A 71877-nucleotide genomic window follows, 5' to 3' on the forward strand; every position below is an offset into this window, starting at 1 on the left:
TAGAGCTACTCCCAGTCTCATTGTTATTTACTACTTGGTTTTTGGCTTCCTGACCCTGGTTTGTTCTCCCTCTATGTCTCCTGGTTTCGGTTTTGGTACTTTTGCTCTTGTTCTGGTTTTGACTCTCGGCTTCCTCACGGTTTACGGCTCCGCCTCCGGTTATTTGTACTTTTGCACCGGCTAGTTTACTTATGGTTTTCAGACCCAGGATTTTTCTTTTGACTACGCCTTTTGGAGTTTGCCCTGGTTTCCTGCATAGGGTCCTCACTACTAATTCCTAACATTATCATTACACATTACACTTATCTTGGTTTTGCCAGTAGCTCACTTTCACTGTCTTTTCACCCTAATATTCCTACAATGAATATCTTAGAGTCCTGTCATCTTTAAGTACTTAATTACAGTCACAAAAGACAGGAGGCCATTCCTTATTAATTAATTAGTAGTTAATTGATCTTAGGATCTTATACATCCATTTCTTGAAAAAAGAAGAAGCTTCAACTACTGCTTGTTCCAGTCTCTGACAATCCTTTGTGTTAAAAAGTGTCTCCAGCTCTCAGGCAGAAAGAAATTGATTGCTACGCAATACGCAGGTGGTCAAAATTAATTCAGTTTGACAAATGCATTTTGTTGCTAATAAGAACAAATCAGCGAGACGGATCAAAGACCCTTCCACTTACTTGTAACCATCCATCTTCTAAACCATCTTCTAATTCACAGTCGCAAGGGAGCCTGAGCGTATCCCAGCAAGCAATGGGCGCAAGGCAGGGTACACCCTGGAAGGGACACCAGTCCATCACAGGACATACAGATACAAACAGAGATACACACGGTCACAGTTTGGTCGCTTTTTTCAGAAGTCAATTAACCTACCAGCACATCTTTGGACTGTGAGAGGAAAGGAAACCCACGTGAACATGGGGAGAACATACAAACTCCACTCAGATAGCACCCCAAGAATTGAACTCAGCCCCCTGCGCTGTGAGGCAGCAATGCTAACCACTGTGCCACCATGTCCTCTGTCTTACAATTTTATCTGCACATTTGAGATTTTCGCATCTACTTTTAATTAAATAAAATACCCATGAAAGACTAAGGAAATTGCAATGTTGTAAGAAATATTAGAGGTGATAGGTTAATCCCTTCTAATAGGACATACATACTGACACATCGCCTGCATAATCCCAGTTTAATGACGTCAGAATTGCGTGCTTCGTCTGAAACCGGCTGCAGGCACGTTCCAAGAAAGAAACCTGGACCACTGAAGTTTCTGTAATTTCCTGTGTCTCCGAACAGCACCCATTTTACAGTTCTACAAAATTCTATAGCATTTGAAATGCATTGAATATCTCTCAAGGCCTATTTTTCTGGTGATGTCTTAATGTTATCTAATTTAATATGTGGTTACTGTTACTTTTGTGAGCCACTTGACTGGTGTTCAGGGACACTTTTATCATAGAATGGCTAGGCAATCACAAGTTTATGTTGGGTTAAATAACGGAAAACGTTAAAATACTGTGCAGCTCCGACGTTGGACAGCCCAGTGGAACGTGTATTATTACAAGGATAGAAAGTGTTAAAATCAGCTGTTCAGATTTTTTGGAAAGGAAAATGGTGCTGTTAGACTGGTTTGTTTACAAATAAAGATTCGACTGTCTCTTTAATAATTCCACCTTAATGAATTATCCCCCGTCTGCCCCCCTTCCCCTCTCTCCCGTGAGCTGACGTAACCCGGGGTCCCGGGGATCAGATATAGGGAGCCCGAGTGACATCGGGCGACACAGAAGGAACGCGGAGGAGTTCTGGAAATAACACGAGCAGGTACCGAAGTCAGCCTGAACCGGCGCTAGCTATAAATAATGCACCGAAAACTTCTTGAGTGCGCTATTTCTGTTCAAGTAGTTGTAGTCCTATACAAATAACCCGCTTTTGTCAGTTAATGATAGGACTTACAGCATGCTCAGTAGCTTCGCAAGCCAAAACGTACAGAGGGTCTGTGTTTTTGCACAATGCCCTGCGTTTTTCAGTGACGCTTCTGGAATGTTTGTTTAGTGTTTTCTTCTCAGCGGACAGCAGCTGGTTCCTCGCTTCAGTGAGCTGTACAGTGTGTAGGCTTAACAAGACATGGTCAGCTGTTCATGTGTGAGTTTACAGTGCTGGGCTCATCAACTTTTTTTAGTAAAAGGCTAACGGAAAGGCAATAGGGCGGTTTGGTGGTAATAGTTCTGCATGGCGCAGTGGGCATGGTGCTGTACAATTTAGTAGTTTGATAAATGTCTGACATGTCTAGCTCCCCTTTTCTAACACTATGAACACCCATTCGTAGTTCTGAAACCAATGAAAGAAGCCCAGAAACTAACAGAGCTCATAAGACAATCGTATGACCAAGACTGACCATCTGAAACCTCATTAATTTGCGACATGAATGCTTATCCTGCTAATTCCGGTTACTACAGTAAATGTTACGCGCTGTACAGGTGAATTATGAAGCCTGGAGTAACGTGCCAGTTTCTCTGGGTTTCAAACATGCAAGACATTTTGGTAGAAAGTCTTAATCAGATTTTCTTAGTTTTGTCTCCGCTGTTTGGCTAACTCTGGCTCTTTGATGATGATTAAGACGCCTTTTGCAGAGGTAAAATAACGTTGTCTTTTATAGATCCGTGCCTTTCCAGGGTGATTCTGCCCTGAGGCTGTCTTTTGGCATGTGGCACTGGCAAAGGATTGTTCTCTGTCCGTCTAGACGGGGGCGCACTGGAGAACACGAACCTTGGCTCAGCTGTGAACTGTGGGCTGCTGGCTATGATGAAAGTCACTATATAAGCACGTCTTATTGATTTAAGAGCAGTGTCTGTAACTTGGTGTTGATAAACAACTGCTGGGTCTGTGTGGTTGGATCGATCCGGTTGATCATGGAGACTGCAGAAATGACAGCAATTGTCAGCAAAACGTTTTTTAGTGTTCGTTATTTGTCATGTGCAATAGCTGCTTTTGTGTGTTCTGTTGAATAACAGACACAAACAACGTGTTCAGGGGCACAGCAGTATATTGTAGTAACAAATCTGGGTTTACAGAGATATTAATATGACTCCCATTGCATAGCATCTTCTTCCATTTTAGGTTTTGACCTAAATATAAGTTTTGACAAGCAATGTATACCTCATATGCTTAGCTGTTGAAGGTTTATTTCAAATTAAACCTAGAATACTATTTACAGAATTTGGTTTTGGTGACTAAAAGAGCTGATAAGGACCTTATTGCTGTGCAATAGGAACCTGTTACTACATTACACTGATCTGCATCGGCATATATTGGTATTTTAATAGTCCAAATTGTGTTTTGGATGCCTTTAGAACTATGCAAAAGCAGCTTTTTAAACGCTAAAGAACAGTTTTAACAAATATTTAATAAACACTTAACCGTGTTCAAAGTGTTTAGCTCACTGATAATGTGTTTGCGGTAAAGGCCACTCTGGCAGAGCTAGAGCAACAGGAGTACTGAGATCAGAGCTGAAACTCAGGAAACACTACAGTCTTTCGGTCAATCAGAAAGTCTTTGGGGACCAAGATCAGGTCCTATATCAATCCCTACAACACAGGGAAACCGCAGGGAATTTCAGTTTCAGGTTTGTCTCTGGTCAGATTCCCTTTGTCTAGTTGACAATTCTTCTGCAAATTAGGCAGGACAGGAAGTCATGTGCTTTCAGACATGATTGATGCAGCAGACAGATAGTGGACACTTGTCAGAAAGGGACATTGATGCTGCAAGACTTGTATGGGCGGCAAGCTGTCTCATTAGTGTTATTTTCTGTAACGTAAGCGTTCTTTTGGGACCCTATGCAGATGACACAATCCGGGGATGAGTGAGGAAAATACGGGGGGAAAAAAGCATGCAGGAGTTGGGAATGAAAACAGGGGGCGTGTCCATAGTGCGCAGGTGTTCAGGGGGGTGAGTCCGGGGCAAACAATCCAAAACAGAGTCCAAAGGGATGAACGTGATCCCTTGCTGGAGTCAGGAAGGTCAAAAGTGGGGAAGGGCTTGTGTTCTGACCCGTTCTTCTCCGTGGAGCTTCAGGACAAGGAAGAGTCTGCAAGAGCATCACAACCCTGCTGAAATCGCAACAACATTCTGGAAAGACCTTTAAGAGATTCATGTCACCCAGGAGAATTTTGTGGCTTATTATACGTGTTAATCTTCCACAAGCATGTTTGCTATGGACGTCATCTACAGTAGATCCAGGCCAGATTAAATTGAGTACATCTCAAAATAGTGGAATTGCCCAGTGTTCCCCCCAGTATACCATGTGCTCATGGTATAAATATCAGCCTTCTGCACTCAGGTCTGCATCAGGCCATGTTTGATATCCAAGGCAACTTACCAAAACAATCTGCTCAGTTTTGAGCTTGGTTTTCTGTCTCTGGTATCAGCAGTGAGTCAAGGCCTGTTATTATAACTCGGCAGGTCTGTGTCATGGCAGTGGTCTTTAGCACAGAGACACAGAGAGCATTCAATACAACACCAAGCACAGAGCAGAGTGGCCTTGTGCATTGCATAGGGCCTGATACAGATGCTCTTGCAAAATGTTTATGCTTCTTAATGAGGCAAAGCTCCGTATAAGTGGCATGCCCTCAGATGTGCAAGGGACTTTCAAAATATTTCCACTGTGTGCAGGCAGTGAGTACAGTTGGGCTGTGGTAACATTCTGACCCAGATCCAAAACCTTTTTTGAATTAACCCTGTTAGGGTTGTGTCCTCCTTTTCAAAGGTTCATGTAGACAGAATCTTGTAACGACGGGGCTGGTCCAGGGGCATCCTGAACGTTTTCCATTCACCCGGCCCGGAGCACAGCGTTGAGGTCATTGCCCCTGGCAGTCAGGGTCTGCGGTGTGGTGGCAGAAGGTGTCTTTGTTCTTTGTTTATTTGTTTCAGTGCCTCTGTGATGAGAGTAACAGTGCAGTGATGTCTGTGTTAATGTGCAAAGTTCTGCTTTTTCAGATGACGGAGTGGCATCCTACACTAAGCCCTCGTAAATCTGTCCTGGTTTAGAGTTCTCGTAAACAGTGCCTTTTGCATTGTGCCCGTCTTCACTCTTTTCCCATTATTTTGCGCTACCCCAATTTTACTGTATTACTATTCATTTTTATTAATTTGCTGTTCCTGCTGCCTTGTTGAAAAACGCCAGGGTAAAAATCTCCACTAGTAGGACTGGTGTGTTGGAAACTTCATGTATTTTGTTGCTTTAAATTACTGTGTACTTTTCTCTAGGTAAAGTTCAGATTGAAGCCTTTAGTTGGCTAAGTGTTCGCCTGTCTCCAATGGTTTAACTTGAAGCTAGGGCACAGCTTTCAGAGATCTTCTCGCACTGCAAAACATACTTTCTCTTTTCTAATGCCTGACAATCTCCAGATGATTCATGAAGTCCTAATTTGTTCTGTTTCCACTGCTTAGGTTGTGTCCTCCAGATTTTACCGTTATGAAAATAACATAAATGTTACTACAAGAATGCTAATTTCTCCACAGAAACCTATGGGGGCATATCTGTAGAAACCTGTTCGTTATTTTCATAAAGGCAGAGGCACTGAGCACCACATTAATAACTTGGTTTTCTGTCATTAACTCTGGAATCCTGTGAAAAGTGAATACATTAAATTACAATAAGAAGTAAAGTTACTGCTGAAGAAAAGGGTTTTTTATACAAAGAGTTGCAGAGACCTGCTTGTTTTGCTCCACTTAATTCCAGTCATATTTTTGGAAGTGGTAGGGATTGTAAGCAAACCGAACTTGTGTGTTTAGATGGGTAGTTTTGACACAGAGGTAATATACACTAGATGTGACCTGGCAAAATTAGCATTAAACACAATAGTCCCAAGCACAGTGGTATTTGGGACTAATATATCACCGGTATAATTGTGTGTGAATTTTGCATGTTTTGCATGTGTGGGGCAGCGCTTTCAATATTTCTTTGACTTGCTCATTTGTCATGTCACAGACTTTTCACAGCACACAAAATGATAAAATAATCAACACAAATATAGCAAGAAGCAAAATTTTCCTTCAAATTGAAACATTAGGCACGATGTCAGTGTGAAATATAGCGCTTCACTTTTTTTACTTTCAATGTGAAATGTGAGTTGGCTTCAATTAGCAGGACCTGCTTGTGAAACAATGTTGGAAAAAGCACACTTTTTAAACTTGATTTCATTTGGATTGTATGGCAGTGAAGACCCTTATGTTTGAGTTGTGTGAGGTGTCTTCGGTGTAGCAGTGCGATAGATTTGGGTATTAAGATGGACACAACTGTGATCTTTGGAAAGCTTCCTTAAGAAAACGCTCGTGCTGGTTCTTCTGTAAGTGCCGTGCATCTGTGAAGGCAAGGCACTAATCTCTCAGCCTGTCTCTGTGGATGCAGAAGGACTTTGCTTTTTCTAGTCTTGCCAGTCTCTTGCCGTAACAGTATATACTGTATATATAGAAGATACTGTATACTGTATATACTTGTATGCAAACTGTTTTTTTTTTGTTGCGTGGCTTTATTGTATGAGCACTGGATGATTGCTGAGGAATGAAGAGTTTATAATTAGTTGGTCTGGTTCTGCTTTATCTTGAGGCAGATAATTAAGGCTGATAGTTGCCCAGAAGTTTCTTTGATTATAGATTTGGCTTCATACATCTGAAATCGGGTCAGAAAAGGAGCTGTTGATCACAGCCTCACATAGAAGTTCCTTTGTTGATCACAGCATAACTTCTTCAGACTTGTGTACAGGCCAAGAGGGTCCTTTGGGGATCTCTTGTCCTCTGGCTGAGGACTATATAGTGCTGGCTAACCCCCCATACTCTCATACATCCTCCACTCCTTGAGAGAAGATCTGGCACAGCTTTAATCAACCTGTTACGAAGTCCATCAGTGCAATGCCAGCTATTTTAGATCCAACTGAAGAAAGTTCAGTCGGGCTAGTGGGTGTGGCATGTTTCCCTTGGGGCTCCCTGGGAGGCAAAGTTGGGCACACTGTGATGAAAATAACCACTCTGTGTTTATTCTGCACAGTCTGTCATACAACTAACACTGCAGCCGACAGGGACAGGGGCTCAGGAGGGGATTGGTGGACCCTTGGGAGCCATTGTCAGTTTCTATTCTGCATCAGTCCAACAAGTGTTTTCATGGCAGCGTAGGGTACAGTGCCTGTAATTTTAACAGAGTTGAATAATATCAATAAACTCTCTTGCCTGAGTTACCAGTCAAACTACCTAACAACAAAATTATAAATATGGTAACAAACATCTGAGTTAATTGTGAATTATCTCTAATTGTGTTCATGCCCTGTACCATACCACTGAGCCTGTTCCTTACCAGGAACGAGCAAATTTCTGGTCATGGAAGAATGGATAGATGTTTCCATTTTGAGGTTTCAGCCTCATATTTTAGATAGCTTGACTGATAGGAGACCTCTTTCTCAGAATCTGGCTCCCTGTCACCTTCAGGCACTTAAATTGTAAACACTTTAGTCTTCCTTTACATATGTTAATTGTTGAATTGTTCCAACGTAATACATAACACAACCTAACACTTACTTATTACTTTATGTATTATAAACACAGCTTTGTAAGTGCTGCTGTTTGTCTAACACAGTAACTCATGCCTTATTAGTGAAACATCCAGTTTATTAGTTTATATTTATTAGTAAGCACACGTAAGGAGTACCTAGATTCTGTACTGGGCTGATCCATCATTTGTTAAGTGTTAGTTTGTCAGTTGTAAAGAGCTAAACATGACTTAAAGGTTAATGCTGAAATAAGATGGTAATATTTTCGTCACAAATGCCTTTCTCATTTCATTCCCTTGTAGAACATGGTCCCCTTCAGGACAAGAGCCTTGATAGGCTTCCCGGACCCTCACTTTGTGATTCCTGAGGGCTATCTCTTCCCCAGTTTCTAATTAGTTTTTCCAAGCCATTTGCAATTTCTAGTGGCTTTAAATAATACACTTAATATGCCTCTTCAGGCAGTGTTTAAAAGGGTAAAATTAACAGGCCCTCATCCCTCGCCTTTGTTTGACATTCGTATGAGGTCACTGGTGTCTTGTTCATTTACAGAAGCCCCTGGCATATTTGTAAATATTTTTTCTAAATTGCCTTGACTACAGGAGACCAGTTCTGGGAATGTGATGTGGGATTTAAAATTTGGTTTTGTATGAAGAATCCCCAGCCCCCCAGCCTCACAGGCTGCCAGCTCTGGAGTACATTAGTGTGCAGGACCTAGTCTTATCTGCACAGCCTTGTGCCGGTCATGTGCACTGTAATCAGGAGTGGACGTTCCCAGAACCAACCGCCGATGGAACTCGGGACGTCTCTGCTTCATTTCATTCTCTGATGCACTGATAAAGCTTAAAGGTCTCATAACAGCTCCATAGCAATGTGCTGTATATTGTCCATTACCTCTCTCAGTATGGCCATTTTTTCATGCCCCATGATGCTTTCACAAAGCATTGTGTTTTGAAGCACAATATGTAACAATAAGTGCACAATGTGTGGAATTCACCCGAAGGAGCCAACGAGGTCACCTGGGAGAGGTCCTGCAAGATCAATGGCAGCACAGAGATCTGGGGATTCAAGTGCAGACAAAACTAAAGAATACTGAGGACAGGCAACAGGGAGGGTCAGAGGAGTGAGACCATAACATGGTCCCTGTGTTGAGGTTGACTCACGCTGTGGGATCCTTTAAAAAATAGCTGGTTGGGAGTTTTGGGACATTAGGCTAATTGCAGTCAAACAGACAAAAAGGGCAGAATGGCTCCATTTTCGAAGTGATACTTACGAACATTTTTGACATTTTTGCGTCTCTCATTGGTGATGTTACTCAACGTCCAGCTCTCCGGGCACATGTGCATATTTAGAAATCATTTAAAATGAAGTGACCCTGCTTGTATCTCAAGATTAATAATAACATCCTTTATCTAATTACTGGCTCTACAGGGCACATTTAAGTTTTTTTTCTGAGTGGCTATTAAAGTTAAGTATTTTAAAAGGCTCGCTTGATTTATCATACAGCAGCTCTCACAAAAATATTAGACAAGGACAGACATTAAAACACTTTCAATCACATCTCGCTCACTATAACACCTCCACTAGCCTGAATTCAGTAGTAGTATAGTGAGTTCTATACTAGTGATTTACTCCCAGCAGAACAGTGCTGTGATGTACTGTATAATGAGTGCTCTCTGGTAAAATAATTGGGTTGAATGTAAAAATACCAGCAAGCCAGCAACGTATGGGCTCTTTTCTTAGGATGGGTTAATGTCCGTGCTTCAGATTGCATGTGTACCTATAGCAGTGAAACTGACAGATTTGACCCCAGAGGTCTTTTCTTCCCTGTAGATGGTCTCTAACACTATGGAAGCTATGATTCCAGCCTCCTCTTCCTTTACTGATCGGTAATCCTCCTCTCCAGTCCTCTAGGGTCATAATCAGGCAGGTGTTTAACACTCTGTGAAACAGCAGGGAGGAGGATTAACTTCATTTATGTGAATAATGAGTCCAGTAAGGTGTTTGGGCAGTAGTAAGATCTTGTGTTCCTCAAGGAGGAACATTGCTGCCCCTAGTATAGTTCAGCAGCAGTGGAAAGATTTTGTGTCCTGCAGCCTCTGTTGTCAGAACCTAGAACCATAAGCATCTCACTCCTGAATGAAGCACTGTCATGAAAGTCATGACCACAAACTCTTCTCAAAGTGGAGGTCCACATCTCCAAGACAGCAGGGTCCAGAGATGACTGTATGACCTCTAGACCCAAGCCTTGTTCTAAAATCTAAAAAATGGGCATTAGTGGATTCCCTGGCCTGTCCTGTGTTCTGGGTGGGGGGCAGGAGATGCCCGGAGGAGACTAGAAAAATCTGTTGGCCTTACTGCAGGCTATATTAGCCATGTGAATCATGGAGGCTGTGCATTCTGGGTGTCCTGTTACAGGCCTTATAAGGGTGGCCAGTGCAGGAGTGCTATCACTTTCTGCTCCACTGCAGAGGGGTGCTATTCTTAGGCTGTCACTCCAGCCCATCTCAGCAGGCAAGACCTCTCGTTCCTGTGACTTTCAATGTGGTTGTCTTACTCTGTCACTTTGCTGTCTTAAGAGGGGAATTGGGAAAGATTTTGCTTTATTTGTGTATGCCTTTTGATCAGAAGTAGTGTTTTTCAAAAAGGTTTTTCATATCTTTTTTATTTTTTTTTTCCAGCGGCTGCTTGGTGCCTTCCCCACTTTCTCCTCCCCCCCCCTTCCATTTCTTTTCAAGACTCGGGAGGACAATTTGAAAACACAAAACAATTTCGAAAACTTTTTTGAAAATGAGCAATTACACTGTGACCCTGTCTGGACCGGCTCCATGGGGCTTCCGCCTGCAGGGAGGGAAGGACTTCAACATGCCCCTCACCATCTCCAGGGTAAGCTATAGCACCGCGGCTGGCCGGACTGCCTGCGCACTTCGTTTACCGGGATCCTGTGTAACACAACAGAGCCATGATTCCCTTTGCTCCGAAAGGGGAAAAAAACGCCCAGAATTCAACTCACCTAGACCCACAAGAGCCTCTGGTTTCTCATTACAGGAGTGAATTTTTCTGTAGCATTGTCTGTTGCACATATTATGCTCCTCCTTTATAAATGGATTTTACAAATACTGTCCAGTTACAAGCTGAAAACAAGAAAGTGTTTGATTTGTCTACCTCTCAGCACTAGAATAATATTTAACTTGATGTTCATAAAGCTTTGCAGTATATTTGTGCATTTTAGCCCTATTTTCTCAGTCTGGCATCAGTCTGGCATCAGTCTGGCATCAGTCTGGCATCAGGTATAGCGTCAGGTATAGTAATTTAGTTACTAGCAGTATAAGATGAGACTGTTTGTGCATGGCCAGGGCTGTCAGGAGTCAGACTTCACAGGGAAGTGGCTGAGACTGAGCAGATGTGTTCCTGGTGTGAAGAACTTCCTCTGTTTCTGGCTGACGAAAGCCAGTGTCGCTGTTCACTTGCACTGTACTGAACGTGTCTGACCCTCACATTTGTAAGCAATGGGCACTTGGAGTGATTTTGCTTCAAATCCCAAACTCCACTGAATTGGAGATTATTAGGCCTGCAGGCCCCTATCTCAGGTCCAGACAGAGCCTGTGGAATGGCTTATTCTCAGTGTTGTGGCTTTCTGTTTCTATTGCTTATTCTAGGGACTGTAGTCCTTGGAAAAATTCATTGTTAGAGTCCCTGTGTTGTGATGAAGGACAGTGTATATGTAATTGTCTATTAATTTTAACTTGACCTTAGTATGAATGGGCTTGATTATTAATGCATAGTATGCTCTGCTGTGCAAAGCTCTGCTCCCTTTCTTATGCAGAAGGACAGTTCTTTAGTGATCTCTGAAATTGCTGTTGTAGTTTTATTTTAAGCCCACAATCAATCCTGTTAGATCTTTATTTTTTAGTACAAAAAAATGTTTGCAGAGGGGCATGTGATGTTAATGAAGTAGAACTCCTGAGAATTAGTTACCAATCAGTTACAATTAAATTGAGGCAATGTGTTTCAATTGCTTGTGTTTCATCCCAAATGATCTCAAGGCACTTTACATGTAGAACTTCATGACTGCAGCGCAGTCCTACCTGGGCAACACACAGCAGCCATTATGACCAGCAGCCCCACTGGACAAGTGAGAAATTAGTTCAACTGTTCTGTTAAGGCGGTTACTTTAGGGAGGTCAGATTGTACAAGCCAGGAGTGGAATTTAGCCAGGACACCAGAGTTAATACGTCTAATCTTGGTCAAACAATGTCATGGGATTTTTCATTTACAAATAATTGTTTATTAATATAATGATTGCACTTCAGTTTAAGCATCTCTTCTGAGTTATAGCGCACTGTACAGCACAGTGCCCAGCCCCTGTATTGGGGCACTATATTGGAAATTGTGATCCAGAGGGAGAGTGCCACCTGCTGTTCTAACATTTCCACTTACCCTGGTTTTTCTTGGAGGTTTCCCTTTCTGTACTGACCAACCCAGAGATTGGATGACACCATGCAACAAGATAGTAACACTACAGCCAGTGGCTGCTAAATGTCAGGCTTGGTTTCTTCTCACCTAAACCAATCTGTATTAATCACATACAAGGTTGTTGTAATAGTCGAAAAACACTTGTGGAGGCTTTGAGTTGAAATTGTTAATGCTCATAATATGTGTGTATAGTAACTCCTGTTTCTGCCTAAGATGTTTGTGTTTTACTCACTAGTGTACCTGTATTTCTGTATCTATGTGATTGTATGTTAAGATTTAGATTAAATGTATGTGAAGATAGGACTAAGCTCAAATTTCCCTGGGCTCATTCTAATACTGTAGGGAACAGGGTAAAGAACTGGAAATCTACTTTAGATAAACAAAAATTGCCTGCTACTTTCTCATAAAGTGGGCCAGGATATACCCTTGAGCTAAGTAACATGGGATTTTAAGGACGTGAACACCTTAAACCATTCAGTGTTTTTAAAATATTTTTGTTGCACGGTTAGAGCATACTTCAGAAAGATCTGAGCCTGAAGTAGAGGGAAACCCCAGCCACGATTTCTGTTGCTGTTACTTAGAGGCCTGTGAGGAGGGACAGTCACAATTAGATTGCATTTAATCTTCTGATGCTTTGCCTTTTGATTGTAATGTTGATATTAGTTACTACAAGGATTCTAGGATTCCATTACCACTTTGTTTAAAGATCTACTACTCTTTCCAGTCCTAAAAGCTCTTTGTGGCTTGCTCTCAACTCTGTAATCTGCTTTATTTCGGTCGGGGATCAGATCCTGGAACTAGGGCAGTATAAGCCCACGCTCATGCCACCTGAGCTTCCAGGTCAAACGCTGGAGCTCACTTTCTGTGCACATTTACAAAATTTTCTTTTTTCTTTGGTACAGTATCAGACAAGCTCAGCTTGGTGCTTGATTCTTTTTTTGCTTTCATCATCCATTAGTTGTACCGACAAAAGGCAAAGCATGAATAAGGATATATCATTTATGATGTAGTGATTGACTCAACATAGACTTTTAGGAGCTGCAACAGCAGTGGTCTCTGGTGCCTCCTTCGGTATGAGGCTGCTCCAGCTCTCTTTGTGTTGTGGTGTATGAGATGCTGGGCCCGGTGATTTTAAATGCAGCAAAGGCATTTGGCTGCAGTGGAAGACCTGTGAGGTTCAGACTGCTGATTTTTGGCTTGGGGAAGTTGGGGCTGCTAAGTTTAGCCTCTTGGAAGAGACTGAGAGGGGCTCAGATGGTCGGGCCTTATGTCAAGCCAACTACAGACGCAGAAGCCCCAGTCAATCACAGCCTCGACAGGTGAAGACGCATTTTGTACTGCTGTTTCTCTTACGCATCCTATTGTGAACTACGATTAAGCTGCCCTTTTCTAAAAATACTGCCATGAAAAATTGGACTTGTTGCCTGGGTGGTCTTCAAGTACGGATTTCCACAACACACTGGGTGTGGCTGAGATAGAGTGAGGGGACAGAGCCAGAAAAGATTTAGATGTGGACTGCTGCTCCCTGATCCAGAACTGCAGCCTCTGAAACAGGATGTCACTGCTGCTGTCCATCACTCATCTTGCAATTATTGTGAGCTGCATTTTCAAGCCCTGGAAATTGAAATTCAAATGGAAACTGTTTAACAGCAAGCTCACAGCTCAGTGACATTTACAGTACGTGGAGATGATGGCTGTTGAGTCAAACCCTGTCTGCTGATAGTGAATATATGTTTCAGCTATCAGATGATTGTAATATGGACAGAATGTTTGCACAAATGTCAGAGCTATCTTATCCTTTTTTAATTTTTACAAAAAAAAATTCAGTAAATATTTTGATACTGAAATGGGTGAGGCTGTCTGTGCACTTACTGTGGATCCTGGGAGAATTGCAATGAGATACGTGTGTGTTTCTGTTCCAGAAACCTCTGTTTGGTGGACTCAGAGACACTAGTTATGTTGCTGTACATTACCCAGTGGGGCTTCTGTTAAATGCAATTTTAGAAGCTATGTCCTGAGCATGCTTGTGCATACTGGTTAATCCAACAGAATCGTTAAATCAGATGGAGCACTGCAATACTGTTGATTTACCAATTGGTATAGTATGTTTCTAATGCATACTAAGATACTGTATTCTGGTTCCTCCCCAATTCCAGTTGCAGGTCAATTATGCTTATATGAATTACATTAAAAATGATCTTTTATTTAAGCAATTTTGCATCAGCACATAAAGTCCCAGTATAAGGCCGAGATAAGTTCACTAATTCACACTTCTATATGAAAGAGTTAAATTGTTTTACCACTGTTGATCTGTCAGTTAACAATTTAAAACTTTCTTTTAAATATGCATAGTTTAAGATGCAAAATGGGTTTTTATAGTCCGATTCTAGAGGTGCACAGTCAATGTTGCGACATTACATTACAAATGATTTAAAAAAATGAACGACATGCTTCTAATGGCTCTCAGGTGAAATGTAATGCTTTGTGTTGCTTAGGAACATAAGGACAGTTGAAACAAGAGGAAGCCGTTTAGGTCCATATATTGCATTTGGTAATCAGTAGTTAATTGATTCAAGGATCTCATCCACCTGTTTCTTGAAAGACATTAGGGTATCATATTCAGGATATCATCTTCATCAACATTTATGAGTACTCCCAGAACTTTTTGTGTAAAAAAAGGAGTGCCTCCTGTTAAATGCATTTTCACAAAGTTTCCTTTTGTGTCTTCCAGTCCTCTGAACAACTGCTGGGCTGACTGTCAATGGATTTTGAACACTTCTGTCAGGTCCTCTTGTAGTTTTCTCTGTTCGTGAATAAAAAGGTTTAATTCTTATAGCCTATTTGTGTAGCACATTAATTTAAGCACCAGCATGATTTCTCTGGACAGATCTCAGACTGGCAGTATCTTTTTTGTAATGTGATTGAAATTGTACACAATATTCTAAATGATGTCTTACTACTGCAGGTATTCCTAGTCCTGGTCCTCAAAGAACACTGTACTGTATTTGCTCGTTTTCATTCCTGCTGAGCTCTAAATCTCCAGGGGCTAACTATTCTTCATTGTCAAGAGCTTAAATTTAAATACATTTTTTTTCAGACAGTTCTGAGTGTCAAAAATGCCCAACATCAAGGGTACTGTTTCCACGTACCTCAGCACGCCGAACAGCATATGGCTTTTCCTCATCTTGCTTGCTGTCATTTCTGACTAGCCAGAGATACAGTTGGAGTGACTGATTCAAACACACCTGTTGTGTGAGTGACACTGAGTAATACCTATTACAGATCCCACATGACATTTCTAAACCTGAAAGCGAATTTACAAATACACCCCCAAATACAAACTAAAATCAAGAGCCTATGATCAGAACTTAACTAGAGCAAAAACCAAACATGACCATGTTCCTGGGAACAAATTTACCAGTGTACCAGGTCTCTTTAAAACAGCAGCCGAAACCTGCAGACACACCAGCCCTTTGGATTCATGTCAGTCCTATAAATGTCTTTGCCTTTCTATCTTCTACAAAACCTCCTGGTTTTCTCCTGGGATCCAGCCTGGAGTGTTTTTGGCGGCCCTGGGCTCATTTCAATTCAGGACCTGGGATGCTATCTGTGTGCAGTTTGTATGTTTTCCCCGTGTTTGTGTAGGTTTAGTCCGGGTGCTCCGAATTCCTCCCACACTCCAAAGAGATGCTGGTAGGTTCATTGGCTTCTGGGAATACTGGCCCTGATGTGAGTGTGTTTGTATCCGTGTGCTTCCTGCAATCGACAGGCATCCAGTCCAAGGTGTATCCTGCTCTGCACATGTTACTTGCCAGGACAGGCTCTGTCAGTGCTCTGTGATGGACTCTGTTTTGAATTTTGCTGTCCACATGTTGAATGTAGAAACAACAGCAATGGGGCATTATATCCTCAAGAAGTGCTAATTATGCATTTTTTGTTTTGTTTTCTAAAAATGGGCTGTGTTTTAAGCCATGAATTGTAGTTGAAGTAACATGACATGGAGAGAAAATGATTTAAGAGTTTTGAGGTTTGTGGTGTTGCACTAAGAGGGATAGATGGTAAATACTCAGACGCCTTTGGAGATGACCTGCTTTAAACCATCTCCTAACCACTCCAGGAAATCAAACTCAAGGCAACCACATCATGGTGGGTGGAGTGAGGAGTCACAGCAGACAAGCCTCATGAGAGGAAATAGGCTCCACACCTGATCTGAGCCACGAAACAGAGGCTTCTGACCAAGAGGAAGCTAGAGAGCCTGAATGACATTGTGTGATTGAGCTAAATGTACTGAATTTCTGCTTTGGGCTTGTGCTTTTCTCAGTTGCTCAGTTTTTGTTGGTTTATTTTGAAATAATTTAAGCAACTTAGCTACCTGTCTAATAATAAGGGACATTAAAGAATATTAGAGCTCCATCAAACCCCCAGCTCTCTTGTTTTGTTCTGGTAACTTGTGTGCCTGCGGTGTAAGAGACCCCAGACATGAGGTTTTCCTGTACATTTCTGAATACTGTACATATTGACGCTGGAGGGCTCTTCTTTTTTGTTATTTCATCCTGCATTTGAAGTCACTAAACAAAAATTCCTTATTTGAGTCCGATCCCTTATTGACAGACTTAGACCATTGTTTTTATTCCTAGTAAAGTTCATTGAAGCAGATTTCACATTAAAATTCTTTAAGCTCTGGTCTTTTTCTGACTGTGAAACTATAATGCCCCTCCACTGTATCCTGTCTGCTTTGCCTGTTATTGATTATTAAATCAAGATGCCTGTTCCTTTGGAAAAGAGTATAGCACACTTTCAGTGCCCTAAACTGTACTGCTCATCTGCTGTGATTCCTGTATACCAGTCAGAGCATACTGGAATGCTCTGATGATTTATTGGTGCTTTTCTGCCATAGCTAATGAATAAGATGTGCAGCTTTCTTTCAGCTAGGCCTGAAAGGTTGCAGTTACAAATGAGACAAGGCGATTCATCCCATTTTGTAGTTAGAAGCTAATTGATCCAAGGCTCTTATTCAGCTGTTTCTTGAAAGGAATTAAGGTATTGGCTTCAGCAACATGGCTGGGTAGTGTATTCCACAGTCCCACAAATGCTTGTGTAAAGAAGTGTCTCCTGTTCTTGGTATTTAATTCAATACCATTAATTTGTAATCCACTGTTCCAAAAGCCAGGTAATCAGGGTAATTTTTAGGTATTGATTTTATCCTGCTGATATGCTTTACAACAGATCTTTTTAAAGGACTCCTCACCTGTCCTTTTATCTGTTGTAGCTGTAGGAATATAACTGTATAAAGAGGAAATTGGCCCTAAAAAGAAGCTGACTTCAGGAGGCAGATCCCATCCTCTTGGAAAGCGCAGCCACTGGGGGTTTCCATTGCATGTTTCACAGTGTATGGAAACAGGTGATTGCTGTGGAAGATTTGCATGAATATCTGAATTGGCTTTCTTGCCTTTTGTCTTTTAAAGGGCATGAAGCTACTGTACTAGTCCTTGTCAGACTCCAGGCTTTCAAAATGTCCACTGCTGCTGTGCAGGCGACAGTGATTACTGTGCTCTCGAGGTTTATTCCTTAAATGTGTTAGATTTTTTTTTTACATCCTATTTTCTTTACCTTTGGCTTAAGTCTCAGTGCCTTCCAGGCCTCTAGGGCAGTGAAATGCTCTTCAGTTTGATCTTGTTCGGTCTTGGGACTCAGTAATCCTGAGAGCAGCCTCACTGACACCCCAAAGATGTGCGTTTACTGTTATACCTTTATATAGTTCTCCTACATTTACCTTGCCTTGCTTTCACTGGGCTTACCCAAATTGGATTATAGCAGACTGTGCAAGTATTTGCCAAAGCAAATCATGGTGTTATAATGACTTCTGTTGTACCAGTATATATAAGCTCAGAAACAGGGTAAGTTAGATTCAAATTTAGTCCTGAAGTCTGGAGCTACTAAGCAGATTGACCATGTTGAACCTTAATAAGGAGTGGGTGGCAGTGGAATGGAGGAGTTCTTTTAGCTGGACACAGGTGTGACACACTGGTCAATCAATTGATTTTTAATTATTCTCTCTATGCCTCACAGACCCTGGCATCTTCTTGTTTTATTTTAACAGAGAAATGTAGATATACCCATGGCAGAGAGAGCAGTGTGTGAGAACCCTGCAGCAAATCCCCAAATTAGCCCTGCTAACAGCCTATGACCGATGATCTTTCACTTGTGGGACCCCTGACACTTGACCTTACTGCTTTTTGCATTGTGGAAACCTCTAATTTGCATCATCTCTAGGAAGACAACTTCTGCTGCAGTCAGCCTGCAGCTGGTGGAGATTAATATTGCCTGCTCTCTGCTGAACTGTGCCTAGACTAGACTAGAACAACAAGTTTGAGCCCATTTTCAGGTCTCTGTGGCTGTGCATCAGTGAGCTGTCAGCCACACTGTTGTGCTATAAAAAGGCCCTGGTGAGATAACATATGGCACTGATGTTAACCTGAGTCTTTCAGACCTCTGACATTCCAGCACAGCCTTGGGCTCTGTGTATTGTAGTGCAGCAGCTGCAGGTGCTGACAGGCAGAGCTGTTTTTAGAAGGGAACTGAAGGTCAGGGGAGCTGCCTCAGATCGTGTGGGTTATAGATACCAGCAGCAGTGTGCTCTGAAGGCCCCAGGATTTCGTAGTTCTCTGCTGAAGCAGAATGAGCATCTTGACAGATAGAGAATACAATTGCAGCACAACACTAAGACTGCAAAGGAGCAAACACAAACAAAGCAACTTGGAGTGGTGCATTAAGCAGGGCATGATGTAGAAAGCTGATATTTTATAATACTGTAGTTGTGGGAAAAGCACTGTGGGATAATAGGCCAATTCTATTTTTTTAAGGAGAGTTCTTTTTAAAGTCGGAAGCACTACTGTATATAACTTAACTTGGTGTAATTTAAAAGTGTTATCTGAACTGTGTGCAGCAGAGTAAAACATTTTGGTTTAGTTGTAGGCAAAATCGCAACTTTACACTAGTACTATTAATCTGTTTTTGTGTTATTATTCTAAAATCATATTAAAAGAAAGTGTGGAATCATACTTCTGATTATTTTCAGTAAAATCCATTACAGTGTCAAGAATATGCGTTTGTATTTGCCAAAAATTTTGTTCAAATTCACCAATACATTTATTTTTTCTGAAGATTTGGTTTTTATCATATAAACCTTAGAATTGTGAAACAATGTCTTACAGTATATTGTTTCAGACAAGACATGAGCCCATGTGGGCTCAAACTAACTGCTTTGTGGGTTAGTTGTTCTTTAGTCCTTTTACAAAAAGTGCTGGCAATAATGATGCCCGTGAGTGTAGGTTTTGGTGTCATGTTAGAAAGTATAAAAGATCTTTTAGATAGGAACTTTGTGTTTGTATTAGTGTATAAAGTATTAATGACATTTTTGAAAATTGTAATGTTAATGTTTGGCTAGGACTTTGATTAGAGTCCTGCACTTCATGATCATTCCCACATCAGGAACAGGGACAGGGACTTCTCCTGAAGCACAGCTGTTTGACTATGAAGCTGATTGAACTAGACTGTAGTATAATAAAGTATCGAAGACACAAAGCTTTAGTAAAACAGTAGCAGTCAGTGCCATGGGTTAAACTGATGAAGTTTAAGATGAAGAAAAATCACATGAGGGATTTTGTTCTCAGCTTTTGAAATTCCTTCTTGTAAAAACATACTGCAAAGCTGTATTGCACATCCTCATGGTTCACAGCCTGAGACCCAGCGGAGTGGCACAAGAACCAGAAGTGCCCTGTATGCAACTCCCCCTCTGTGCCCCACTTTCTCTCCAGGCCTGGACCAGCAGAAGAACAGCTCCATTGTTTGCGCTGCTGCCAACAGGAGATCTGAGCTGGCCCGTGCAGTATTGGCTCAGCCGGTCAATGGTGGGGATGGGCTGGGGACTGGGGGCTAATGCCAGATTAGTAAACTAATGCTTGCCAACCTGTCCCTTTTCAGACATGTAGCTTTAGGAAATGCTTTGTAATGCTGTTTAGTATACTGAGATTTCTGTTTCTGTCCTCACTGCATCATGGGGGAAGCTTACTTTCATTCCACTTCTAACAAGCAGAAAGAAGCAGAGGACAGAATGCACTGCTCGAGAAACGCAGGATACACGACTAGGTTTTTTCTGTCTGCTTGTCTCAAGCACTTCCACACTTTACAGCCAATAAATAGAACCAGAGGACACTAATGAAACTAGGTGGAAGTACAGTAAAAACCAAAAACAGGTGGAACGTTACACAAAGAGTTGTGTATGGAAGAGGTTAGCCAGCCATGATGTTTAAGCTGATACCCTGGCTTCCCCCAAGAATCAGCTGGGTGAGAACTATGGACCAGCTGGGCCTTCTGTTATTTGTAACCTTTCTTATGATCTCAATAACTTATTACAGAAAAAGGTCATATAAAGAATATGAAGAGAATGGCCTTCGGCCTGACATAGAAAGAAAGGCTTCAGCTGGCTCTTTATTAACCACGAGCCGAAAATAATTACATTATATATTAACTGTTAATAAACTAGTTATAAATATGTTTGAACAACAGAAAGTGTTACCAGTGAAAGTGAGCGGAGACACAAGGCAGCCTGATAACATTTTCATTTGAGTACAATCAAAAATGCATCTATCATCAGACAGCAGTGCTTGAGAATTGATCTTCAATACCATCTCCCTCAGAGAAGATGGAGTGTTAATATATTACATTTAGAATATAATATACAGTATATTTACAACACATTATATCAGGGTGAAATTATATAACTATTACTGTATTTAAAACTACTGTATTCTTAGTCCATAAATGTATCTATTCAGAGCCTGTGGAACAGAGGCTGGGTCAGATGAGACCTCCTGGGTCTGGCCTTGTGTTCAAAATGGTTGCCATATCAGTAAGTAATGAATAAAAACTTGAGGTGATCAATATCTTTTGCTGGCCTTTCTCTGCTTCAGTTAACTTTATTATATTAACCCCATTTACAAAATTAACTGGCAAAATGATAACAGAGCAAGTTTCTGAGGGTTTTGTTTTTCAGTTATTCAGATGAGTCAGATGGGAAGCTGCACAAGCTGAGGTGTTTGTGGAGCCTGAGCATTAAAGGAGCTCTTCATGAAATGTCTTGTTTATTTCTTTTCAGAATTTCTACAGGATTGACCAGTACAGCAGGCAATCTGCCCCACCTAGCTTTCAGTCCACTCATGTATACCTAGACTGAATATAGTATAGCACATGTAAGTCCTCATGCAGTACGAAGCTCTGTAAGTTTTAAAATGAACGATTGAGCTGTTTGGATCATGACCCTGGAACTTGAGGTAGTCCCCCAGGACTGCCGGTCAGAGAGGTCATTCAGGTCATGTGCCAGGACACTGCAGAAGGCCAGAGACAGCAGTATGGGCACTACACTATTAAAGGGCATCGCAGTGCTGGACACCACATCATCTCCACACAATGAGTCACCATCGCTGTGCTTCCAGTTACAGTGCAACCTTTAACATGCGTCAGGGGACTCTGGCTCCCTTTGCCAATTATATCTGACATTTATCAAAAGCGCTCTTGGGTCCCAGGATTGCACAGAGATCTCCATGAATATCTGCACAGAGTTCACGGTGGTGGTATCACATAGCTGTTGTACGGAGCTCAGATAAACCATCTGCCAGCCCGTCAGGCTACTGTACGCACATGATGTCCTTTGATTAGGATTAAATTCTGATTTGGAATTTCTTTTTCAGCTCTTTAGTCCATTCATAATTTGTACATATTCCAGATTCATCAGCAGATTAATCACTGTGTAAAACACCCCATTTATTAGAGACCGGCACCTCAGCGTTAGCTTGTACAGTTCTGTCATTTATTTTAGTTTGATACCTAGGCAGACAGGTATTGTGTACTTTCACAAAAGCATGAAAAGAGATGGGAATAATCTGTTGACTTGACATATTTTAAATCAGTTGCCTTGAAGTGAGTTATTATGTGTGTGATTCAACACTAGGCACAAAATGGAGCAGGCATGAACACAGTAATTCTGCCCTGGGAATTGTGCATGACCTGATGCAGATGCTCACGTGGGAGTCCGATGGTTATACAGCAGTCATTGAAGTCTACGTTTTGAAAGCTTCTTACTCCGGTTGTGTTTGAGGTGTGGGAGTGGTCATTTTGTTGCTTGACATTTATCAGTGATCGAAGGTTTAAAGTAGTACTAAACCCAAAGCAAAAAATTAAGTAATTGCTGAACACAGAAATTATGCTTATCTAAATTCCATTATGAATATTGGGCTTGGTAAAAAGAATGACTGAAAGGAGTTTTATTGTATTTGGTAACTATGAAGTTTTGGATTTCGATCCCCCTGCAACCCTGCACTGGTTAAGCATATTAGAAAATCCATGGCTGGATTTAGCCAATAGGCTCTTGCAATGACACATTCAAGTAGAATATCATTTTTTATTGTAAAACTGTAGTTGATTAAGACCAATAGTTAAATAAGATGAAATAGGAATGTTGGTGAAAAACATCCTCCTCTTTTCTATTTTGAATTGCTTTTGTTCAGTGGTGCTTAATCAATAGTCTAGCAGCTGCTCTTCATTTTTGAGTGACAATCGCCAGACTCAGGGTCATTATAAACCAGTCCCTGAAACTAACATCAACAACTAAATAACTGTTTGAAGTAGCTCTGTAACAGAAATTCTTCTTGCCAGCTTTGAAATCTCTGAAAGGTGAAGAGCTTGTTGTATTCAACAGTAATTTCAGTAATCTACTGCAATTCTAACAAATACAAAACAGGATGATGACTACAAAAGGATGGTGTGCATAATAATTTGGCAGTAACTCGTCTAGCTGAGAAAATGACCGAAGATCAGGGCTCATTGGATCATTGGACTGTGTGCATTTTAGTTTGCAGTGCAGTACAGATTATCACGAACTAAGAAACCTGCTAAAAAAGTTTAAATCAAATTTAGATGTTCACACATATAAGATGTACTCTGAAAACCTTACGATTCCTGTTCTGTTTTTTGAGGGTTTTTTATTTCTCAGTGTGGACACGTATAGATTTTAAATTATATTGAGAAGGATAATCTTAGTTTAATGAATGTCTGATTAAACTGCTATAAAAGTGTGAATATAGTGGTTTTGTGGGAAAATGTTTCCTTGAATGTATAGAGGGAGAATAGGGATTAAAAGCCATCTGTGGTTCATGTCTGGTATCACACAGCTTACTGGGTGTTATCACCCTGCTGCTTGCCATACAAAGCAGATTAACTCCAGCTCTCTTCTAGGTCCTGCTTGGCAGCTTCTTGTCTGTCCTTTTAGTAGATTGAACACAGAGCCATGTGGGGTAGGTGAACCTGCTGTTAGTGGACTATTGAAGAACGGTGTAGCTGTTCAGTTTTATCCAACTCCTAATTGAATTACTTAATTAATCCTTAATTACATCCTCAGTCAGTTGTCAAATTGAGGGTTAGCTGTAAGATGTGGAATGGAAGAGGGAGGCTTGTGTACACCTGAGAAGGATCACGGGGAGTCAGGTGCACAGTTTCATGCAGTATACCTACAGTATACAGAAGATGGTCTTTGCAGCTGAGGCCCTGATGATGATGGGTTTACTGGGAACCATCCTGTTCTGACAGGAATCACGTGGCAAAGGGGTGTGACTGAAATTCTTTAAATGAAATTGGATAGCTGTAGGTGGAATGATTGATTACCTGCTTTTCCAAAACCAGGCTGTCCAAGGCTAATTCTCTATTTTAAACAAGCGTCTCAAACTCAGTTCCTGGAAGGCTGAGTGTCTAGTGGGCTTTGCTCCATCCTTGTACTCTGTTTCACAGTTGGTCTTATTGATTCTCTGGACTATTGTAGCTCTTCCAAACACAGTGATTTATAGGTAACTGTATCTTTAATGAAGTCAATGTCTGTATAATCATTGCTAAAAGACCTTATAAAAAACATTATACAGTATGTATACTTTAGAAAATAATTAGTTAATTACTTGATTACTCAGGGTGAAACAAAAACCAGAAACAGGAACTGACTTCGAGACCCCTGATTGCATGGTTTTGAACCTGTTCCTTGTGTTTGGGAGATTATTCTGGTTGTAAGTAAATATTTTAAGTTGAACAGAAGGGCTCCAGCACTTGCTTTGAAAATATCAGTTGGTTTTCCAAACAAATGAATGGAATTGTAATCACCGTTTTCTTTCTGATGTTGATGTTGACAGCTGTTGTGAACTATCTGATAGAAAAAATGAGATTTATAGTATTACCATAACATGACCACCATTAAAAGAAACTGAAACTAATGTATCTGAATGAAAATTTTATATTGCATACCCAGAAAGACACGGGTATTTTACTGAAGGTCATAATATCTTTAGATGAAGTCATATCTGAAGAATTAATAAAGAAAAAAATATTTTTATACAGGTTTAAAGACCCAGTTTTAGCACTTATCAGAAAAAAAACAAAATTCTCATCACTTAAGTGACCTTCATATTGTTTATATTGATAAGCAGGTCACAAATGGGATAGTGTTGATATATTAAATAATATAATATATCACAGTTGCTATATTAAACTGTAGGGTATTTCTATAGTCAAGAAACACACACATCTGCTCATTTGGTCAGAGCTTATCCTGGTTTCCATCCATCCATCCATTTTCTGACCTCTTATCCAATACAGAGTCACAGGGAAGCCAGAGCCTATCCCAGCAAGCAACGGGCAAGCAACGCCAGTCCATCACAAGGCACAAACACACAAACACAAACACTCACACCAGGGCCAATTTTCCCAGAAGTCAATGGACATACCAGTATACAGTATCTTTGAACTGTAGTTCAAAGATATACTGGTAGGTCCTATAGGAGGAAACCGCAGCAACCCCAATAAACATGGGGAGAGCATACAAACTCTACACAGATATCATACCAGGTCTTGCATTGAACCCGGGTTAGCAATGCTAACCACTACTCTATCACCCAGCCCCCTTATATTGGTTTAAAAGGGATCACATGACTCCCCCTGCCACATTGCAGGTCCCCATTCATATGTACCTGGAGTGAAGTACAGTACCTTGTCAAGGAACAACTGCAGTGTCTGCAATGGGGACTTGAACCCACAACCCACCTGTCTTGAGTCCAGACTTATCTGCTACCCTGCCCTGCCCGTATTCAACCATTAATATTGTTCATATGTCATTTAGGTTTTATGCATAGCAAGACGTCGCATGTAGAGAATACTGTGTGTGCCTGGAGGACAATCCACGTGTTGAGTTCCTAGCCTGCTTCCATCAGCCCTGGAACAGATGTTTCAGCGGTTGGTGCATTTTGCCCTCCTTCTGTTGGAAATTTCTACATCAGTTTCAAGTTCAATGCACTTACTCAGCAGTGAAGTTAATTTTTATAGTGGTTTTCCAAAAAGCAATTTCTTAAAGTGATTTCTGTTAGTAACTTTAAACCTTTACACAACTGCAATAATAATCCTTATATTTATACAGTGTTTTTCGTCCCAAAGGATTCCAAAGAGCTTCAAACATAGGAGGGGATCCACTTCATCCTCCTCTGAAGTACAGTGCCTACTGCGATGCAGCTCTCACTAGGAAAAGCAGCTTTCTGATAATAATTGCTGAGAAAGAGATTTTCAGGGCTTTCCTGTAAGTGTAAACCTGTTGTTTCACAATCTGGAAAATAGCACTAAACACAATCATATGGGGGTCTGACAATCACCATGGCAATGTGTAATGTCCTTTTTCAGCTGTGAAAACTTCTACTTACTGTACATCACAGTAGTAAATTTAAAATAAAGCTTTCTCTCTAATGAGCACAGAGAGACTGTGATGATGAACTGCGAAGCAGACTTTATTCCATCACTTTGGCGAAAAAAAATTAGTACATCTGTAATTGAAGCTCTTCTGGCCTGGCGTGGTGCAATGAGATACCAGAAGCTGAGGCAGATGATCCCGGTCAGGACCCTTCAGTGGTCTGGTTCAATGAGCTGCTGCTGTAGAGCTCAGTCCCGAAGTTCCTAATGCTACTGGTCTGGTCTCTAGCTTGGTCTCTGCAGTGAGTCATGTTTGCCTCACTGGGGCAGAGGCTGGATATAGGGTTGGCATTAGAATTGGTCTTTCCTGAAGAAATCACATGTAATTTCACCACAGCAGGAAGCTGCAGTCGGACATCTTCAGGGGAGAAGGCTGTGAGCCGAAAGCTTTGACTTGTGAGAACAGGTGCAAGTTGGGACAGTGATGTGCGAGGGCAAGAGGTGTCAACAGCATCTTTTATTTTTGACATTTAATGAGGTAGCTATAAGGTTGCCTTCTCCCTCTTGAGGTCTGAAATTTCCCTTCCCAGCTGGAGGTGGTTCTCAGCTTCCAGAATTCGTGAGAATGGCAAGGAATCGTTTGACAACGCTGGGGAGACAAGGAATTCAGAGTTTGCTCCTGCAGCTTGAGTAGATCCTGCGCAAGGCTCTGAAGACATGAAAAGGTCTTGAGATCATAACAATTGCACTGTGGACATTCGAACCAGTGTTGCTTCGTTTTCGAATGTACCAGTTCACAATTCACAGTCCACTTCTCTTACTGCAGTGATGCAGTACACCAGTTCTGCCCTCTGAACCTAAATAGCAGATGCAGAGCAACCACTTCCATCTTCTGCTTCCTCGTCCCCTCACACCAAGTTTCAATTGAATTTGTTGAATGGAGGAGCTGGGTAACGCTAAGCTTTTCCCTGAATAGTCTGACCTTGTAGTGCAGTTAGTAATAGAGTAAGGTGCTGTAAATAACCAGGCAGTGTGATTGCGATTAATCTCCACCCTGTCTGTACTGAAAGAGACACAGTTTAATTGAGCTGATTATATGCTAAACTAGTCATATTTCATAGTATTCTGTTCGTAGTTGGTGGTTAAATGAAAGGCATTTACAGTATAAAAGCTCTCAGTAGAAACAGTTTTGCACTTATCTGTAGTGGCCTCAGATTGTAATACAGTGAAAGCATTACAGACATGTAAACAAGACTGCATGAGAACATAAGAAAGGTTACAAATAAGAGGATGCCATTTAGCCCAACTAGACCATTTTGTACTTAGTAAGTAATTGGTCTGAAAATCTCATACAGGTTTTTAACAGCAGGGCTGGTTAGCTTGCTTCATACTCCCACACCTCTTTGTGTAAAGTAGTGCCACCCATTCTTAGTTTCAAATATACATGCACATGTTCCCTGGGTTGACTGTGTGAATGCCTTTGAGGATTTTGAGTACTTGGATCAGGTCCCATCTGTTAAAGACTAGGAAGGTTCAGTTCTTTTAGCCTTGCAGAGTCTTGTAACCTTGTAGAACTGCAGAGGAGCTGAAGCTATTAAAGGATTTGCTAGCTTCTAAGTAAACCAGCACCAGGTGCTTTTTCATACCTTATTTTGAGTAAATTTCCATACACGTATGTGGAGTTAATCTAATACTCCAGACCTCACTTTTAGCAGGTCTATATAAAGGTAAAATGCACACTATTCCAGGGTTGGAAATAAGACTCTCATTACACAGCAGACCCATTTCTATCTTTACAAGCTTTCCTCTTTATATAAAGTAGACCTAAGTAATCTGTTTCTGAAACAAGGCTATTGCTAGTAATTTGTTAAATATACTTGTTAGAGGTTCCTTTTGCAAGTGCTACAGATTGTCTTAAGAAACTAAGTTATTTTGTTCTGGTTAAGTTTTGTCCTGGAGTTTTGAATTATTTTCTGTGTGCTCTGCCTGGATAGTTTTTGGAATATCCACTGCCTGTATACTGTAGGTCTCAGCTTAATTCATATAAAAGAGAATTCGTGAGCAGTCAAGCCACTCCCCTGTCCTTTCAGTTCACTCCATTAAGGAACTTTGGTCCCATACAACTTTCTCCTTCATTATTTAATTGGTAATTAGTAGGAGCTGTATAAGAGATGAGGGCTGGCTAACTGATGCTCAGCCTGCAGTGCAGCCTGCTGACTAAGACACAGTCAGTAATGTGCTTCCTCTCCTTTCACAGATCACCCCGGGAAGCAAGGCAGCACAGGCCAACCTGAACCAGGGTGACATCATCGTAGCCATCGATGGGGCCAGCACTGACGGCATGACCCACCTTGATGCACAGAACAAGATCAAGTGTGCCAGCTTCAACCTGAGCCTCACAATGCAGAGGTACCTGCTGCCACTGGGCTGTACCGGGCACTCGCACCCACACCTCCCTGTCCCAGCTCCCCACATACTGCCCTTGCCATCACACCTGTTGCGGGCGGTGCTCACTGGCACTCCAGGGCTCTCGACTTGTAACCGAAAGGTTGTGGGTCCAGATCCCAGCTGGAATGATGGTCTTGTACCCTGGAGTGATTCTTTTACTTTCACTTTGCGCCAACAGAATATCTCGCAGTGTCAGTGACCGACATCCTTTGCCCTTACTTGCCTTTTCATTCCCAGTGTATATTTTCTGTGTCGGGACCTTTGATCTTAGCCAGTGTTTACCAGTGATATTAATTCTGCCTTGCAGCATGTTAATTGGAATGTCATGAGTAGCTGCATGAGTGGTAATTCCTGGGTGGGCGTGACAGGCTTCAGAGCTCATATTAAAGGTTGTCCTGTCTGTGGGATGGGTTAGGATCCCTTCCTCTCCACACCTGCCTCGTGGCAAGTGTTTCCTGTTTGACTGACAGAGTCATAAATGAAATGGAGATGGTGGGATTTGATTCCATTTGACTGGAGCACCTGTGTGCCCGCAGGATTGAGAGACCAAATATCACGTTCCCACAATAAGCTAGATGGGCAGACCTGGGAGGCAATAAACCAGCAACTGTGTGTAGCTAGTACAGTACTGTACTGGGAAGCCAGTAGAGAGGCCTGGAGCAGGGCTTCCAAGAAACATGATTGAGCCTTTTGTCACGAAAAAACAAGAGCAGCAACCATGTATTAGCTATATGGTCAAGAGGTTAAGTCCTACATGTATAACTTCATGTCTGTGTCTGTAGTGTTTATCAATCTGAGATAACAAACTCCATTCGGATTGGACAGTCTGATAAGCAGTAGCTCCCCAGGTACAGTGGCACCCACCTACAGATTTGAGTTGGCGAAGACATTCGGTCTTTCTCAAAGATACAACAGTGATGTCCACACTTGGTCCAGAGGACCGGTTTCTTTAGGCATCTTGGCCAAAGGTGCAATTAAAAATATTTAAAAATTCCATGACCCACCTGAGAAACTAGCGGCCTTGTAGTGCCACAACCAATTGTGTCACAGCTCAGAGGTCTTAGAGTTTTATCGTTCTGTTATTGGTGTAAGGGCACTTTCTCTTTTTCACAAATCAGTTGATGGGGATTATAAGTGTTTTTCACGTAATGTATCCAGAGAAGCATGCGGCTGCCTGAATGGTGAGTAGCAATTAAGAATTGTAAACTTGTCTGTCTACTACTGTGCGGATATTTGCAGATTAGATTCCTTCCTGCTTTTGATGAGTTTGCATTTGTCAATGTCATGTGCAAATGGATATTGCAGGGTAGGGACGATTCCCTGATGAGGATTTGTAGTCTCACTGAAAAGATCATTCACAGATAAGAGTGCAAGCTGATGTGCTTGTTAGATAAAACAGACTGGTCTTTGCAGGTATTCCTGAGATTATGTCAGTAAAGATGCGTCTTACCTCTGTGCACCGATCACAGAATGTAATGCTATTAAAATACTGCAAGGTACTGTATGATAAAGCTTATTCAAATGAACAGCCCAAAGTTAGCATTATTGTGTATGAGACACAACACCAAGCATAAAACAACACAGCACTGGGTTACTTGTTCTTGTGCATAATTGAGGGCTAGAGATGGTCAATCATATAAAAGGCTGATTCTCACCATATACCAGGGTGTTGTGGGGAGAATGGCACTATCAGTTTTAGGGGCTCTGTATCGCAAGCTACACAAATGGACAAGAAGTGTGCTGCTTTTTTAACTTGTCCGGTGAACATGGATTTGACTGAAAATATGAAGTGGAGGTCTCCAAATGTGCTGCTTCACAGCTTTGAGCAAATCTGAGCCCATGAGTTACTGCTAGTGTGAAAGGGCCTTTGTTACTTTGCTTTCACTCCACTCGGATGGCTTGACGGGATTTTGTTATCCTTTGTATTAGGAGCTGTCTGCAGCCCCATGATCCAGGCAGCCTCCACGAGACGGCCTATCCTCCTGTAATTGCCTCAGTGTGTTCAGACAGAGGCACGGCCCCAGGATCTTACTGCCACAGGCTGCAACTCCATGTCTCTGCTGGTACAGCTGTCACAGTGTCTCTCTGCTGTGACGCTGCTGGAAACATTTATTTTCTTTCTGTACTTAGGAGTTTAATTTTTAATGAGACACACATTTGCTGTCAGAGATGATGATGAGGAAGCAAGAGAGAAGTGCAGTTTTTGAAATGTGTTCAAATTCTACTCAGGCGTAACTGTTACTGCGAAGGTGAAAGTAACATTTTAATTGGGGAGAAAGGCTTCGGAATTCTTAGGGAAACTACTGTATTAGTTGAAGGCACAGTGTCATAATTCCACATTTCTCATGGGAATGCATTGGAAATGCAGTGTCAGATTTACACTGTTGATGTTAGTCTGTCCCAAATGATCTTTTTTTATTTTTTTTATGTACAGTATATGATCAGCCTCTGGGTGTGGATCAGGTTCAAACAGGTGGGTTCAGACCAAACTGTGAGGCTCAAAAACACACTTGTGCTTTTTAGTTAGTGCAGGGAAAATAAAACAACCAAACAACAAAACAAGCCTAGCTCTTCTTTGAACTCCTGCCTAAACTTCATCTTGAAGTCCCTGTCTAACACAGTTGAGCAGATAGACTGCTTACCAACCACAAAAACAAACAATTCTCAGAACAGTCTGTTTCTTTTTCTAAGACTCTTCTCAAAGTTTCCAAAAGTTCAGAAACTCACAAATCCTTTAGTCCTCAAGCCCCATCGACTGACTGACACTGGAAGATTTCTCTTTTTAAACAGTCACCAGGCCAGTTGTCTTTGAGCAACTGGGTAGGTGACTGAGAGCAGCAGTGTATTCCCCTAGAGGTGTCTGGGGAATGTGGTCCCACCAGCGCTCTGCTCTTACACATGCTACTGGTGTGATGTGTGTCCAGGGCATGTGTTTCTAATGATGTCTTCATTATTCATTCTAGAATAAGACACAGGACACATTTACAAATCGCGAATTGTAGTATGTAGTATGATATATCATCATTATCTTTGTATTATTTAGTTTATGTTTCCTGGTGGGATTCTGTGTACATGTTTTCTGTGCAGTAAACGCAGCAACAAGGTACTGTACAAGATCTCTCCACGTGGCTTATTTGCATAATCCATGTTTCTAGTGCAAGGAGGAGAGGGACTCTTCTGGACTAAATTAACTTTATACATTGGAAATCGGTCAATGTACAAGGTCATTTATCGTATCGCTTGAGCAATCTACTATAGTAGCAATCTACTATAAAAGCCGCTCATGGAAAGAGAGTGGACTGGAAGGATTTTAACAAGATACAGGGGGCACTGTTGTGCGTCTGAGGGACGCACAATCATCTTTAACCCACTTGTGCATTTTCTCATTAAGCCCTGCTTTGCTTCAGTTGCTGTGGACCAGATGCTGAAGGTTGTGGTGTGGATCTTTCCTCCAGTTTCAGCAGAGCACCTGAAGAGTGACAGGGTACTGACAGAAATACTGTCTGCTGCCAAGGTGACAGTTAGCGAGGTCAAGCAGTTGTGGGGGGAAAAAGCCTTGAGAATTGAATTGTGATAGAAGTTAGGCTAGAGGAAAAGGCATTCAGAGTGCCTGGCAGTTCTTCACCAGGGCTCTGGTGTCGCATCCTTTTTCACAGCAAATGTAATGGCCTCTCTGTATGGCCTTGGTTCTCATTGGGAATGACAAGGATGTTGAAGGACAATAAAATGAAAGAACTGTGTAACAGGCTTTCAGAGAGGCCGAATGAGTTAGCGTAGGCAGAGATGTATGGGAGCAACACAATACTGAATCCTCTGGGGATAGTAAAGCCTGATGCAGACGCATCTGAGGAGGTCAGTTCGAATTATCTTTCATGTTGAAAAGAAACTTCACCTTGAAGCTATTTCCTACACATGAGGAAATCAGGGTTAGGTAACGTAATGTAGAGCTGGAACTGGAAAGGTGTTTTACAGGCCCCTGTTCCACTATTTATATCTTATGCCTTTTTTCTGAAGGAAATTCTAGTATACTAGCAATTTAATTATATTCTTAGATATAATAATAGTGGAATAGTAAGAGAAGAACAGCATCAAGGGTTAGAAAAGCCAAGATGTTGCTTCCATTTAATCCCTTGTGAAATGCAGTGTGAAAGCTTGCTACTGTTATTACAAACTTGTGAATAACCTGTTGTTATTTTTCAAATTGTCGAGGCACACTAATGATGTGATCTGCCCTTAAGAAGAAAACATCCATCCATTTTCTAACCACTTCTCCCAGTTCAGGTTTGCAGGGGAGCCAGAACCCATTTCAGTAAGTAACAGGCGCAAGGCAGGGTACACCCTGGACAGGACACCAGTCCATCGCAGGGCAGACAGGCACAAATATTCACACTGGGCTGATTTTCCCAGAAGCCAGTTAACAGAACCCAGTATGTTTTTGGACTATGTGAAGAAAGTGGCGCAGCTGAAGGAAACCCATGCAAACATGGAGAGAACATACAAACTCCACACACACATCACACCAGGTGCAGGACCAAGATCCACACCACAACCACAGGGCCCCAAGAAAGCAATGCCACCATGCCCCCTATCAGTAAACATGCTTAACTTTAATCTATAATTTTACCATTTTTAACTTTATATTTTAGACTGGGGGTATTTCTTAATTTTGTGTTTTCAATGCTATTAGTAATTGTACTAAGTACTAAGAATTGTTAAAATCCTGTTAAATGTGTGCAAGTAGAATGCACTGTTCGGTGTTTACTCACTCTTTTTGTTGAGAGATATTGTGTGTCCTCTGCTGACAGCAGGTGGGATTGCAGCCATAGTATTGTTCTTGTACATCTCTTTCGCCTCCCCTAAGGTGTGTGAGTACCCGAGCTGTGCCAGCCCCCTCTTCAGAAATGCCAAGGTATTGAAAATAGGGCTGATCAGAGTGGGTCAGCTCTGCTGTTCCAGTTGCAGATCTCAACTCATTTACTTAATTTCTGTAATGGGTTCAAATTAACATATATCTACTATCTCTGCTGCCATTGAGACCCTGCAGGGTTGCTAGGTTTAAACACTGAATTTCCTCATCCCTGAGTTTAGTGAATATGCACTGATCTTTTCAGCTACTAAGACTAGTACTATTCTGTTTCTATATCTGCCCATTCTGGATACAGCTAACTTTTTTTGCTTAGTTACTAGTTTGTAAATGTTTTTTTGCATGAATCTAGCTTTTGAATGACATATTTTATTTTTCTGTTCTCGCAGTTTCAGAGATACAGATATTTTCCATACATCTCTTTATGTTTAATGCTCTGATAGCTTGTAAAATCAATGCACGTGTCAAAGCAGGTCTGATCTTGCACACTGACAAATATGTGCCCAGTGCTGTCCAGTAACCCAGAAATCCCATCACTCTTTTCATCCAGAGCCAGAACTTTTTTTCTTCCTAATCCAGCTCTGTGTACCCAGTGAAGGGTGATGCAAAAGAATGCCATTAGAGATCACGAGAGGCTTTACCTCAAAGTGAGCTAACTCTTCAGAGAGACAGAAACCAAAAAAGGGAACAGGCTCGCAGTCTGTGTTCATACCTGAGAAGCTGAAAGGGCATGCTCCCAGCATGCCCTTCTGGGTCAGTACCATGCCACAGACACTTGCTTGCTGGACTGAATGGCATCGTACTGCATATCATGTGGTGAATCTTAACAGTCTTCTCTGTCTTTGATCTGCAGGCTCCTTAGAAAGATGAGCCTACTTTGTCATCTTAATCCCTGGTTTGCCGGTTCTTCCCCCAGGACTCCCTGAGTCTATATACAGAAGCCATCTTCCTGCTATAATCACCTCCAAAAACAACCTGTATTTAGAGCTCTAGGTAGAGCCCAGTTTTTCATCACCTAGTGACTTTCAGGGCTCTTAACCTGTAGTTCAGTTGTTATCCTCCAGGGGACTAATTAAGGAAGCAGGTTTAATTACTTTAGGATTTTTTCAAGTCAGCCAGATTGAATTAACCCAATAGCTGACTTCAGACTTGCTCTGGTTTCACAATGGCAAACTCTGGTTTCAATCATCCATTTAAATCAAGTCAGGCTTAAACACTCTGACTAACTATGCATTTATACTGCACTGCAGAAGGCAGGAGGGTTGAGGCTGGAGTCCTTCATCCCCACCATCAAAACCACAGCAAAGACCATGCATCTTACTCCATGTATTACAACTCCAAATGATGGAATGATGATGGAAACTGTGCATTTTGAACTCCTACAGTATGTTTAAGCAACATCCATTGTAGGCACACAAATTCAGAAACTTCTTTTGATGGGCACGATTGTTGTGGCTTTTGTGTGATAAAAGTTTTTCTTTTTTGTGTAACCGAGAGTAAGTGTTTTTTTACCTGTACTGTACCTGATGTGAATTTAGTGTAATAACAAAATTAGCCTAGTTTGGCCCTATGGGGGCTTGAATGGGGATATCTGTACAGTCCAGAGCACCGATTCCATAAGGAAACCCTACAAGAAAATGTGTTGATCACTGTACACAGCTACAGGGAAGAAAAACTACATGTAAAGTAGATAATAATAATAATAATTGCTTACACTTATAGAGTGCTTTTCTGGACACTCCACTCAAAGTGCTTTACAGGTAATGGGGACTCCCCTCCACCACCACCAATGTGCAGCCCCACCTGGACAATGTGTCGGCAGCCATAGTGCGCCAGAACGCTCACCTATCATTGTGGAGGAGAACAGAGTGATGAAGCCAGTTCATAGATGGGGATTATTACGAGGCCATGATTGGTCAGGGCCAATGGAAAATTTGGCCAGGACACCAGGGTTACAACCCTACTCTTTCGAGAAACAACCTGGGATTTTTAATGACTCACACCTGCTGAGCTTCAGTGGACTGCCAGTTGTGGGTTGCAGGGTGATATGGCTGCTGGCAACTCTTGATGGATAGTATTGGATATGAGGATATTACCTACCATTTAATGATGCCACTGTTTCATGGTATTCACTAATGCATGGCCCAAAAATATTATGAATGCTTCCAAAACGGTTTTAGTGCAAACACCACTTTTCCTACTGCAAGACACACTATCACTTTGCTGAAGAACTCAGAGTCACCAGCACAGTAACAAATTTACACCAGTCACAGGAATCTCAGCCCTATGCGTGGAGATTGAGTTTCTGTTAACACTGAGCTATGACAAGCAGTTTTAACAATGTATGGGCTTAAGAAATGTGAATGTAAAGTACAGTATACCCTGCCTGCTGAAATGGTATCTTTCAAATTTAAATTACCAGCAAAACAAAATAAAGGGTATTGGCAATCTGTAAACTTTTATTCTCTCAGAAAGCTCTAATGTCAACTGGATCCCTGAAGAAAGTTGATGTCATTTTTTGCAGGGAACTGACTGGTCAGTGAGATGAGCTCATAAGTGCAAAGTCAGGCTCAGTTTCAATTAAAATACACAGAATTAGAGATTAGAAATTAGACATGTTGCTATAGTTACTTACTTAGATACAATTAGATCTTTTGTCAACATTTTACTAAAGTTATCTAGTTAATTTAATTATCCTGCTTTATGAAACAACCCTCAGGTGCTGTTGCCAATAACTATTAGGTAATAGTAACTGATTAATTAATGATTAATTAGTGATTAATAATGCAATGAAAAATAACTCTGATGGGTTTATTGATGCAAACCAAAGGTAAAAAGCATTTCATTAAATGAGTGCAACTGTATAACCAGATGCACTAGACACAGAAGGATATAACTTATTTTGTAAAACCTGTGAGTTCAGATTCAGACCAAGATACCAATAGAAAGACAGCTGAAATCATGGAAACAAACAACACGAAAGGCAGCAGTGAGAGAGAGTCCTCTGTAAATAAACACCTGGGAAAGAAAGCTTCGAAAGCACCTGTACACTGGTTTTCACATGGTTTTCACAGAGAAAATGGTATCTACCTCAGACTGCTATTTGCACAAAACTAAACTGAAGAACTGATCAAAACACATAACAGTCTGTCTGCACCTCCTCACAAATCTAGATGTGGAAGATCCCATCTGAATTGTTCAACAAGTGAAATCAGGTACCAGTGAAATGCCAGTTATTAGTGTTATAACAGTGTTAATCTGCTCTCTGTGAATTACTCCACCAGGTTGAAATGTTTAAACACATTGAATTGGATTTAATAAACATGACTGGATTTATCTTAGTGCCAGTTACATGATTAAGGTATACAGTGGCAGTGTGTGAGACCAGGTGCCAAATTCAATACATTTCACAATTAATGCCCAAAATAGCCCTGATTTAGCCCTTAAAGCTTATTGCAACTGTGAATGATGTCTTTATTCATTGTCATTGTCAAAGCAGACATATATTTTATTCCATACTTATTCGGTAAATCTGAGAGATATTCTTAAGTCTAGAATAGACTACCTCCTGAACCCAAAACATATCAGTGGAGCACTTGGGGTTTTGCTGTAGAACACTGTTCCAGAATCACCAGCTGTTATCTAAGTATTGTAGAAAATAAATTGAAATTTCACAGAATTCAGTGGTATTAAAGGAGATGAGGACATTGCATGTCAAGAGCCTAGTTGATATAACATGGTGGTTTGAGTTGTGAAGTTAGAAACCATGGAGCAAATGATATAACTGAATCATTAATTAATGAGCAAAGAGTATTGATACAGGTATAAATAATAGGCATAAAGTAAAAACCTCAGAGGCTACAGATAAATTAGAACAAAAAACGTCTAATTCAACCAGTTCACTGAGTTCTCCAAACAAGTGTGCGGCTTAGACCTGTTGCATTTGTTCAATTGTATTCCAGGCTTTGATGATGAAAATAGATCTGAAGTGAACAAAAACAAACAATACACACAAGAAAACTGCAGTGAAAAGTGGATACATTTAGGAATGAAGCAAGATAATTATTTCCCATCTCAACATGAAAGGCTAAAAGATATTTGATGCAATTTACTGAATGCGTGGGCTGGTTTTCATACAGCAACGTCACTCCATGAAAGAAGAACAGGTAAACCATCTAGACAGATTAAATCTAAGCAACAGATAACACACTGGACGCTTTCTTTCACTGACCTGGAAGTGATCTTTGCATGCTCATTGCAATCTACTTTTATCTTATTTTTCCCTTTATTCTGTTTTTATGTCAGCTGGTTATTTTCTGATCACGGTACAGTATTTTTCATCCCTTCAAACAAAGAAACTTCTGTTGACCCATAGTGCGCCACAGTCGGAGGCCACATACTGTACATCACAATTAAGGTTAATGCCTCTATGCCTAAGCTATAGTAATTAACTAACTGAGGTGATAAAGGTACTGCAAAGGGGGGTGGCATGATTAGTATTGAGCTCTTGAATATGAAATACAAGTTAGAAAATTAGGGAAGAGATCATCTACTGTAGGTTCTACATCTCAAATTTCACTTTGGTACAATGTTAAAAAAAGTTAAACTGACATACAGTATAATGGAATCATAGTCAAGCATGACAACAGAGTGAAAAGCAAACTTACTATAAAAACTCTAGGAAAGAGTAGAGGGGCAAAATGGAGACAGTGAGCCACAAATTATAATTAAATATAGAGTCTTGTTTTATGATATTGGCATTAATGCCGAGTCCAGTTTAGACCCGGCTGATTCTATACATGAAGATTTCACAGGTATGAGCTATAAGTCCCCTTTTTAATAAAAAAAGACTCTTATTCTGTCTTATTCTTTATTGGAACGATAAAACTATAGCCCTGGATTACGTGCTAGAACAAAATAATGTCTGGAAGGTCAGTGAAATCCCTGCTGGTGTTAGAAGTAAAGAAAATATACCGAAGAGACAAATGTCTGAGTACATTGTGCTCAAGATTTAACTGAGATGCAGTGCCCTGTTTTTTGTCTCTGCTGTTGAGTCGAGACTTGCAGGACCAGAGTGTGTTGTAAAGTTGTTCAGTCTTTGTTCTTGTAAAATTGTCTGGATCAGGGTTCATATTTCACAATTATTTTTATTATACTTATTCTTTCCTGAAAACATATCTTTTGCTTCCTTTTTTACTTTAATGCAAAGTTGCAATGAGGCAGGTAATGTGGTGGAGCAGTTTGGCTTTAGCAAGCTGTTGATGGTGGAGAAAAGAAACACACTACGTAAAATAGATACTTAGCCAATACTTAGATTTACGTTTTACATTAATATACATCATACAAAAATAGAAAGAGAATGACTTTTTGTTCCAGGATGAGAAGTGCGCCAGGTGAGAAAGAGGTTTGTGACAGATCACAGGTCACGTGATAAGCGTGTTCACCAGCCCTGGATAGGGGTATAAGACAGCCAAACAAATAAGTAGAAATACTTGTTTGTGTGCCCGAAACTAGGATCTGCACAATTCCTTCCCAGCTCCTCAGCTTCCAATGACTGTATTGTATTATACAATGGTACTGTATACCTTTCCGTGTGTACACTGGTGCACATGCATGTGTTCTCATGTTAATATACCCGGATAGACTGCAGGATAGAGGACTCAAAACACTCAGGTGTGGGCAATCATGTTGTACCCATGAGAACTGTGTCTGATCAATATTACTCCAGCAAACCCAACCATGTACTGTACACTTGTACAGAAAAAGTAGGAAGTTGTAAGCTGAATTAAAGTGTCAGCCAAGTAAATTAACAGTATATCAATTTTAATTATATACAGATGAAATCCTTACGTTCTTGAAATCCTGTATATTCTAGGCTTTAATCAGGAAGGTAAAAAATCTGTTTATCTTTTACAGTAAAGCTCTGGTAAATAAGCTGTGTAAAATCTTTTCTTTAAGTTCAGTTTGCACAAAAAATCCAATTCATTGTGGCTCCAAGCCGGAGTCATTCTGTTTCCCAGAAACTGAAGGTCAGATGCTTGTTTTGAGACTGCAGTGCACTTTGGTGGTGTAAGTCCTCCCACACAGTGGTCTATTACTCAACTGATTATTTTGTTTTGCTATCATTGTTCCACACAGTTCTTGGTAACACCAGCTTTTCATTGAAGTCAAAACATTATTTTCTTTGTCAGACTTGAAAAGGGGGACATTTCCTTTCAATTTGGGTGTAATTTAATCTCCAGAACCATTTTGTCATCCCTTCTGATGTTGTTTTCAAATCGCACATTCAAAATCGACACAGGATGCTGACAGATTTAATGGAAGCATCTTGTTCATTGAAGACAGATCATTTTTTATAATGTATTTCTGGAATCTGATAAGACACAAGCCTGTTTTTTTGTTTCACTGTCAAAAAATACAAATCTATATTTATATACAAATCTATTACCTCTCTTGTTTCTTCGGATGAGACATAAAACCAAGGACCTGATTGGGAGTCCCCGTTAAAGTACTGTAACATGCTTTAAGTGGAGTGTCCAGAAAAGCACTATATAAGTGTAAGGAATTATAATTATTAACTATTTTAAACTGTTGTTTCTGAGAAAGCAATGAGAAAGCAATACATAACAACTCTCTTCTGTATTACTCTTCATTAATTACTGTAAAAAGACTTCAGACTTGGGGAGACTTTCATCTATTTGGTTTTTATGTATCCAGTTTTGTTTCATTGTAAAATTGTTTCTGGTGGTGGAAGCCAATTGTTGGGATTTTATTTATAGCAGATTTCATGTAATTAATTATCGATCTGGCAGACTGAGGGAGAAACATTGCGTGTGTACTTTCGTAATAGAGTAATAATCAAGTAGATGATGTTTATTCCAGTCCCTAAGGGAGTACAGGGGTCACCCCAGATTATTCACAAGGGGGTCAGATTAATTCTCTGCTTTTAGTTGGATGGTATTTATAGTCACCTGTTCATCCATTCCAAAATATAAGTTTAAAATAATAAAAAAGATCATGTCCAGTTACTCCTAGCTAAAATACATCATAACATAATGTATTTGATCTTAAAATGGATTACAAATGAGAGGAGGTCATATAGCCCACCTGGCACAGCTGGTAATTTGTAGTTAACTGATCCCAGGATCTCGTCCAGTTGTTTCTTGAAAGTAACGAGAGCACTTCACAATAGTATCACTGTTCTCTGCAATCTGTAGTTTTAAATGAAAGCTTGGGAAGAGGTCAGACCCTAACTGTATCAGCTTGCACTTTCCTGAGTGTAGATATCTGTCACACCTGCTCACACATTATTCCTTCACATGGGCATCGTTCTGTACTTGCTCCTCACCTTGAGACCTTTGCTCTCAGCTCTGAACTCCCTGTGGTCCTCTGTTCTCCAACACACCCAAAGAGAACCTCCCTTCCAGTGCCGTCTTCAGAGCCAGACCCAGCACCTGCTTTTCGACTCCAGTAGAGATCAGCACCATCCCATGGTCCCCAACCTGGGCGATCTACTGCAAGTCCCTTAGTGGTCAGCTCCATCACTCAGCCCTCCCTCGGGCCAGTTCAACCAGTCCACTCCCAAATCCTCCAGCTGCTGGACATACCATCAGGTCTATGTCTACCCTCCACATCAGCCATGCCACTGGATCACAGATCTGAGCTAGTCTAATGGGCTTTATCGGGCTGAATGGCTCTTCTGTCCCTTATTCCACATTGGGCCTCGAGCAATGTTTTCCATGTTTCCGTCTCTTTCCTTTTCCCTGCCCACCTTTCTTTCTGCTATCCCCATCGGTGGTTACACATCCACTCCAACATCCCCTCCTTGGTTTCTGAAGTGGACTTGGCTGCACTGCCGATTTCTCCCTGTTCAGAAGTATTATTCTCAAAACCCCTCTCAAAACAATCATCTTCCGAGCATCTTCATCTTTTCCCAACATACTTGGTGCTTTCTGGTCAGTTTGGAAATGTCACTAAGGTTTCCATCATAAATTTCAGTTCCCCTTTCCTTTTCATTTTACCTACTGGCCATATCTTACACAAAAATAAAACACCTTCCAATCAGAGATGGCCTTCATTTCATCCATGAACTGCTGAAGCAGAAATCCCTGCTTTCTTTTCTCTGTCTCTTTCCCTCGTGGCCCGGTACCCTACTGTATGTGCCAGTGACCTATGCAGTGCAGAAGTCAGTGTACCCAGGGCTTTGCTTCTGGGGTGCAGGCTGACATAATCAAGTAGACAAAGCCCAGACTGGTCAGCTCAGCTCTGGAAACAAGGGCAGGGGACTATCCTGCAGCTACTGAGCTCTGCTCTCTTCTCTTCTTTAACCCCAGTGGCAAGAGCTGCGTCAACAGCTTATGACCTCGGCTGGCTTATCTTTCAAGTTTAGCCTGCAGGGAATGCACCGCTGCCAACTCCATCCTTTCATAGTCATGTCTGTGTGAAGTAGTGCAAATCACAATTCTTTTTATCAAAAGACTGTTATCTTTTTCACTTTAACTGTGTATGTCTTTAAGAACCTATTGTCTAGTAGATGCATAACACTAAGTTAAGACTGAAGCTGTATCTTGCTGTACTGCTAAAATAATGTCTAAGAATATTTTATATTTAACATTTTTACTCCTAAATTGTCTTAAGTGGTAGACTAGTCTGTTTTAAACGGAAGGAACTCACGAGCATATTCTCTGGGTGTGCTATGTCAGGGGTGCAATGCTGAGGTGAAACAGACCATATGCTTCTGTATCTGTTTTTGATTTGTGGCTTAATAAGTTGTTTTTTGTACTCCGTGGCAGGTCGAAACGCCCCGCGCCAGTGCCCACGGCCACCCCCAGAATGGATTCACCCATGCCCGTCATCCCACACCAGAAGGTAAAGCAGATCCTGCAGGGCAGCGCCAGGGTGTGGTCCAGTCACCCTGCCTGCTGAACCAGCATGTGTCAGGCAGCGTATTGTAGCTATGTTTCTCAGATAAAACCTTAACAAGCAGGTCTAGTGTGGTAGGAATAAAATATAACCCATCATGTCCTAATAACCTACTTCAAACAATTACTGATATCAACTAAAATGTATTTTAAATGGCTATTTAAAAATTTACAAAAATATCTGTAGTCTGAATTAAGTTGGAAAAAAAAGCTGAATTAATTCCCATAATTAATTCTGCTCCAGTTATGTATACTATTCAAAATACCAGAGTACTAGGAAGAACTACCGAGGTCACAGGTTGAGCATAAAAAGCATCTGAAAAAGTGTCACTGAAAACTATCATAAAATTCAGTGGAGCACTGAATTCACCAATGGGCAACAGATTTAGATATAGATTTAGAAGGAAATGGCTAGCAAACTGTAAAAAGAGAGCTATGATATTTGAGAACTAGCTTATTTAATACCCAGTAGACCTTAGTACATTGAGTGACAAATGTAAGGCACACAGTTCACTTCTGGGGTTATGCAAGCAAGAAGCAAAATAACATTCAAGATTTACATTCGATAGTAATAATTTGTGTTTCTTCCCTGACAATTGCTAGGAATAATCTACTGGCCCCATCTACTGGGCAGCCAAAGAATGAGAAAATGAGAAACTGTTTTTATCTTCTGCAACACTGGTTGCATTCTTGCTTCAAACGGGGCAAAATGTCAGTGTTTTTGCATTGTTGTTCCTATAACACACACTCTCCAGCCATTCTTTATGGAAGTGTTTGGGAAGATGACTGGTGACATCGTGCTAATGATTTTTGTAATTATTTGGGAGGTCACTATCACTTCTACATTAGATCTCTCCTGCAAAAGAGATGTGATATAACTTATGCCTCCATGGTTTAAGTGTTTGTTTCGATGAAACTCTTAAGATTTAAGTGGAAAAAGTCATATACAGTAGGACTACTGTGGATGAGACTTCGGACCATTGTCAAGAATTTCAGATGATCCAAGGAGGTTCCAAAGTGCACACAATAAAGCAGTCTGTCTGTCCTCCACAGCCCCATGACCATTTGAATTTTGAGGAGACTTGCTGGGATTCAGCTGATACCATTGTGGTGGTGTCTTTACCCTTTCCTGATGCACCTCGCGATGGCTGCTTAAGTACACTGGGGATTTGCTGAGCTCAGAATACCACTGCTTAGTCCAGAGCAGTGAAATGGGTTGCAAATCATTAGAAATTGCCCCACAAAAGTGTTTATTTTTCTATGCCTTTTACTTTATGGCATGTGTGTAGATTTACATCAGCAATCACCTGTCAAATTATCTGTTCTTTCCAGCTTTAAGTATCCCCTCTGCCTGTGCGTGTAAGTGCAGATTGTGAGGAACAGGCCTGTTACAGTGACAGCACTGCACTGCTGTCTTAGGAGTTCAAAACCCCTGGGTCATGGGGTTCATCACCAGACCAAAGTTCATCACTGTGCTGTTCAACTGGGGTGTCAGGAGCTGTGTCTTAAATGACTGTTCAATCCAGGAATGCTGCTACAGATATTGAAGCAAAGTATTACAGTATCTAATTGATCTTAAGATCATCTTCGTCAAAATCAGCCAACTATTCCATTATATGGAGAACACTGTACACAACAGCATACTTCAGTTTCAACTGATTGCAGCGTCACATCTGGCCACCTTGTCTGTGATTGAAGTGGAAAACCTGTATTGTCACACCTCTCGTGGCTCATCCCAAGCTGTCTTTGGTAGATGTGAGGTCAGGCATTCATTTATTGTGCCCTGCTCTCTGTATCTTCTCTCCCCTTCTTTTTGTCATTTCATTTCTCTCGCCTTTTGTTTCCTTCTGAAGGATCAGTCACTTCAAATCAATGGCAGCCTCTCAGCCTGCACTACCAGCCCCAAGCCACTGGGGGTAACCAACGGGACAAACTCCTACTTCTACAGCAAGCAGGAGATCAACCATTTCTCTAACGTTTCAATTACTGAAGCTGGAGCCCCTTCTCCGACGAAGCGGCTTTCAGGCCCCGTCTCACTGGGCCCTGTGGGCAAACTGGCAGGGCAGAGGGGGCAGTATAACACCCCAATAGGCCTTTACTCAGCCGACACCATTAGGGAGATGGCTGAGGCTCAGGGAGGCCGCAGAGGAAGGGCCTCTGCTGTCGGCCTCCTCCAGGGGTATGTAACAGGACACACTAACACCCACAACAGAGTCTGTCCACTGATTCTTCGGGTCTACCAAGGCTCCGTCAGAAAGCTGTTCTGTTAACCCCATCCTGCAAGAGTGCACAGAATACAGCTGCAGATGGCTTCTTTCTTTTACTAGAATATCAGAAATAACACTTTCTTTCACAAACCTTCTTTCACATTCAGTTGCATAAGTAGGGATCTTATTGATCAGGAAATGGAGCTGAGAGAGTTTTAAATAAGTGGTGCTAATGGTCACAGCTGCAGCAATACAGTATATAGTATTCTGATAAAACCCAGACCTCTTCTTCTTCAAAAGCTATTTCTTTCTGACTAATAAATTACAGTTCTGAGCAGGACTAGAGTGGAACCTGGTCCCAGAGACTATGAGAATCATTCTCTGTTAGTATGTAAGACTTCCAGTGCACTAAGTGTTCTGTTTGCTTGGAGGACTGGGGTTATAGACACAGCCTTCCTTTTGAATCACACAAAAACCGGAGGAGAGGCTGACCCAGCAGCACTGTTGAGAAGGTATGTTTCTAACAGATCAGATCCTTTGGATTTAATCCACTATAGGTCTCCTGCTGTGTACCACAGCAAATCTATTGGGATTAATCCAGTACAGGACTCCTGCTGAATAACAGAGCAGATCTCTTGGGATTAATCACATATAGGACTCCTGATGAGTAACAAAGCAGATCTCTTGGATTACCTTTTGGGTTGCCTCTGGTTTTATGTTTTTTTCTTATGTGTTAAACAGAGGGTAGGCATGTTTTCGTTACTATATTCCTTGACAAATTAGAATTAAGCCTTAAAACAGCATCAGAAATGTAATGCTCTGTAGAAATATATAAAGTATTTATGTACTTTAATTTGGAAAGTCATCGCTTGTCCCCTTTTTGTGGACCAATTTTCATAGTGAACAATGAGCCTGACAAGTCAGAGAGATGTACTGTACCTCCCTTGACCGTCAGGGGTAGTCATGCGCCCCTTCCCAGGCATCGGGGGGCAGTTCAAGGTATAGAAGGCATGCCTCAGGGAGTGGCTTAAACCCAGACTCTGACTGCACGCAATATGTACTCTTTGAGTTGCTCTAACTTGTAGTTGGTGGAGTGTCAATATTAAAGAAGTATGTTGTCAGTCGAGGTAACTTCAGGTGACCTTGTATATTTTTGTCTTTTTAGAGGAAGACAATTGCCTGTAACATAATTCTTAAGTGACACCCAGACATGTTCAGTAGGTGTTCTTCTTGGAAGCAATCCTTAAAGTAATCTCTCGTTACTCATATCATGTAGTCTGATTATGTTGCTACTGTGACTGTCTGATACTTCTCACCAGTGCTGTGGGATTGCCGCTGCATACAGTGGACTCCACCTGCTGGCAGGCTGCTGTCACGACACTAGAAACACCAGCAGCTCCCCCATCCCAGGCTGTAGAGAAGAGACTCAGAACATTTAGCCATTCGTAGTTTTTGTATTCACAAGCAGGATGTTGTGCCTTTCCCTGGCTTCCTTCATTACTTCCAAACATACAAAATCTTCTACTTCTGCTGAAGGAAGGCAGGCCTCAGAAAAAAAATAATATGCCAAGTTGGAGTTAGGGAGTGCCCTGTGAATAATCTTAAAGGAGCATATGGAATAATAAGGAGTGTTATATAACACCATAGGGCATTAGTTCAACCAAAGAAAGAATTCTTGGTTTTAAAAACTGGCTTTGATTTTAAGATTCTTTGCTGAAGAACAATTGATGATAAAGTTTGTGAATAATGGATTAAATTTTTTCTTCTCATTGGCAGTTAAACTTGTGGACATTAAAATATGAGAATATGAAGAAGTTTCTCTGAGGCTGTGTGGCTGGTCTTAACTTGAAAAACTGCTATGAGCTAGAGACAGAACTTCAGTCCAGAGCTGCAAATTTTGTCATCAAAGTCACTTCCCAGAACTTTCCAGTCCCAGAAAGTCCTTGACTTTGAGTAGCTTGTTATGTAAAGAATCATCTTGGGGATAACGAAAGAAAATCCAGAGTCAGAGCCACCTTAAAAACGAGAGATGGGAAAGATGAGGCACATGAGCCAAGCGATCGGGAGAGGTGACTTCATGCGAGTGGCAGGGCTGGAGCGAGGGCGCTGGTGTTGAGTCCGCTGTGTGCGATAGTGTTACACCCTCTCTGCGCCAGCGCAAAGGGACACCTGTTTTTGCCTTTCCTTTAAAAGGCAGTGGAATTCGAGGGCTCGAGTTTCTGTCCATCCTACACTGGCTCTGTATGTCCCGGGACATCTCTCTCCCTGCTTAGGAAAAACAGGAATTTTCATGCAAGGGAAAAAAGGACTTTATTGAACCCTGACATAAACTTTAACCCTGCAGGTGATGTGGTGGGGCTGTGAGCGCTCCAGTGTCCTGGCTTTGGAGCTGCGGTTGGTTTTGCTGGAGGGCGGTGGCCTGGGGTCAGTGCGGCACAGCGCGGTGGCCGCTGTCCTTGTCCATCACTCCTTAAACTGTGTTTAAGGCGGCAGAGTCTGGAGTCCTTGAGAAGCTTTGAGATGAAGCTCAGACTCCAATTATAACCCGTGGTCATGGAGTCCGTGAGGCCAATTGGATTAATAAATCAAGGGCAACTCCCTGAAAGGCGAGCAAGCTCTGAGAAAGATCTGCACAAAGCATTTCAAGAGTCTCTTAGAAGAAGATTTCTATAGGGAAAAAAAAACTGAATGTTGCTCAGGGTCATAAAATTAGATGGTTGAGGTAGAAGAGAAATCAAATTAGTTTGGTACAGTATTTCTAATCAGGATGCCATAGTGGAGTGTTTAGCTCATTTGCACACCAGACAAACAGTTTTCATGGCTGTCCTCACCAATGGACATCGGGACATCTGAGTACAGTCACGCCCTGCAGTGCTGTCCATGCCTGAGGTCATGTCGTGATGTTGCCAGAGTGAAAGGTCTCGAATGTGTTTTTAACTTTGATTTTTCTCTCTCTCTCTTTCTCTTTCCACTGCATCAGGTCATTGCCAACACTGTTGCCAAGTTAGTATGATTTCCCATGAGCCTGTGCTCCGGGCTGTGCTGTGTCCAAGCATGTTGTCTGTGATTGGTTGTTGAGCCAGTAGCCTGGGTCGCTTTAGAACTTTGCCAGGCATACCCTTCTATTCCATTGCATGTGGTGATTCATATAACATGCAGCCAATCTGTAAGCAATGTCTGTAGAGCTCCAGGCGTCCAGGCACACTATAACTGTGTCTCAGGCTCGCCTACGTCAGAGGGACAGCAGCGTCACTTCTGCTCTGGTCTGCACAGTGTCAGGACAGCAGTTTTACAGCTTCACAAGCAATGGGGTAAACCCATGTTTGCATTTTTATAAGTCATTTTATAAAGGTCAGAAAATATTTTAATCAGCCAGGAAATTAAAGAAACTGAGACATGAATTATAACACTTTACATTTATTTGGTGGTTAATAATACACCATTTCAGTTTGTTTTAATTTATACAGTAATTGACTTATGCAACCGTGCTGACTGTTGCAGATGAACAGTAGTGCCTCTAAATGGCTGCAACTAGTGCACTTTCACCTCAGTTTGACATAGAGGATAATGCCTTCCTTCAGATAGTACCTGAGTATAGTGCTCTGTAGCCTGATCCTTTCAATGCACATAGTTTCATGATGACCCTTGTGCTTCAGTCCTTGGTAGTGAGTTGAGTGCATGCGACAATGAAAAAACACTGAGTTCTATTGGAACCTCCAAGGTTTAGACAATAGTCTCCATTTCTGAAGATAAAGCAGCAGAGGACAGACTGCATGTTGTGGCTTGGTGAACTGGGTGGTAAATGATGGAGTGGAAAGATTGACAATCCCATTGTAAGGTGGACATGCATGCAATTCTGTTTGTCCGTAAGCTAATGGGTTACAGTACCTCTTGTCTGGAGATATTGCTAGAAGAGGTACGTGATTCTGAATTTAAAGGTCAAAAGGCTGCCATGTGCCATTTTTCATGTTGCATTTAGAAAATATTGTGTTCTACATTATAGCTTTAAAGACAGAATAAATAATATGATCACAATAAAAGAATGGTTACAGCAGCTAACTGATCTGACAGCCACATCTAGCAATTCACTGAAAGAGTGGAAGCAGAAGCCAGGGTGTCACCTTCAACAACATGGCTGGGCAGCATGTTCAACACTCCCACAGTTCTCTGTGTAAAACGTGCCTCCAGTTCTCAGTTTTAAATGTATTTCCCAGTAGTTTCAATATGTGTGCTCTGGTCTGAAACGATTAAAATATTTTATTATGGGAGTGATTGTTACATCTACTTTTGACCTTTATTTCAGGGCCTAGGGCATTTTTTCAATCTCTCGGACTTGTTTGTAACAGACTTGGTTCTGAGCAGTGTGGTGGCTTTAACAGGATTGCCATTATGCCATCTTATATGAGGCCGCTTTGTTTTTTGTGTTTACGTTTTGTCCTTTTCACTTGATTTCAGTCTGTTTCAGCTCCTTAAATGTTTTGTTTCATAAATACAATACCGTGTCTTCATATCTCTGTACTGCTTTTGTTAATTAGGTTTAAGATATCAGTAAAAATTAGGGTTTGTGTGACTAGTCCATGAGGCCACCTGTGGCAGGCAGCCTTCTGACCCTGCGGACAGACCTGGTCTCGGGATCACAGCAAGGCAGGTAGTCTGGTGTGGTGTTTGTTGACCAGTAGGAGGCACTGCTCCCTCTGGACCACTAATTCCAAACCAGTACCATAGTAGACCTGGCTGTGTGTGGGAATGAAAAATCCTTCGGCATTGTTCAAAGGAGTAGGGGTGCTGACCTAGGTGCTCTGATTGAATTGGCTTTGTAGATCCTTACTGTATTTGAGATTCTGTTGCAGAATGGGCTCTTCTGAGAGGAAGCTGCCCATCTGTGGGGAATGACATGAGTCCCCATGTTCCTGCAAAGCTTCCCACAGAAACAATAATTAAATCCAAGGTATTTTTGTTACAGGCATACCCAGGCATAGGCCAGTTCATCTCAATGCAGAGAGTACAGGTTTCTTGACTAAATTCACCTGCTGATTGGTCCCCTCCTTATTGTTACATTGTCACATTGGGACACTCTCCACTGCCACCCTTCCTCCCTCACAGTCTCTGTCTGTCCTGCACTGTCTCTCTCTCTCTGTCTCTGTCACGCCCCCCACTGCCTGCAGCACTGAGTATATCCCCAGCTTCAACCCCAGCGTGCTGAAGGACTCTGCCTTGTCCACACACAAGCCAATTGAGGTCAAGGGGCCGGGTGGCAAGGCTACCATCATCCACGCCCAGTACAACACCCCCATTAGCATGTACTCCCAGGACGCCATCATGGACGCCATTGCTGGTCAGGCCCAGGCCAGGGGAAGCGACATCTCAAGGTAAGCGTCATTCTGCACAGGCCTGCCACCCCACTGTCCGCTGGCTGCTGAAGACCCTTCGGAGAAACATTTGCACGGTGCTCATTCACCATGGTTTCCAATGCTCTAATTTAATTTGCTTTCACTGTGCTTTCACTGTATGTTAGTGCACTGGAGTAGGTTGGTCGCTCTGTGATTTGTTAATCCTTTGCCAAGTAGGGTCACTCAGAAATCAAAGCTAGATAGATGTTCTTGTTCCCTGTTCTCTCTAGGGGAGTTTCCCCAACATGACGGCTTCTAAGAACACTTTAATTCTCGTGTGATAGACAATTACTGTGAGCTCCCTGTCTGCTTTCTTCACTGGGTTGTCTCCCTCCTGGTCAGCTGTTGTGTGAGACAGTGGGCTCACTCAGGGCTGTGCTTCAGGCTGGAGAGAGAAGACAAGTGTCTCTTTGTGGATACGGATATCTGAAGAGACCGAGCTGGGACTCATGTCCTGCCGCTTCAAAGTGCACATGTAAAAGAGAAGCGCCTTCATCCAAAACCATCCCTTGTATTCTCCTTATTAAACTGTTTACCTCGGGTTCACTAGCTATTAATCACATTGCTGAAGCGTCTGTCCTCTTCTTTATTTAATTCATCTGCGGGTCCCTGTGTGCTCCCTCCCCATATCTTCAGAGACTTCTTTTTTAATTTTGCACAGTCCAGGAGCTTTTCAAATTTCATTAACGTTAACTGACCTTGAGTTCTGAAAACACAGTACAGGAATTTGTTAATTAATTCCTATGCTGCCTTCTAAAAATAAATGGATTTCCAGGTACAAACACTGTGGAAGGTATGAAATTTTAATTTAATTTGCGAGAACACTGTAAAAGGTAAATTATTTCAGTTTAAATATTGTTCTACACACATCTCCTTTTTTACATTACCTTAAACATCTTATTCTAAACTTTAAAATGAATTAAGGAAGTTTCTATTTGATATACTGTACTTGTAAAATCAATACAAATGCATTATAGTCAACTTCCTGATGAAGAGTTATCAGCGTGGGCATTAGTACAAATCCTGCCAGCTGTATCCTGCCTTGCTGTCGGTGTCACTGATAAGTCAGTCTCCAGCTTCCTTCTGTGCACCGTGCTGTCACAGGTGAGGCCTCGATTGCCTGTCTTCCGTGAACAGCAGGGGGCACTTTTGCAGCGCATGGTTGCACCAAGTCAGCTTGCAGGAGCTGCGCCTACATGTGCAGCGTGTTCTGCTAAACCGCATCGTTGTAGGCGGGAGTCATGACGGATGATCACGATTGCCCCTTTCGCGTCCACTGCCTTTGAGAATTCCCGGCAGTGATTCCACATCGATAACCAGTGGATTCATCCCAGTGCACACCCTGTCTGCCTGCGGAGTAACGGCAGGGGCAGCGTGTCTGGCACACACACGAAGGAGAGAAGGTCTTTCGGCCCATCTAGCCCCTTGAGTAGTAACAAACTGATCCGAGGATCTCGTCCAGCTACATACACCAGGATCAGACTGTGGGATATTGTCTACTGGAGGTGGTTGGAAAGGTACCACAGTACAGCCGGGCTCCAGCTGTTTGTATAGAGCTCACGTATCTCTCCCTTTTTTCCCCCTTCTCTCACTCCCTCCCTCCACCACCACCCCCACTGCGCCATCCGTCTCACCCCTGCCCTGCTGCTTCCCCCCTCCCCCTGCAATCGCGGCCCTGCCCGGGGGTGACCGGTTGGTCATGTGACTCACAGCGGTGGTGGTGCTGCCGGCTCTCCCCTGGCGTAAGTAGACTAATCTTCGCCTCAGACGAGCATGGCGTCTGTCTGTCTCTCCTGCCTGTTCATCTCACTCCCTCCTTGTACTAACGAGCTCATCCCCCTTGGTGCTGAGCTGCTAGCTGTGGCCCTGTCCTCCGTGGCGTTTCAGATCTCTGTGTTGGGAACCTGTGGGACGGATCAGTTCTCCGTATTCCATATTGCCGCCAATGCAGAGTTGATATCTTCTCTTCCTACCAGTCCAGGTGTTTATCCCACCTATCACTGAATCATTAGTTTTAACTCCTACATTGCATTGCATGGTGTATAAAATGCTCACTTGTCCTGATTTGTTTTAATAATCTAGGACACGTGACTGTATGAATGTTAAGCAGAGTAATTAGTCATTTAGCTGATTCTTTTATCTAAAGTAATTTACAGTGATAAATTTCAGATGAACTGCAGCTGCAGAGCATAAACCAGGAGCCCCTCTCCTTCACTGCAGGACCAGGCATCCTGCTGGGTTTCAGACAAGAAGGGGCTGCTGGTGTGCAGTAAATAGTAGAAGCCTCACCTGCAGTGGAGTAGTAGTCTCTGCAGGTGCCCATTCAGACCTGAAGAAAACTGCCATTAGCAGGTGTTAGTGTCTCAATCCCAGATTATCACCCATCTGTTAATGGAGATGCTTAGACCTGTAATGTCTTAAAGTTTTCTGTCTAGAATCCTCACTTGCTAAATAGCTGTAGACATTTGCATTATTAAACCATATTCATTCTTTTCAAGCCTTAGATGGTTGGAGACTTGCAGAGCCCTGTGAAATTAATTGTAATCTCCATATATTTAAAAGCTGAAAACTGTTACATGTGACAATCTAGTGGTTAGCCATTCCAGTCATTCCGGGTTCCAGTAAGCTGCAGAGAGTTCAGTGACAGTGAATAGGAGTAGACAGTGGGGTTCCAAGCACCAGAATTGGTGCCTATTTTTGGCCAACTGTTACAGGCACCCACAACTCTGTGTGTGAAGACACGCTTTTACTTTGAGTCCTCAATGTACTTGCCTTCAACACTTAACAGGCAGTAAAAAAAACTTTGAGTAAACAGAAATGTTTGAAGGTACCATTGTTTAAGTGGCCCCAGTTAAATGGAGTGTGCCAGAACAATGTACTGTACCAGGTATTCGTTTTATAATTCCACTTCATTTTTGTAGTATCAATTATGAGTTCAGGGTGCGTTTTGATTTGGAGAAAGCCCTTCTCAAGGGATGTCAACCATACTTTCATTTTATTTGGACATGGTCTTAACCTGACCTAATTGCTGGGCCAGTTTCAAATATCTTTAACCTCCACCAACTAACTTTGTCCATAAAGGCTTCCTGTACTACTTATAGAAGAAATCAGTTTGGGGTTTTACATTTGCAGTAACGAACACCCCTTCAGTCCATTGTGCTTTTGGTGTTTAACCCATGATCCTCTGCTTTCATTCACTGGTGTTGTTATTCTTTCCTAACTCCTGAAGTCTGTCCTCCTTAAGCCAACTAAGTCCACAGTCCTCTGGCGCATCTGTGTCCAGAGGTGCGGTCTGGAAAGGAAAACAGTTAAAGAGCAAAAGCCGCTGGTTTGTTTTCCAGCTATCGAGATGTTCAGACAGGTACTTAAAGGACAGTGTGAAGTAGCTACACAAGAAATGATAGCTTATGGTCCTGAGCAGCATTCAGTGGCACCAAAAGGCAGAAATTAAACCGCAAAGTAGAAAAGCGCAGAGGGGCCCGAACAAAGTGAAATTGGATTCTGGAAGAATGGAAGCTAATTCTTGAGGCTGATCTTCAAAGAACTGGGCCTGAGGAGAGCAGGGTTTTATGTATGAAATGTGTACAGAACACACAAGGTTTGTCACTCCCAAATCCACTGCTGCCTGATATACCAAGAACCAATTAATGTACTTGACAATGAAGTGGCTGCGAATGTTCTGAGTCTGTTCCAGCTCCGGTGTTAAAGAAATGTCTAAGGTTATGTTGGGTGTCTGGTTAAAGGATGTAGGCAGGTCAGATGTTCATTGTTCATGTCTGGTTAGGTCCTGATGCTGGCTTGTGCTCATCTGCACACAGAGCCCCAAGAGCCCAACTCTCCCATCGTCCACCTACAAGTCCGATTTTACATGGCGCCAGATTTATTCACAGTACCTTTAAATTGGGGTTTCTGTCCAGTTTGAACCCCAGTGTTTCATTGCTCCATAGATTTTCATGGGTGGTGAGCATTGTGGATGTCCTGTTGACCTGACATGCTGATGACATTTCCTGGGTTTGAGCGATTGTGATGTGGAAGAAGGGTCTCCCAGGGCTCTGGGTTTGAGCGATTGTGGGGTTTAATATTATAATGATTGTGTATTTTAATATTAATCACTGGAGACAGAAAGTGTGTTTGCCTAGGTTCTACTTTTGTCTTCTATTTTAGTTGTGCAGACTTAGATATTACTTCCCCAGGTCTTCGTCCAGGTCTCAATAATAATCTAGAAGTATCCGATTACATGCGTGCAAGTTACCGATTGGATGGGGTAACCATACAGGAGAGTGGCTAGTGACAGGATGTGTTGTGTGTTGAACAAGGTCTTCCTCTGGAGCCTCAGCGGCTGGGGGGTATTGTGACCCCAGCCTAGCAGGGGGTAGGGTTCAGGACCTACTGACAACAACGGCTCTCTCTGTGGTTGCAGTACGCTCCCTGTTAAAGACCCTCTCGTAGACAGTGCTTCTCCAGTGTATCAGGCTGTCGTCAAGAACCAGGAGAAGGGCGAGCTGGATGACTGGGCTCGCCGCGCTGCCAACCTGCAGTCCAAGTCCTTCCGCGTCCTGGCTCACATCACAGGAACGGAGTACAGTAAGTACAGCATGCTTCCCTTTCACACACAGTGCTGATAATCTGTACAATGCCACTATTTATCTGGACCCTTTCTCTCTCGTGTTATATAATGTAAGATATGAATTATATTACATGTAAGAGTGTAATGGAGAGTCCTGTCTCATTCAAAGGAACATTTGGAGCAAAGGGCTGCAGCAAAACACCCAGCATACAACAGAGCAGACACAAACACAGTAGTGATGGATACGTTGGCTTGGTGCGGCTGGTTCCATGTTTCTTAGGGATGCTTCTTAGGGATCTTAACAAGGCTGGCACCATGATGTCCACACCACGGTCCTCTCTGTAGCCTTCAGACACCTTGACTCGTATGTCTGGCCAGTTCTACCAAAACCAGGTTCTTAAAAGTCCACTTCAGCGCTGTTCTTTTAATGGCTTAAATACTTCTAATTTGAATTTTGCAGAGTTTTACTGAATTAGAATAGTAATTCATACACACAATAGTAGTGCTAGATTCCCTGTAAACCTAAATCGAAATACAGTGCTTTTGGACCATCCTGCTTACATCCTGTCTAAAAATGGCAAATAACAAGCATTAAAGACTAACAGTTAGCTCATACAGTATATGAAATTAAGGAACAGGAATGTCATTACTGTCAGGATCATCAAGAGATCAAATCTGTCCTCCGAGTCTTCCAATCTAATGTCAGAGAGTAAAGTGTTTTACCAAAACTATTGATAAATTATATTGTTTAGGAAACTATGTCAGGCTCAACACAATAAACCACTAAACAACGATCCATTTCACTTTGATTAATCAAGTCCCACTATCAGCAAGAACAAGTTCTGGCTCCAAGAAATTATTGGATCAATAGTTATTAGTTACCAACAAGGCTAAAATAACCAACCTCCTCTCATTTGTAACTGTTCTTATGTTCTAAGTATGCCAGAATGACAATTATAAGCTGTAAAGCTTTTCCTTAAGAGCCTAGTTTTGGCAGAGCTGGTCAAAGATGATTGGTTTAGCTGAATGTAAAAAAGGCAAGAATTCAGGAAGACCTGAATCCTTTCTCTCAGGAAGTATGGTGACGGTCAGTGCAGTTGGTGTCTACTTGTCTACCTCGAACGCCGACGCCTCTGTTTTCTTTTGTCTTTCAGTGCAAGACCCAGACGAGGATGCTCTGAGGAGATCAAGGTAGGCAGCTAGCAGCAGCTCTGGTGGTCTTATCTGTCAGACACACAGTCCCAGCAGTACATCAGAGATTTAGGCCAAGCGCTGGTTTAATACACAGCTTAATCCAGGACACAGACATCTTCTGCCAGGCCCACTTCCAGGACGCTTGGCTGCAACTTCCTTAAACGCTCCAAGGCCTTGGCTTCAGAGGAAGCTGACCTTTCGGAGCTCGAATGTGTTTAAGTGCCATATAATGGGAGTGGGTGAGGTTTTTGGGCAGTTTTGTGCTTCTCTCTTCCAGTACGCGCACCCTGAGCAGTCCCAGTGGGTTTCCTAAGCAGACTTCACCTCAGCACTAATGCTGCCCACTGGCTGGTTTGCAGTGCCCTGTTTGATGTTAGTCAGTCTGAAGTGGCTCCCTGAATATCATGAGCCCAATGCCATTCCTCTGGGTTCTCAGGACTGGGCCACCCCATGTGCCAGGAGGCTGTCCCTCTGGGTGATATATGCTAGAGCATGGCCTGAGTTTTGGAGACTGGGTCCCACTGCCAGTGTGTGTCTTAGGCACCAGCTCTGGAATCCTGCTCCCTGTCAGACCCACAGCAATCCCCACTGTACAGCAGCTCTTGACTGTATGATAGCTGGAATGGTTCAGCAAACCCTGCTCTGGTACAGTTTTGACATTTGTAAAGAATTCAGTGTGAAAATGCTAAGCAATACCAACTTCAAATCTTGCTTTCCATTCTCTTTAGAGATCAATTTAATAGTAATTTAATTTAATATGTCAGGCTAAAAAGCTTATATAAACAAGTGATTGGATATACAAACAAGACTTTTTTGTGTCTATTTTAAATGCTGAACTGGGAAATGTACCCCCGTTTCAGTTGCCTGGTGGGAGAAGAAATTATTCCTGTACTGTTAGAGTACAGAAAGTTGATTTTCATTGTTCTGGTTTGTTAAGCTCAGTTAAGCTGAGACTCATTAGTGCTGCTTATGAACAGGCTCCTCTGGGCCACAATGGGGGACTGAGAAGTGCTGGATTGCCCAAACCCCAAAATCCCAGCTCCCACAGATGGCAGGCAGGCAGGGGTGTGGAAGTCACAATCCCTAACCCCCTCTTTCTCTCTCCCTCTTTCTCTCTGTTTCTCTCCCCTCTCTTTCTCTCTTTCTCCATGCCACAGGGAAAAGTTTGAAACAGAAGTAAAAGGCCCACGTTTTGCTAAATTGAAAAACTGGCACCACGGCTTGTCTGCACAGATCCTTAACATTCAGGGTTAGGTGTGCAGCTGAGACAGGCAGGAGATATATGAGGCAGGAACAGGAGGTAGAGGTGTGAAAGCAGAGTGTTTAGTACCTGTAATATGAGTTTAACAGTAGAGTAGCGAAAAAAGAAAATAACAAAACCAGTTTCCTGAGTGCTTGTCCTCATGTGTTGTGTGTTTCTGATCTTGTATCCCTCCACTATGATATAGCTCTCAGTTCTGTTCATTCTAGACGCCTGTATTTCTTTTTTTGGGCTGTTCCACTGATTTCCAAAGCAAATTGTTTGTTGCTGTACAAAAAAAAGTAATAGAAATTGCCTGGCACTGTTGTATTTTTCCTCTTCAGTCCAATGAATTGTAATTTTAATAAAAGAGACCCCACTTTGAAACCAAAACAAAGATACGGACGACGTGTCACTTATTTCCCCTTTGCTACTGGTAGACTTTGTCGATACTGAGGGGTTCAGGTTTGTAAGGAAGAATGGCTGCTCAAAACTTTTGAGATCCAGTTTCGAGTCAAGTAAATTTCTAGGTAAACTTGCTTCTGGTTTAATTGTAAGTCTGTTACATTACAATGGCATTGGAGGAAAGTATTTGCAGTGGAATCCACAGTAGTGCTCCAGTGAGCATATGCTTCCCTGCCATGTTAACATGAGCACCCTCAAGACTGGGAGGAAGCAAACTTCATTCAGTACCAGGCACAAAACAGAGCAGACTCAAACACAGCAGTTTATGCAGAAGTGGACAATTCCACGAAGCCTAGTGGAGTATGTGCTTATTTTAATGCAGCAGGGTTCTGTAAACAGCAATGAAGCCCCATCTAGGCATAGAACACACACAAAAACATTACCAAGGAGAGAGTTTTGTTTTTTACATTGTAATAGCTTGGTTATTCTTGTCTGGCATTGAACACGGCAGCTAAGGTATCGAAACAAAAAGCCACACAACAGTTTGACCATGTAACTCTCCCAGCAAGGAGTGAGAATCCTTTGTGAGAATTAATAGGTTTAAGAAGAATCCATATTTCATTGGGCCGTAACCTGGCTGTCAACACTGTGCTGAAGCACTGGCATGTCCTATCCACAGGGGGGCGACAGTGAGTAATCCTCTACCCCAACCCAGCAGCCTCAGCTCCTGTACAGACCTGAATCAGAGCAGTGGCTCTTGTTGCTTCCCAGTTTCAGTCTGATAAGAGTTACTCTAACAGTGTCAAAGCTGATGATAATTAGGACAATTCTGTTTACAATACCAGGGAGAAAAAGTACTAGGTTAAAAGAACTCTCCCAACTTTTTTTAAGTAACACAAGAGACTGCTTTTGAAATCTCTTGATGCCCTTTGTCTTATTCTACTAATAAGACAATGTTTTTTTTCCCCTCTTTGGAAAACAACAATACCTGACAAGATCCTTGAGTATGCTGATGTAATGCTGTGCACATGGTCATGTGGGACACTGAAAGACAGACTGACACATGGAGTGAAGTTTCAGTTTCCTTTATTTATTTCTGAGACCGCTGAGTGCAGAACACTCCGTAGTTCCCTTTGTATCTATTAATAAACCAGCGTTTGTGGAGAACAGTTCTTATTCTTGTTTTTCTATCTAACGTGCTGTAAGCTTGTAGGATTAGTAATGGTGTATGATGCCATTGTAATTTTTTTATTTGTGAAGTGGGAGATAGTTAGAGAAAATGTTTAAATAGATTAAAGGATAGTTTTAGCTTTGCTTTGTTTTATGATGCTATTTTATTGAGTTCACATTTATCTCATTAATAGGCAAACAAGTTTTTCCCAAGTTAGTCTACTGGGTTTAAAAAGAAAATTAAATAAGAGGTTGGACAGACAGTTCAGGATAAACTACTGTCTAGTCTTTCTGAATGATTATGCTTTTAAAAGCAGACAAGTGATGCCTTGAACCTCAATTAGAACATTAAAAAGGTTACAAGCATGAAGAGGCTATTTCGGCCCATCTAGCCTGTTTGGTATTTAGTTGACAAAGGATCTCAACCAGCTGTTTTTTAAATGAAGCCAGATTATCGGCACATGGCTGGGTATCTTGTTCCATTATCACAGAACACTTTGTGTAAGAAGGTACCTCCTTTGTTATCCCTGCAATGGGTTGGAGTGGGTTGCCTCCTTGCCTTTATGGTCTGTTCTCCACAAACTCCTGTTTGTCACTGAAAACACAGGGCTAAGCAGAGTCTCTGCACTCTGAGATGAGTTGAGGGATAGAGTATGTTGACCAAGGTTGTCAAGCTTGTCATTTTGTTTTACTGACGTACAGACAGAACACCAGGAGTGGGGTATCTCTTGGTGTCTGGGAAAGAGGAGTATTTTTGCCTCCCATGGGTGGGAGGGTGTTCATTCTGTAGCAGACAGCTTTTTTCATCCAGAATTCCAGATTTGAGTGTTTTAGGGATTTCCAGACCTTTAAAATTGGACCTGATTTTATGGGCAGTTGGCAGCCCTGATGTTGGCGAGGGTTTAGAGTCTCCCATACTGAAACACAACTGCGGATTGTCAGCACAGAGCAGTGCCGACACAGGAGTCCTGTTTCACACTCTGGTATCAGGCTGTAGCTCTGAGACAAAGAGCACTCTCCACTGAAGGACTGATTCATCACAGTTTAATTCCATGTGCATAGTTTTGGTGGAATGCTTGAATCATATTTGTAGTTTCAGATTTAGTACCACTCAGTGTTACCTGAAAACAGATTATTTTCTGTGATAAAGAGTGGTTTGAGCAAAACACCCAGGTTTTAAGGTCTTTTCAGTCATTTGAGAGAGAAGATTTATTCTTTTGCCACAGGTGTAATTTGGCATCCAACATTCTCTTATATGCGGTTTGCACTGACCATCACTGTGCTTTCCTATGATTTTACTACTCTGTCAGTCTGCTTTTTTGAGGTTCAATTATTATATAGCCCTAAGCAGCTCTTAGTAAGTATTTGTTTTATGTTCTTGGAGTGAAGGGAAAGCGTGGCTATCAGTTCTGCTGCTTGGTCTTGGGTTCAGTTCCAGACTGGGCCACTTCTGTGTGGAGTTGGCATGTTCTCCTTGGCTTCTCCCACAGACATGCTGGCCAGGGTTAGCTGATGTCTCTTAATTGTCCCTGTGTGTGTACTAGTCCCTGTTCCTGCTGGATTAGGCTCCGGCTCACCGAGACCCTGTGTAGGTGCAGCAGTGGATAATGGGTGGACTTTTACAGTGTAGTCTGGCACAGCACAGTGAAGATCTGGTAAAGACCTGGTGCAAACTACTGAGGAGAACTGTGATAGAATTATACATTTTGTCATATTCCTTAGGCAACAGTGAAGGCAGTTTGTCCATTATTAGAGAGGAATGTCATTTTTTACTTTGTGTTTTTCTGTCCACACTTGGCAGCCAATGTAAATTGTATCATGCTGCCAGGACTCCAGTGTCACAGAGCTGCAGCCTGTAACTCCCTTAAAGAATGAGAGTACTGGACCCCAGCTGCAGTTGTCTTTTTGTACGAGGCAGCGTTGTGTTACAGTCAGTACTGAGGCGTTGAGGGAAAGCCATGGTGCTGGAGCAGAAAATGAGCAGCTTGAAAGAAACCGGTGCCTCTTGAGCAAGAGAGAAACAGGAAAGAGCCAGAGAAGCAGCAGGAGAAATGCCCGTCAGGCTGTAGTTAAGTGCCACAGGTTGTGTGCATAGCGCAAAATCCATTTGTCAGCCATATTGTAATGTTGCCTCTCTCAGCTATCCCTGCAGTAAGGGGGCGTGCGGAGGGGGCACAGCCCATCCTGGTGTATCACCATTCGTCCTGTTTCATCTGATTGACAGCTACTGGACATGTAACGCCCCCTTGTGAGCTGGTGCAAGAGCACCGTGGTAATTGAGTGGACTTTGATGATGACGTATCTCCCCCTGTGCCCGCCTGAAGGCGGGGCTGTGTCCTGTCTCCCACGGCCCACTGTCATGAAGCACTGAGTGCTGAGGTCTCAGTGGGCGTGGGTGGCTCTGCCCCCCCCCACACACCCCCTCCCTCAGGGAGACTGACAGGTGTATGCATGTAATCTCTACTTTACTTCTGCTGTAGCTTGAAAATCTCTCTGTATATAGTGGCAACATTATTCTGAAATAAAGAATGTGAAAATGACCCATCATTTTGGCTGTTGTGGGGGTGGTTGTTTCTTCCTGATTTAAGGAATTTTGGTGACGCCTGGGATGACTCAGGCCTTCCCAGTTCTGTCCTGATAATTGCTGTCTTTCCTAATTCAAATTCAAATTCCCAGCAGTCTCAGAGCTGTAGTATTCATAAGATCATCTTATTTGCACACTATTGGTTCAGTGAAAGGTTTTGTTAAGGAAAAATGAGAGCTCATCTGGTATTGGCAGACTGCATAAGGAGCAAGTGACTTGTATATAACACTTTTCTTCTTCTTAAGCATCTCCCAGAGGTTTTAATGTGCAGAACAGCCCTTTTGAACAGGAGACAACACAGCTCCAGTAGCGCTGAGATATACTGTAAGTGTGTATTGGTTACGTGGGGCAGATAGCAGGCACCCCAGAGCCTGGTTAGTCACTCACATGTCCCATTTTACCCTCCTTGAGTGCTGAGGTTTACATACTGTATGACTCCAACAGCAGTTAAATAGCTAAAATAATTCTTATGAAAAACTTATCTGTCTGCAAACTAAAACTGCGCTCATAAGAACTGAAAAAACACTTTTTGTATTTTTCGGCTAAAACAAGAAAGCAAAAGCAGCTCCAACATCTAAACTAGGATGAATACCATGAGCCACCCCATATTCTGTTTAAAAGCAGATACTTTATTCTGAGAAATATTTTTTTCCCCATGATGAATCACAAATGATTTTTCCCAACCTTTTGTGATGCAAAGAGTGAAGTGTTTTCCACGAAGACCTTCATACTGGTATATCCTTGAAATATTTTCCTGCTGAGTGCTAGCACAGAGTCCAGCCCCTGCCTCTTACTGGTGTGGATCAGATGAAAAGCCATGCTTCACCCTACACTAACCACTGATGGCATATAACAGGAATCCACGATCATACAGAAAATAGATTCAATCTCTTATTTAGGAGTGTTTATGATGAGCTATTCTATCACATATAATGGTCTTCAGAGACATTACTAAATAAATCTGATGTACATATCACCCAGGGAGGTGAGTTTCTGCTTCCTTCCTCTTAGGAACAGTTCTCACTCCTGCCCTCCTTATTTTTGCTCAGCTGGAATTCAGAACTACTGCAGCAGCTCTCACATAATGATGGGTGTTCCTGCAGCTCTGTGTTTTTGTAAGGGACATTTATTGTCTATAGCAAAAATGTATTTCACAGTGTTGCTAAGCATTGTAAGGTTGTGGTGTAGCTCAATACTGAAGAAAAATGCATTTTCTTGTCTGTAAGGATGTCTTCTCTATAACTTAGAGATAAAGAGCTGCAAGCTTTTGCCAAGATGCTCAGGTGTCAGTCTTGAGGTGTGTCAGTGAGAGCGGAGTGGGCTGGGTGTGATCGATTTAGAAGAGAAACTGCAGGAAGGCCAGGTGAAGAGCTGACGCGTCACCATAGCATCTGGCCATCTATGGTGAAAAAAGGAGGCAATCGTGGAGTGATTAGAGAGAGCTGGCGTTGAGAAAGCCGAAGCTGTTTCAAAAGACCTAAGAAGGTAATTCTGCTTGTCTGGTTTTCACATAGGGAAATTGCTTAGGTCTGCTGTGCGCTAATTTGTACTGATTAATTCTGTGTTGTACTGGATACGAATGCTAACCTCCTTCTTCCTCGGATCTGCTCCCCCTCTCACTCCATCAGGAGGAGGGGACACCCCTGCCTGCATGCATTGCATGCTGGGAAATGAGAGAGAGTCTTGCAGCTGTGCTTGTGCCGATGGGTGGCTGACCCTCTCCCTCCATCCCTCCATCCCTCCATCCACACAGCACCTCATCCCAGACCTCTTAAGACAAACCAAAGGAAAACCTTCCCCCCAGTTTTCCTGAGCTTGTTTTCCTTTTCTCTTACCATTCTGACCCAGGCACACAAGTAAGTTTCCATGGGCACTGCTGCTCCACAGTCTCTGTTGCTCCTTCATCTTGATGGTAGAAACACAAACATCCTCAGCTTTCCAGCTGAGAGGTCTTGGAACAGAAGAATAATAAGAAAGTAGGATTCTCAGAGCCTTTATTCTTGAATTTGCTTTTCTGACAGGAAGTTGAAGCTAGTAATTACTTATCTCTTCCCCTCTGTGCCTTCCCATCTCTTTTACTTTGTAGCTGAAATTGAGGAAGTGGATGAACATGTTTTAAAAACATGATCCCCGTTAAAGTGATGTCTTATCAAGGCAAGTTCATGATCTCACCATCCTTCCGAAGGCCACCTGCACCTCAGTCCAGGATATGTCCCTGTTGTGCTGATATTATAAGCAGCAGCTCAAACCTAGATTCAATCCCATAGAGCTTCTGTAGCAAGATAGAGACTCCTCAGTTGTGTGTGGGATTCAGATTTCTTAGTGCTTCCTTCCAGCTGGAAGTTTGTTTTGGTGAAGAAATGTGTAAAACTTGAGAAAGGAGAGTTTTGTTCTCTTTGTGAATGGTGTTGCTCTGAAGAGCAGCTGAGCAAGCTGGCTTGTCCAGGGGTGTCACTGCAGCAGTCACCCAACTGCACGGCTGGCCACCGATTGCAACGCTTACCGCCGTGAGAGAACACGAGCAGAGAGAGGCTGCGATCGAAAGGAATTGTAGTGAGTTCCTCTGATGTAGTGACTGTGGTGGCTAGATCATGCCAAGCCTAATGACAACAGGGACGTTGTGTGGGAAAGCAGTGGTAGTCTGTTGTGTGCTGTACACCCTGCAGCTCCTCTGGGGCTGGAAGCTGTCTGTTGTGTATCTACTGTGACAGGTGGGTGCCAAGCGACATAGTGGGCAGGGAAGCGAGCTGTTCCATGTTCCGGTGTGTGTGTCCACTCCTCTGTGTCCTGTACTGTCTTCTGTGTATGGACTGAGCCTGTCCCCCAGTCTGTCCTGCATTTGGCTTTTGCTTCAGATCAGATAATTCAGCTTTCGTTAACAGCATCTCCTAACTTCCAACCGCGATCTCAGCTTTCTCACAGTGGCTGATTGGTTATATTGGTCTGCTGTGGGTTACCAGCAGAGGACAGTAATGACTAACCTGGTTAAACAGCACACCAATAACTGGAAATCTCTGTGATACTGGTAACAGGAGACACTGCTGAAATTGTTGTGGCTGCAAGAAATGTTTTTATTCTGGCCTGTTAGACTTGTGATTTTGGGGGCTGTTGTTGTCCAGCAATATAGGCCAACTCTGGTTTTAATGAACAGGACATCTGAGTGCACGCAGCGGGTTTTCTAACAGCTTTATCGTAACCTTCAGTTCAGGGCCATTTGGGTTAAAGCAGTGTCGTACTGTAGCCAGTATCTGCGTGCCCCTGCATGCTGTCCTATTTCCACCTGTGTCCTCTCCCTCTGCCTCTCAATACTGCTAGGCCTGCTTCTTCGGAGTGTGCAGAAAATTCTGGTCTGGGTTCTGCAGAAAGGGGCAGAACTAGCTGTATGCCGTGTCGGGTTTCCTGCACACACTGGGCTATTCTAACCCCCTTGCAGTGCGGGAGAGGACAGTTTCCCTATGTTGACAGACATGCCAAGCAGACATTGCCAGTAGGAGGCGCTGTAGGTCTCAGCTAAGCCTTGCCGTGGGCCGTAGATTTCTCCCTCTTCCCGAACCCCAAAACCCCACAGTCATTCCCTTCTGCAGTGGCTGAGAAAGAGAGATACTGTATGGCTTCTTCTTTATGTGTCTTGACAAAACAAAAATGTGTTAAACATCCCTTTTTGGACTCAATAAAAAATGGATGATCAACAATTACAAAAGCATGTATGTGAATCAGTGCAAACCTTAACCTCTGATACCCTAAGTACCTATCAGATGCTCCTTCATTCTCCTCTATCTGTCCTACTCTCTTTCTTTCTTTGTCTTGCTTATAACAAGCAGGTTAAAGTTTGCGTTCAAAACACAACAGTGAATTCCTGAGCTCTTGAACTGAAACATAGGGGCGGTCATGCCAGCTCCTATTTTTGCCACAGATTGGAACAATAGAAATTTCTATTACGCCACACACAATATCAGTCCAATGAAGGACGGCAATATTGCGCTCATTCTTCATCTCATTGGTGACATGTAAGTCTAGGCGGAGCTCAGTGTTGAAGCCCTGCATGGCCGCTCATTTGATTGGCTCTCATTGGCACTTCCCAGTGTGAGTTGTGTTATGAACGATAAATCCTCTTCTGACCTTCAGTTCCTTTCTTGTTTTGTTGGTCATATGTGTCTGTCTATTGGTGTGTGTATGTAGGAGTAAATGTGCCGGGGTAAATCCTTTTTAAATACGTCTACCAGTTCATCAATGAGTTTTAATTTAAAACCTCTCTATGTACAGAAAGAAGAAAGCAGATTTCAGGTTAGACTGTGAGCCCAGCTATTAAAGCACAACCATCCAGTCAGTTCCTAGTAGCTGAAGTTACAGATTTGGGTCATAAGGGGGAATTGTTGAACAATGAATGAAACCAATGCAAAAATATACTATTGTCAATCTGAAAGAAATTATCTTCAAAATTGCTTAATTATCACACAATAAAATAGTAAAATGCAAAATTTAATTTCCATTATTTTTGGATTATTGGAATTTTTCCTGTTATTGGTTTTCATAGTTGCAGTATACATCCAATTAATTAATAATACAGTATATCACTTTAATTTTGCATTGATTTATGCAATCAAATAAGAAATATCGCTTATCTGATCAGACCATTAGAACAGCAGGTCAGTATTACATGATAGTAGTCAATAAGGAAGTAATTCATACAAAGTAAGTGGGTGTGCCTTCAAGATGTCACTGGCCCCAGCCTGGGTTAGGTCACTAGATCTTCCAGGTCTAGAGCCACCCCTCTGTCTGTGCGCAGTGTCAGAGTTGCCCCTCTGTGTGCAGTGTCATAGACGCCCCTCTGTCTGTGCAAAGTATCAGAGCCGTCTTTCTGTCTGTGCACTGTGTCAGAGCCGCACCTCTGTCTGTGCAGTGTCAGAGCCATCCCTCTGTCTGTGCACAGTGTCAGAGCTGCCCCTCTGTCTGTGCAAAGTGTTCAGAGCCGCTCTTCTGTCTGTGCGCAGTTTCAGAGCTGCCCCTCTGTCTGTGCAAATTGTTCAGAGCTGCCCCTCTGTCTGTGCGCAGTGTCAGAGCTGCCCCTCTGTCTGTGCAAAGTGTTCAGAGCTGCCCCTCTGTCTGTGCACAGTGTCAGAGCCATCCCTCTGTCTGTGCAAAGTGTTCAGAGCCGCTCCTCTGTCTGTGCGCGGTGTCAGAGCCGTCTCTCTGTCTGTGCGTAGTGTCAGAGCCATCCGTCTGTCTGTGAGCACTGTCAGAGCCGTCTCTCTGTCTGTGAGCAGTGTCAGAGCCATCCCTCTGTCTGTGAGCAGTGTCAGAGCCGTCTCTCTGTCTGTGCGTAGTGTCTCTTTCTCTGTGTTCTCAGACTGTGACTTGCTTACTTTTCATTGCTTCCTCCCATCTCCCCTGCCAATGGGCCCATACAGTTCAGTTGTCCACAGTTACACACACTCCACCACACACCTACAGTACAATTCAAACATTCCCACTAGATTCACACTGACAGTGTTGGAGGGTTGGTGACCAGGTTATTTCCACTCCAGACTTTTTTCATGGTCAGTCAATTGTCACTTTCTGCACTGACATAATTAGATGCTGACACATGATTATGAGTTTTAAATGAATTTTTTGTTTCAATTTGTCCAATGCTATAATAGGTTTAATGAAATTGCACCCAATCATAGTGGCATCAGATATCATCAGATGGCTCCAGTAAGATGGTCTAAAAAAAGAGTGCAGCCATGTTGTAGGCCTATTATTTCTATTTGGCTCTCTCAAAAAAGGCATTGAAAAACAATTTAAACTGAGCGGTGAAGTGGCTATGGCCAGAGAGCTGTTCTGGAGTGGAGTCTGGTCACTGTGTCTGTCGGTCAGCGGTGTCCACCAGGTGTGTTGCTGCTAGATGCCTGCCCTCCCTCTTTCTCTCTGCCATGGCTGCTCCTGTGGGCATTGCATTTATTCTGATTTCCCCACAAAGAAAGAAGAAACTTCCCAACTAACCAGTTCCATACTCTTCTTCTGGACTAATTAAAAAAAAATAAGTTCTTGTTTTTGCTCCAGACTTGCGTGGCGCGTGAATGGGTTTCTATCTGTGTTCACTGGTGCTGCCACTCTTTCTGGGTTTAGCTGTGTTGGTTCTTGGTATATATCTGTGTCAATTCCTTCCACAGCAGGAGTGATTGTTCACACACAAATGTGTCCTGTTCTCCCAGGGTGCTTTGGTATTTGAAACAGCTAAGCCCCGCATATCAAACACCGAAGAGCCATCTGAACCTTAACAAAACTATGGCTGGTTGCCCACGATTACCATTTCAGTTCCCTGACCATCTCTCAGACTCTTTCATTTCCCAGTCTGTTGCTTAAGAAATAGATTGAACTTAATCTGGGAAGACAGAGCTGATGCCCTGCTATAAAGTGAAAAAATCCAGAAGTTCTGTGTCTGTTCCTAATTTCTTTACAGAAGTCAACCAGCAATAAGTCTACTGTAATTAGAAACTGGCTCTTGGCTCTGCAATGTTAACAGGTGTCCTTACCGGTGAGTGAGGTAATGGCAGACCAGATCATATAGTACCAAAGCTAATCAAACAGATATTAAGGAATGTTTTGGGCAAAATAGTAATTTTATTTAGTCTGTCAGCAAGGAAGCCAGCCTTACTTCTCCTCCTCTCACAGACTCACAGACACACTTAGTGGGGCGGTGCCTCAGAGTGTCAGCTATCTGTACTATACTCTCACCTAAACGAAACCATTATTACTGATCGACCCTCCCCCAGGGCTGCAGGGTAATTTGTTTGAAGTGAAGTCAAATACTGTAATAGTGTAACTTAATGTTTTTGCAAGGTCAGGTTTTCTCTTGTTTTCAACTCTATAAACTCAGTGCCCTCTCCTGTTCTCTCCATTCTGTTCTTGATGAAGATTCCTGCATTGGATAAAGCAATAGGGAATGCCATGTGCATGACTGTGGAGAGATTGTGTTGCAGAGTACATAACTCAATATACATGCACAACATGTGAATGTATATATGTATATTTGCTCTTCTGATCTTGACCTCTGTTTTCATTCTAACCTAACCTCTGATCTAGTACTCCTATTGAGCATGCTCCAGTCTCCACAAGCCCTGCACCTGCTTCTCTGCCTGCTGCTTCGCCCAGTCAGCCAGCTGCGGCACCGCAGAGCCTGGCCAAACAGGTCTCACCGTCTCCTCCCGCTGCCCTGTCTCCGGCGCTCTCCCCAGCCCCGCCCACACCCAGAAGGTAACCTTGTATGGAGTAGAGGCGGAGCTTTGGGTTCTGACTGGCGGCTCAGGAACGGCTGCATGTGTATTGTGTGTCATGGTCATCTCAGTCTGATGTGTTGTGTTTCAGCTGAACCATATTCTGGGGGTCCCTGGGGGTCCCACCATGCTAAGTTTCCACTTGCACACTAACCAGAAGACGACACATGTGATGTGGTCAGGGGCTGTGTGTACCTTTAGCACATTAATCTGCTACTTCTTGTGGATAGTTTTATTTTTGTTCTGGAAAAAAATCTTAATTTTTCAAGAAAAGCATGGGAAGCTTAGTATGACAGATGGGGCTTAATGGGTATGGCCCATTGTGTGTAGTGATGGTCATGTGTTTCCTGGATAATCAATGTCTTCCAAATAATCTCTGAAAATGGAGGGGAGGGAAGGGGAAAATTGAGTTTTTCTCACTTTCTAATTGATGTAGAATGTTAGATATTTGGATAAGTTTTTTTATTTCAGTAATTAAATTTAATTGTAGCCCCTTCTTTGTTGATCACTGCAGTGGGTTTCCCCTTCCCCTGTTATGTTCAGCATAAAAGGGGTCAACAGTTTTAAATCCTACCACCAGATTTACACTGAAGAGACCTAATCTTTTTATTTGTGGGACTCCTGGGCACCATACAGCTGTGCACCATACAGCTGTTCTCTCGCTAATAGATGGATACCCCCTTCATACTGGGTGTAGATCTGTTTTCTATTTGTAATCAAGCTCTAAAATCTGAACTGCTCACCTCCAAATCCCTCTGGAAGTGAGATAAGCTTTTTCTTTCCACCTGATCAGACTGTGTACCGTAGATACAGGTTGCAAACAAAGTAAGATCAGAACGCAGCTGCTGGAGAGTGATTTTCTCAATGGCTCCACCCTTGCTGTGTTACATGTGGCTCTGAGCGTGGTGATAGATGTGCTGTCAGAGTGATGGCATTGACTCACACTGGCACAATGATCCACTTGTAGAAAATGTCTTACATTAAACCTCCCCTTAAGTGCTTCTTGAGATTAAGAATTTTGCCCAGAGCAGTTGAACAGAGCAGTTGACATCAATACCCTGTTTAAGTGAAAATGTGTGTAAATATCTAATACTTCGTTATTTATGGAGTTTTATGTGCCCAGCCATTGGACTGTTAAATACATTTTCAATACACAGATGAGGAGAAGGGAGTATCATTACACCACTGATGTCAGTGTGGTTGACTAGTCAACTGTTGGCCAAAATTCAATAGCTCAAGAGAGCCTCGTGAGAGCAGACAGGGCAGCGCAGGTGAGTAGTTACAGCTCACTAAGCAGAGATGACTGATGCAGCGAGAAATCTTTAGCACTGAAACTCATCATTGTCGTCGTCATCATCATCACTATCATGACCCAGTCAAGCTACTTCTGCAGCTCCCCTGAAGAATTTCCCACCCAGAGCCCCTGCCTGACAAGACACCTGTCTTGCCAAAGACCGTGTAAGAACAGAGAGCCTTACGGTGGAAATAGGAGTTTTCATATCGGCATGCAAAGATGTAAAAGTATCCTCCTGTCTATTGGGATGTTCACATTGTTGAGGTAGAGTCAATCATAGACACATAGAACCTTGTGAAAGAGTCCCATGTAATCTGCATTTCTGTCTCAAGTCAATAGTCAGTATGGTGACCATCTTTTAGCTGAGGCTTTCAGCTAAAACTGAGGTCCTGGCTACTTGCTTATTAAAGAACCCAGGCACGTTTCGAAAGAGTAGGGGTGGTGTTATGGTTAAAACTCACCCTGGGTCTGCACACTCTGCATTCCCTAAAGTCCCCATTTATTCAGCTGTTAATTCAAATTCAATTAATTTCCTCCCCTGATTTGGTGTATAGTGGAACTACTGGTGCTGAATGGCTGCTGTGTTTCACCCAGGTGGGGGCTATGTATAAACCACTTTTAGGATAGAAAGCACCATACAAATACAATTTATTATGTAATAATTATTAATAAGATTATTTAATCTTATTGGGCTCTCCCAACCAAGACCCTTTGAATTGACCCTTAGCCTTCAGATTCCAAATTGAATCCACTTTCAGTCATCTATAAAATGAATTGACATCAGGGGCTGAAATGCAGGTTAAGTCACAGGGTTCTGGTTCGCAAGTGTGTTTTGCAGGGTCCTGAATGTACCAATAAAAAAAGTGCTGGAAACTAATTGTTCTCCCTCCCCGTTACCAGCCCTCACAGGAATATGAGGAACTAATTTACTCTTGATGATTCTGAACCTGAAACCCAAAACTGCCTCCTTCACTCACTGTGGGAATCCTGTGGTGTTTAGGCACTGAGGAATAGGAACTCAGTGAGGGAAGGTGGTGTTTTTTCTAAGGAACACTCAGAAAAACGTACCTAAGTTTCCTTATTTGGTGTTGGTTCCGCGTTAGTGCCTGCATTGTGCCATACAATTCTGAATACAGCAGTAGCTCTTCAAGGACAGGAGGAGCTGAGAGCTGAGAGCAACTCTTTACAGAGCAAGACAGAGAGACCCAGTTCTAAGCCAGGACCCGTTAAGCCAGCCTGCATCTAAACCCAGAATCCACAAAAAGTGAGATAGCAGCATCTACCTCCACATCACCATGCCACTATTAAAATTAAATTAAAATAATTAAATAATTAAAACTGTAACTCAAATGGGAGGCGCAGTGCATGAACAGTTCTGGGCACTAACAAATCTAAAGAATGAGGAAACTAAGGTGAGATTTTTCATACTGTGTTAGGGAGCTGTAACCTTGAAAAGGAATTAAGACTCTTTCCTTCCGTCAGGTGTTCTTCATTAACTTGTTCCTGCTAATGTCCCGTTGTTTGTGCTCCTGACAGATGTGACCCCCCTAGGCTCTGTGATGGAGGCAGGGGCTCTGTGTCTTACTGTCTTAGCTGTTCTTTCCCAGCAGGTGACAGGTGAAGCTCCTTTTTTTCTAGACCAAGTTTTCCCAGCAATCCCCACCACTCTGCTTCTCCTATGATTTTTGGCATTTTTCCTTAATGACGTGAAAGGCTCTACATACTGAGTACTTACAAGTACTGGTGGCCTATTGACACTTTCTGAGTCCCTGTGTTAGTGTGCAGTGTGGGTGTGTCTCAGGCTGCACACTCTCTGAGCCCCTGTGTGTTGTGTAATTGTGGGTGTGTCTCAGGCTGCACACTCTCTGAGCCCCTGTGTGTTGTGTGATTGTGGGTGTGTCTCAGGCTGCACACTCTCTGAGCCCCAGCATGTTGTGTGATTGTGGGTGTGTCCCAGCCTGCACACTCTCTGAGCCCCAGCGTGTTGTGTGATTGAGGGTGTGTCTTAGCCTGCACACTCTCTGAGCCCCTGTGTGTTGTGTGATTGTGGGTGTATCTCAGGCTGCACACTCTCTGATCCCCAGCGTGTTGTGTGACTGTGGGTATGTCTCAGGCTGCACACTCTCTGAGCCCCAGCATGTTGTGTGATTGTGGGTGTGTCTCAGGCTGCACACTCTCTGAGGCCCAGTGTGTTGTGTGATTGTGGGTGTGTCCCAGCCTGCACACTCTCTGAGCCCCAGCGTGTTGTGTGATTGTGGGTGTGTCTCAGGCTCCACACTCTCTGAGCCCCTGTGTGTTGTGTGATTGTGGGTGTGTCTCAGGCTGCACACTCTCTGAGCCTCAGCATGTTGTCTGATTGTGGGTGTGTCCCAGCCTGCACACTCTCTGAGCCCCAGCGTGTTGTGTGATTGAGGGTGTGTCTTAGCCTGCACACTCTCTGAGCCCCTGTGTGTTGTGTGATTGTGGGTGTATCTCAGGCTGCACACTCTCTGAGCCCCAGCGTGTTGTGTGATTGTGGGTGTGTCTTAGCCTGCACACTCTCTGAGCCCCAGCATG

At 42.5% G+C, this 71877-nt stretch overlaps 2 protein-coding genes across 10 annotated transcripts in view; both read left to right on the forward strand.

Annotated features, from left to right (window-relative positions):
* The first annotated feature begins 1756 nt into the window (after positions 1-1756).
* Positions 1757-57009, forward strand: LOC148835136 (LIM domain-binding protein 3-like). 5 transcript variants are annotated; one of them, XM_088916051.1, is made up of 10 exons: positions 1757-1821; positions 10217-10421; positions 28039-28190; positions 41886-41961; positions 47202-47224; positions 49387-49590; positions 51324-51353; positions 54032-54195; positions 55333-55369; positions 56530-57009. In XM_088916051.1, the coding sequence occupies exons 2-10, from the start codon at positions 10326-10328 to the stop codon at positions 56624-56626; spliced, it is 879 nt and encodes a 292-aa protein (XP_088772177.1). In that variant the 5' UTR covers positions 1757-1821; positions 10217-10325; the 3' UTR covers positions 56627-57009. The 5 variants fall into 5 exon arrangements, with proteins under 5 accessions (XP_088772177.1, XP_088772180.1, XP_088772175.1 ...); XM_088916053.1 differs by lacking the exon at positions 1757-1821 and adding an exon at positions 10001-10049; XM_088916054.1 differs by lacking the exon at positions 51324-51353.
* A 9459-nt stretch (positions 57010-66468) lies between these two features.
* Positions 66469-71877, forward strand: part of LOC148835137 (LIM domain-binding protein 3-like) — a 22322-nt gene continuing 16913 nt past the window's right edge. For 2 of the 5 annotated variants that reach the window (XM_088916044.1, XM_088916045.1), the window contains exon 1: positions 70808-70938. The gene's annotated coding sequence lies outside the window, so the exon portion shown is untranslated. Of the gene's footprint in view, positions 68008-70807; positions 70939-71877 lie in introns of those variants that run through there. The other 3 variants (XM_088916043.1, XM_088916048.1, XM_088916041.1) reach the window with 3 other exon arrangements.

The sequence above is a fragment of the Atractosteus spatula genome, chromosome 5, assembly GCF_055471065.1.
Source record: "Atractosteus spatula isolate fAtrSpa1 chromosome 5, fAtrSpa1.hap1, whole genome shotgun sequence".
NCBI lineage: Eukaryota > Metazoa > Chordata > Actinopteri > Semionotiformes > Lepisosteidae > Atractosteus > Atractosteus spatula.

Excerpts from the sequence above, each read along its gene's own strand:
- LOC148835136 (XM_088916049.1), top strand. The coding sequence starts at position 10,326 with ATGAGCAATTACACTGTGACCCTGTCTGGACCGGCTCCATGGGGCTTC. Across the intron at positions 44,194-54,031 it reads GCTGTCGGCCTCCTCCAGGG|TACGCTCCCTGTTAAAGACC; the intron begins GTATGTAACAGG and ends CTGTGGTTGCAG. Across the intron at positions 55,370-56,529 it reads GATGCTCTGAGGAGATCAAG|GGAAAAGTTTGAAACAGAAG; the intron begins GTAGGCAGCTAG and ends TCCATGCCACAG.